Source organism: Salvelinus alpinus, chromosome 7 (assembly GCF_045679555.1).
Source record: "Salvelinus alpinus chromosome 7, SLU_Salpinus.1, whole genome shotgun sequence".
Taxonomy (NCBI): domain Eukaryota; kingdom Metazoa; phylum Chordata; class Actinopteri; order Salmoniformes; family Salmonidae; genus Salvelinus; species Salvelinus alpinus.
The window spans coordinates 34,116,465-34,188,553 of NC_092092.1; the positions used below are offsets into that span (position 1 = coordinate 34,116,465).

Genomic DNA, 72,089 nt, shown 5'->3' on the forward strand with positions numbered 1-72,089 from the left:
GGGTTAGAGGTCAGGGCAGTGTAGTGTAGTTATACTCCTTAGGTTGGAGCCTCTCCCCCTCTGAAACATGGACAGGGCCTCAGACAGCTGGGGATTAGAGGTCACAACAGTGTAGTTATACTCTTCAGGGTGGATTCTCTCCTTCCAACACATCACTCTGGAACATAAACAGAGCCTCCGACAGCTGAGGGTTAGGGATCAGAGGTTAGGGGTCAGAGGAGTGTAGTTATATCCTACTCTTCAGGTTGGAGTCTCTCCATCCTGCATCTCAGCCTCAAGCATGGGTTATGTTCCTCTGCTCAGACGTTAATGATGCATGCCAGACCTTACAATGCCTGAATAGGTATTTTAAGTATCAGCTAACCACATCATGTTATAGCAATCTGGTGGCTGTGACGTTTCACGCAACCATTCCTCCCTCCCTACCTCCTCTTTCTCAGGTGTCAGATACAGTGACATAGGATGAGGAGACAAGAGAAAGAAAGATAAGAACCAGAGGGGGTGATAGATAAAGAGAGATCGCTGTACCTTGTTCTCCTTGATGAGTCTTTTACACTGGAGGAAGTACCAGTACTGTGTGTTCCTCCGACCAGTCCTAGATCTGAAGGCCACCGGCTCCCTCTCCTCCTCCTGCCCGGCCGCCTGCCTCTCCTCCCGGTACAACATCTCCTGCAGCTCTGGGGTGGTCTTCCGGAAGGCCCGCCTGGAGGAAAAATCAGCGGAAAGAGATCCGAAGTCCTCAACGCCCAGGTCGCTCCCATCCCGGCCCATGCGGGCGGGAGCGGCCGGTGATTCCTGGACATCCCTGGTTCTTCTAGAACTCACCGACACAGACCCGGTGAAGGCTCTTCGGTTGATGTCCGTTACCGGGTGAACCGACCAGGAACGTGGAGCTCTCACGGTGCTACCGGAGCCCAAAATCGACAGACCTCGTGCTGTCTGAGTAGAGCCGTATCTGACGACATAGTCTACGATGCTTCTCCCGTTCCTTAAACACGACCAAGACACACACTGCAACATCTTTAGAGGCCTGGGTGTACAGTAGCTAGCTAGAGTTAGCTAATCTCGGGGCTACTGTTGGTAGCTAACGTTAGCCAACTGTTAACAAGCTTGTAACTCGTTAGCTATCAACCGTTCATTTTACACGAATAACTGCAGTATGACAATTCTTCTTCAAACTCCTACTGTATCCGACAGGTCTACCGTGTAGAAGTCTAATGTTTTGGTTCCAACCATGATTATTTATGTCAGAGTACACACAGCCGTTGTCAACCCATGAAGACCTGCAAGGAAAACGCAAGCATGTTTTTCCATATATCTACCAGACAAAACAGGTCAATAATCGAGTGAAGTCTTGTACTGGTAAAGCGTCTACAATGTATGTATTTGAAACGTGTTGTTGAGACGACCATACATATTGTACAGGTTCCGTGATTATGAAATGTCTTCAAATATTGACGTTGTTTCTGATAAATCAGACCGATATATCGGGAATAGATTAGTAAGGCTGTCACATTTTTGGAGGTCAGACTTCTTCGTGGCCTGTTAGGTCTCCAGCGGGACAGAACAGAGAGTAACTGCCATCTACAGGAAACAATTTGAACTGCAAATGTGTCCACCAATAGAATGAACAGAGATTCAAAGTTCATCTGTAAATAAAATGACAGGGACAATTAATTTCTTATTAATCCATAATAAAAATATTCCTATTATTTTTTATTCTCTCTATCAGTTCTGTGACTTATGGGAGAGATGGAGGGAGTGAGAGAGAGGGAGAGCGAGAGTGTGAGAGAGACTGAGAGAGAGACTACATATACATAATATGACATTTGAAATGTCTTTATTCTTTTGGAACTTCTGTGAGTGTAATGTCTACTGTTCATTTGTACTGTTTATTTCACTTTTGTATATTATTTACTTCACTTGCTTTGGCAATGTTAACATATGTTTCCCATGCCAATAACGCCCCTTGAATTGAATTGAGAGAGACTGGGGAATCCCTATCAGAAAAATGGGAGAGAAGGAAATCCCAGGAATTCCTGGAAGACTACCAGCTGTCAGTCACTGGGGGGAGTGGACACCGAAAGACACCTCACACACACCCGACCAGATTACCGACTGGGCCCGCAGGGAACATGCCATGGGTCTCAAGCTCCAAGGACCCCTGACAATGTTTTGTTTTTTAAAGACTGGGCCTAAATCTGTTTTAATAAACTTTCATATTTGTTTTCAGTCTCTATTGTTCATTCAGTTAAGCCTTTCATCTAATTGTTGCCTGAAAGAATAACATGCTGACTAGACCGGGGACACGCATGCTTATTTTGATTTTTTCCATCCACACCAGATGTGATCAGGACACGCAAGTTGAAATATCAAAACAAACTCTGAACCAACTATATTAATTTGGGGACAGGTTGAAACACATTAAACTGACTTGCCTAGTTAAATAAAGTTTAAAAAAAAAGAAAGTCTGACTGGAAAACAAATCTCTGAATGTTTTTTACAAAGACACCTTCACTGACCAAAGTCATATCTAACATGTAATATAGCATAACACAAACAGATCAGATCAACTGGAATGACACTCTCACTCACGTTTGCACAAAAAGAGCTGTGAACAAACCACACCCCAAAATATTTCAATGAGCCGCCTCCCCTACATTTGAATTATCACTAATTAAGGGAAATTATTTATTGAACTGCTAACAACCATTAAAGGGCTGGAAGGGTCCTTTGGGTCAGTATAGCTCCACATAGAATGTCTGTGTGTGTGTGTGGGTGTGGGTGTGGGTGTGTGTGCGTGCGTGCGTGCGTGCGCGTGCATGCGTATGCCTTTTACGAATTCCTAAAAGTATGTGATGTGTTCATATTTCCATGGTGTGTGTAGTTGTGTGTAGGGTATCCACAGATAGTTAACCAAACTCCCCATTCGGTTGTCTCTAGTTGTGCGTAGGATATCTACAAATAACCTATTCAACCAAATTGTGTTAAGTCTGTCTCAATAGAGAACCTGACCCCAGCCTGCATCTGTGGAGTGAACATGAGATAAAATTTGATTTGATCCTCCTGGGTGCTGGTACAAACACAGCTACACACAAACATGCTTGAACAAACAAACACTGGCGTGTGGTTAGCTACTGTGTAAATGCCAAGTCTGTCTCAGAGTAATATTTAATCAGGGATGGGCAAATTTGACAAAAAACAAAATATAATTACAAATAACCATAAAGATAAATGTATCAAAATCAACTACAAAATACAAATATTTTGAAATGTATTTTATAAAAATTCATTAACAGACATACATTTGCAACTAGAGGGGACGAACAGCAACAACACTCTCAATAACGGTTACAGAAAATGTTCACTTGCTATGATATGATGATACGATATGTTGTTGTTTATCTACATTACTTGAGCAAGTCACTCTGGATAAGAGTTAAGCTGCTATATGACCAAAATGTAATGTATATGTAAAAATGAACAGACCAAAATTAACTGCAAAGCACACTGGGTATTATTATTATTGGCCTTGATTTGGGTTCCTTAGAATAATACTCAGCATGCTTTGCAATTATTTACTTTTAGATATATATTTATTATAGTTAATTTTGCAGACACTCTTATTGTGTCTGCAATAGTGCCATCAGATTTCTGCAGCGTGAAAGGGGGACACAAATGTGAACCGCTTTGGGGGAAAAAAGTATAACAAAGTATTTTGGACTCCCGAGTGGGGCAGCGGACTAAGACACTGCATTTCAGTGCTAGAGGCATCACTACAGACCCTGGTTTGATTCCAGGCTGTATCACAACCAGCTGTGATTGGGAGCCCCATAGGGCGGCACACAATTGGCCCAGCATCGTACGGGTTAGGGTTTGGCCGAGGTAGGCTGTCATTGTAAAAAAGAATTTGTTCTTAACTGACTTGCCTAGTTAAATAAAGGTTAAATAAAAAACTAAATTACAGCTCTCGAAAGTATCTTGTTATAAAATACATTGTAGTGTAGTTCAGCCCAGTGTAATACAAAATACATATTTCAAATACATGTAGGCCTACCAGAAATACTGCCCATCTCTGTATGTAATCGATATTAACTGTATTTCCTCCTTAGTCTGATATTATAGTGTCCCATCAATGTATCTATGAATTCATAATGTAATAATTCTTTATCTACTATATATTTTCCGTCAAGCCGTAGACCTTTATGAACTTTGCTGACTGTTAAAGACTGATATAATACAGTATCTCACAACCATCTCATCCTTCCACGTTTATGCTTTCCACCAAACAGATGTGGGACTTCACATTTATAATATATTACATTATGGGCATTCTACTGTACCTTGTACTGAACACACAATGGACTGGGTTGGACTGGGTTTGGACGGGGTTATATTAGCACTCACACTGTCTGTTTTTCTTAGAGGCAACACAATAGGGTTCTTAGAACTCTCATGTGTCTGTGTGAAGAGAACCTCTGAGATTTAACATTGACAGTAGATTTACTATGTCTTGGTGATAAGACAACATTCCATGATTAGCTTTCCTAACTGACTGTGTATATTGGTTCCTGACTTCCCTGAAAAGTTGCATATCGCGGGGGCTATTCGATGCTAATGCAGAATGCCACAGGATGTTTTTTTTGCTGGTCAAGGGCAGTACCAAGGGTTATATCTGTTCTGAGTTTTACATTTTTTGAATGGGGCATGCTTATTTAAGATGGTGAGGAAAGCACTTTTAAAGAGCAACCAGGCATCCTCTACTGACAGGATGAGGTCAATATCCTTCCAGGATACCCGGGTCAGGTCGATTAGAAAGGCCTGCTCGCTGAAGTGTTTTAGAGAGTGTTTGACAGTGATGAGGGGTGGTCGTTTGACCGCGGACCAATTACAGACGCAGGCAATCAGGCAGTGATTGCTGAGATCCTGGATGAAGACGGCAGAGGTGCATTTAGAGGGCAAGTTGGTCAGGATGATATCTAAGAGGGTGCCCATGGTTATGGATTGGACTGGGTTGGACTGGGTTTGGACGGGGTTATATTAGCACTCACACTGTCTGTTTTTCTTAGAGGCAACACAATAGGGTTCTTAGAACTCTCATGTGTCTGTGTGAAGAGAACCTCTGAGATTTAACATTGACAGTAGATTTACTATGTCTTGGTGATAAGACAACATTCCATGATTAGTGTCAGTGTGCCTGTCTGTCGGTGCCAGGGAGACCCAATCGCCAATTTATTTAAGGAATTGTTGCCACCCCTAATACTAGCCTGTTCAACCTCTCTTTCGTATTGTCTCAGATCCCCAGAGATTGGAAAGCTGCCGCAGTCATCCCCCTCTTCAAAGGGGGATGATATCGTTTAGGACCTTGAGGTGCACCCATGACCATCTCGGAAACCAGATTTCATAGTTGAGAAGGTACGGTGGGATTCAAAATGGTCGGTGATCTGTTTGTTAACTTGGCTTTAGAAGATTTTAGAAGGGCAGGATGGATATAGGTCTATAACAATTTGGTAACTCCAATGCATGAAGTTGTATCTTTACCTTGTCAGCTCAGACAGGATGACATAACAGTGGAGTTCATGAAATAAAAAAAGGCATAGGTTAAGTCCTGAGATTACAGACTAGTACTAAAACACTTGAAGTAGGCATTCTAGAGTTAAGTCAACAAGTAACTATATCATTGCGTTTACTTGATAGCTACCTACACAAATAGCTAGCTAGAACAAAGTGTTAATAAGATTTAAAAAATCATTTAAAAGATTTAAAAGCAATACAAATAAAAGTTCTCTATGAAGGACAAGGGGGTATGTATGAATTCAAAACACCAAAGAATAATGTACATTTCTATCTACAATAACAGGTTGGCATTCATTGTCATCAATCTCGTCCTGGAGGGAGCTCTGCAGTGGTCACAAGCTGGCACAGCCACAGTCATAAAATCAGAACTAGAACCATAAAATCACTCTAGAACCAAATTGTTATAGACCTATATCCATCCTGCCCTGCCTTTCTAATATCTTCGAAAGCCAAGTTAACAAACAGATCACCGACCATTTTGAATCCCACCGTACCTTCTCAACTATGAAATGTGGTTTCCGAGATGGTCATGGGTGCACCTCAAGGTCCTAAACGATATCATCCCCCTTTGAAGAGGGGGATGACTGCGGCAGCTTTCCAATCTCTGGGGATCTGAGAAAATACGAAAGAGAGGTTGAACAGGCTAGTATTAGGGGTGGCAACAATTTCGGCAGATAATTTTAGAAAGAGAGGGTCCAGATTGTCTAGCCCAGCTGATTTGTAGGGAAGTTGGGCAAGTTGCTGCAGGAGGTGCAGAGCTGTAGACCGAGGTAGGGGTAGCCAGGTGGAAAGCATGGCCAGCCGTAGAAAAATGTTTATTGAAATGATCGATTATCGTAGATTTATCGGTGGTGACAGTGTTTCCTAGCCTCAGTGCAGTGGGCAGCTGGGAGGAGGTACTATTATTCTCCATGGACTTTACAGTGTCCCAAAATATTTTGGAATTAGTGCTGCAGGATGCAAATTTCTGTTTGAAAAAGCTAGCCTTAGCTTTCCTAACTGACTGTGTATATTGGTTCCTGACTTCCCTGAAAAGTTGCATATCGCGGGGGCTATTCGATGCTAATGCAGAATGCCACAGGATGTTTTTTTTGCTGGTCAAGGGCAGTACCAAGGGTTATATCTGTTCTGAGTTTTACATTTTTTGAATGGGGCATGCTTATTTAAGATGGTGAGGAAAGCACTTTTAAAGAGCAACCAGGCATCCTCTACTGACAGGATGAGGTCAATATCCTTCCAGGATACCCGGGTCAGGTCGATTAGAAAGGCCTGCTCGCTGAAGTGTTTTAGAGAGTGTTTGACAGTGATGAGGGGTGGTCGTTTGACCGCGGACCAATTACAGACGCAGGCAATCAGGCAGTGATTGCTGAGATCCTGGATGAAGACGGCAGAGGTGCATTTAGAGGGCAAGTTGGTCAGGATGATATCTAAGAGGGTGCCCATGGTTATGGATTTAGGTTTGTACCTGGTAGGTTCCTTGATAATTTGTGTGAGATTGAGGTCATCTAGCTTAGATTGTAGGACGTTAAGCATTTCCCAGTTTAGGTCACCTAACAGTACGAACTCTGATGATGGATGGGGGGGAAATCAATTCACATATGGTGTCCAGAGCACAGCTTGGTGCTGAGGGGGGTCTATAACAAGCGGCAACGGAAAGAGACTTGTTTCTGGAGAGGTGGATTTTTAAAAGTTGAAGCTCGAATTGTTTGGGCACAGACCTGGATAGTATGACAGAACTCTGCAGGCTATCTCTGCTGTAGATTGCAACTCCGCCCCCTTTGGCGGTTCTATCTTGTCGGAAAATGTTGTAGTTGGGGATGGAAATTTCAGAATTTTTGGTGACCTTCCTAAGCCAGGATTCAGACACGGCTAGGACATCAGGGTTGGCAGAGTGTGCTAAAGTAGTGAATTAAACAAACTTAGTGAGGAGGCTTCTGATGTTAACATGCATGAAACCAAGGCTATTACGGTTACAGAACTCAACAAATGAGGGCGCTTGGGGAATGGGAGTGGTGCTGGGGGCTGCAGGGCCTCGGTTAACCTCTACATCACCAGAGGAACAGAGGAGGAGTAGGATAACGGTACGGCTAAAGACTATAAGAACTGGTCATCTAGTGCATTTAGAACAGAGAGTAAAAGGAGCAGATTTCTGGGCATGGAAGAATAGATTCAAGGCATAATGTACAGACAAGGGTATGGTAGGATGTGAGTACAGTGGAGGTAAACCTAGGCATTGAGTGACGATGAGAGAGGTTTTGTCTCTAGCGGCACCAGTTAAGCCAGGTGAGGTCACCGCATGTTTGGGGGGTGGGACAAAAGGGCTATCTAAGGCATATTGGGCAGGGCTGGGGGCCCTACAGTGAAATATGACAATAATCACTAACCAAAACAGCAATAGACAAGGCATATTGATATTAGGGAGAGGCATGTGTAGCCGAGTGATCATAGGGTCCAGTGAGTTGCAATAGGGGAGTCAGGGAGCCGATTCAGTAGTCGCTACTACGCTAGGTGAGCTGGAGACACGGCGATTCAGACAGCTAGCAGGCCAGGGCTAGCAGATGGGCCTTCGGCGATGTCGCAACGGAAGAGCTTGTTGAAACCACCTCGGACGGTAGCGTCGGCAGACCAGTCGTGATGGATCGGCAGGGCTCCGTGTCGGCAGAAAAGGGTCCAGGCCAATTGGCAAAAGAGGTATTGTAGCCCAAGAATTAGCTGGTGGACCTCTTCGGCAAGCTGGGAGATGGGCCTAGCTCGAGGCTAGCTCAAGGCTAACTGGTGCTTGCTTCGTTACAGAGACGTTAGCCAGGAGTAGCCACTCGGATTGCAACTAGATAGATGCGATGATCCGGTGTAAAATGTTCAGAGCTTGCGTTAGGAATCCAGAGATGTGGTAGAGAAAAAGCAGTCCGATATGCTCTGGGTTGATATCGCACTGTGCAGACTGGCAGGTATTGACCGAGCTGAGGCTGGCTGGTGTTCGAGTTAACGGTGAAGACCGCTAGCAGTGGCTAACTGACTACTAGCTAGTTGCTAGTTAGCTGGCTAGCTTCTGATGGGGGTTCCGGTTCTAAAGTATAAAAATAGCAGATCCGTACCACATTGGGTGAGGCAGGTTGCAGGAGAGTATATTCAGTCCGTAGATGGAAAATGAGATTAAAATATAAACAAAATAAAAATAAATAAATAACGGAAAACGATATATAAAACAATATTTACATGGAACAGGACGGGACAAGACAAAACACACCTCCGACTGCTACGCCATCTTGGTATGAGCTGTTTATCCAGGGTTTTTGGTTGGGTATGTCCGGATTGTTATTGTGGGTACAACATCCCCAACACGTTTCCTAATAAAGCCTGTGACTGACTATATCTTCCTCATTGTTGTTGGATAAGTCCTAGTTGGATGAATCTTTGAACATATTCCAATCAGTATTCTCAAAACAATCCTGCAGCAGTGAGTTTGCCTCACTAGTCTCTGTGTTGGTGGCTCCCTTTTGAGTTGCTGCTTGCAGGCGGGGAGTAGGAACAGAGAGTCATGATCTGATTGGTCGAAGTGGGGGCAGGGGATGACTTTGTATGCTTCACGGATGTGTGATTATACATGGACAAGCACGCCGGATCCTCTTGTCAGGCAGGATACATGCTGGTGATGTCTTGAAAATGTTGGTTTTAGACGGGTTTGGTTAAAGTAATCCGTGACAATAAAGACTGGCTCCGGGTGAGAGGATTCTTGCTGGCTAATAATCTTGTACAGTTCACTGAGTGCCACCTTGGTGTTTGCTTGTGGCGGTATGTATACAGCTGTGATAATAACGCTTTTGAATTCACTCGGCATATAGTGGGATCGGCATTTTAACATCAGAAACTGAACAGGAGCTCACACTGTTTTAAACTTCAGAACAACAGTAATTGTTTATGAGGAAACATCCCACTCAGAGGAAGCCGCCGTTCGATCCATTCAGAATATGGAGAACCCTGCTGGTTTAGTAGAAGAGTCGAGAGTATTGTCCGTAAGCCACGTCTCAGTAAAAACAAAGACACAGCACTCCCTGATGTCCATCTGCGATTGAAGCCTGACTCGGAGTTCACAAAGTTTATTTTCCAGCAATTGGACAGTCGCCATCAGGATACTGGGATGAGGAGGCCGTATAGCCTGTCTTTTCAGCCTAGCTTGGAGTCCCCCTTTCCTTCCTCTTCTTCGTCGCTGGTGTTGCCTTAGGTCGTCTCAGCCAGGAGCAACAGGCAAGTCCACAAAGGAGCGAATGTAGTATTCTAGATCTTAGAGGCTGAGAGATGTGTAGCCTCTGATTCATGATCCAGAAGTGTTTGTCGGTCATAGGAAATTGCCTAGTTAAATAAAAAATGAAATGCCACAACATGGGCATTGTCCCCAATAAATGAACTGCTTATTATTATCCCACAATAAAGACTGCTTTCATTTCAAGTGTTACATGCTGACCACACCACCCGCGTTGCTTGCACAAGCGTTTGCAAAATAAATGTACACATACATTTTATGGGCGAGTCAACGAGCATCTGCGTAGCCAGACCGCTAAAATAGAACTTGATTCTATTTTTGATGCTTGACACGCTGCAAGTCCCGTCTCTCCCATCTCCTCATTGTTTTTTAAGGAACATATACCCACATGGCTGATGAAAGATTAACTGAGGTCCACAATCCAGTCCAGTTGGTGGTGGTAATGTACCTTGAAGTTGGTTGCCAACCGCCATATAAAGTCCGAAGAAGAAATAGAAGAAGATTTAGAAGAAGACTGAAGGAGAGATTACTAGAAACTAACTAGGTTTCCACTTTTATCTGTGTATTGTCAGAATAGAGAACACATGATTTTGTGTGACTCAAAATGAGTCAAATTTCTACAAAGATCCAGAAAAAAAGGACATTGTGCATTTCAGGTAAAATAACAACCCAATGTTTATATCCCAGTACAAATTAGCAAGCAACAGCAAGCTATCTAGCTAAATGTCCATGAATGTTTAAGAACAAATTCTTATTTACATTGACGGCCAACATTGGCCAAACACGGATGATGCTGGGCCAATTGTGCGCCGCTCTATGGGGCTCCCAATCACGGCCGGTTGTGATACAGCCTGAAATCGAACCAGGGTGTCTGTAGTGACACCTCAAGCACTGAGATGCAATCCCTTAGACCGCCGCGCCACTCGGGAGCCGAATAGCGATCTAGAATACCACAAAATGAAATTCTCAGGATCCCATCAGAATAACGCCACAATTTTCTCATTAGGAGATTCAGTAGCTGCATATATCTTACAGTATGTAGGCTATATATCATATATGTCACACTTACACAATACACATTTGACATCAGGCACTGTATCAAAGGGACACATACACGGGAGCGCGCTTTGTTTACGTGTGGACGCTCATTGCTAAATGAACCTCCTTCACAGAGCTGTGCTCTCCTCTTCCGCGTGCATCCCGGTCTCGGAGTAGTCCTCGCCTCGTTGGTTAGCGCTGCCTTTTAAAGCAAACGGGCGCGCACTTCCAGCCGTCATTCAGTCTGAATACTAGACACAGGGAAGGAGTACTGCTGTGTCGTCCAACCATCCCTCTCTTTCTTTCCCTGTTATTAATAGATACCAAACTAGCTACCCCCTTTAGCTGTTATTTTTTATTTGTATGTTAACGTTAAACGGTTAGTCAACTAGCTCAATCATGTACCGGTACTTCGGGGAGTTGTTATCCCGCGGGGCGGGCAGTGCGCTGGCCTCGGGGTGCGTGGACTCTGCTCTCCCAGCATCGGCCTCTCTAATGCGGGTCCGACAGTATAGCGAGCAGCCCGACGACCCCAACTTCTTTCGCATGGTTGAGGGTTTCTTCGACCGCGGAGCCGCCATCGTTGAGGACAAGCTTGTGGAGGACCTAAAGAGCAGAGAGACCCACGAACAGAAGACGAAACGAGTGAAGGGGATTCTCCGCATCATCAAGCCCTGCAACCACGTCCTCAGCGTCTCTTTCCCCATCAAAAGGGACAACGGAGAGTGGGAGGTAGTGGAGGGCTACCGCGCCCAGCACAGCCAGCACAGGACGCCCTGCAAGGGGGGTAAGATACTGCCAAGCGCCGCTTCCTTGTTCTCAACTCTTCAAGTGGTTGTGCGGTTTGACAGCGAGCTTGTTGCTAGGCTAGGTAGCTAGCTACTTAGCTATTCCAGTACTCAGCTGTGAGAACAACTGCACTGATTCTCTCTTTCGCTAACGGTAGCTATAAGTGAAGCATATCATGCAAGATACGTCTCTTACATAGACTTAATTTAACAGCATCACTGGTCTGGATGTGGAATATTGTTATTTCGACAGCTAGCTTTCTGCCTGTCATGGCTATGCCATGCGGGGAGTGTAGCTCTGCAACACTGGATCAATGACCTTCCCACACACCTAGTGAGGCTGCCTGGAGCTAGCTGTCATACAGTAACAGGAGCCAGCTGACATAGCTAGCTAGTATAGCCCCCTGATCAGCTCTAGGACACTGGGCTATCAGGGCTAATCAGCGAATCATACTACTGGTTTCCAAGATAGCTCTATACTGTAACAGAGCTCTGAACAATGCAGTCTCTCAGTAACTACAACCTAGATACAAACATTTATACGGACTATTGTTGACTATCCAGCTCTGGCATAGTCCTTGTGTAGGCACTAATAGACAGAGTTAGCAATAATAACCAATGATGGGTTAATATCTTTGGCTATAACACAGGTGTTATACTGTATTGAGTTTGTGTGTGTGTGCAATTAGTGTTAGCTGAGATGTGGTGGCTAGAGAAGCTGATCATGTGATCATTTGGCATTTCACTGGGCAAGCCCTGCACTGGCACCACTCTCAACACATGCTGCCAGCTGCCCCATACATCAACCGTCTAGGAACAGGAACAGAAATAGGACATAGTACACTCACTCACACACACACACAACAGTGAAGGGCAAGTGATGTGGGTATTCCCTCCCAGCCTATAGGTGTGTGTGAGTGAAGCAGCATGGTGCTCTCTGCTCAGGCAGAGGTCAGGTGTGAGGAGGGGCTGGGGGGTAGGGCAAGGCTGTAGGGTGTGTGTGTGTGTTGTGGTATAAGGAGGGGGGCTATGTGGTTCAGGGTTCAAGGCAGAGAATTGTAGGCTGGTGCAGCCCTGCATTGTGGGTGCTTTGTGTGGTGAGGACCAGGATGAGTTACAGTGAGGGGGAGGGAGAGGGGGATAAACAGTTGTTTGAAGAGGAGTGGAGTGAAGGAGGGGAAGGGGTGGTGATGTGCCCAGGCGCTCCTATTCGTCAGCATTGTGCTAGGAGGGAAGCGTGTTCACTAAGCATTACTTACTTGATTCAGCTCACCACCTACCCAGGGTGCTAGGTAAGCTGAATCAAGTGCACCTACTGACTGACAGAATATTTGAACACTGGTGTGGTGTATAGATGATTAATGTTGGAAATCACTTTCACAACGCATCACCACTGTGCGTCACGCATGCTTAACTCACACGGTCACATGCCACCAGAGCAGATGCTTCCCTCAAACTCTTTCCTCTTTCTGCAGCTTAGTCACACTTTCCATTCTCCCCCTTGCTCTGACTTCGGCTGCCACTGCACTTCTCATGGTTTCTGTGTTCCCCCTTTCTGTGTGATCCAGCAACATTGTTGTCCTGTCAGTGTACGCTTTTTAACAGAGCTGGTTCAATTAACCACTCTTGTATAAGCTTGACTAGGACCTGAAGACTTTAACTTCCCTACCTAATGAGGGTTAGCACCGTTATTTGGCACACAGATAACTGATGGTGAGGCTAGATGATTTAAAAACTATTTTTATTTTTTTTACCTTTTGTTTAACTAGGCAAGTCAGTTAAGAACAAATTCTTATTTTACAATGACGGCCTGCAGGTGAACAGTGGATTAACTGCCTTGTTCAGGGGCAGAACGACAGATTTTTACCTTGTCAGCTCGGGGATTCGATCCAGCAACCTTTCGGTTACTGACCCAACGTTCTAACCACTAGTCTACCTGCTGCCCCAGATGGGGTAAAGGCCTGTTACAGTCAGTGTGTGTAGAAGTGGGGGAGAAAGTAGAGGGTTAAGGGTTGATGCTCTCTGTGTAGGCCTAGGCCTATCTAACAATGGGGTAGAGACTAGAGAGGGTTACGGGTTGATGGCTGTTATTCATTTTCAGGTTTAATGATTGATAATCAAGCTGAGAGACCCTTGGTCCTGCTGACTTATATATGATGGTCAAGGTGAATGACAAAGTGCAAAGGCTGTTGCTGTAATGCTGCTGCTGCAGATACAACAGACTAACAAACAAACCTGCAAGGCTCTCTACAGAGTACCTGGTCCTACTACAATAGTTTCAGAACCTCACATTTGCTAGCTGGAACACTGCAGAACTGTGTGCCTGCACCTGCAAGCGTGATTCAGTGTTAGGGAGTTTCAGGAAGTATGTCACTCTCAAAGGATGTTTAGTCTGTTAAATCTCTAACATCTCCTTCTCATTTCCAAGCAGAAGTGGAAGAGGGAGCCTGTGGTGCAGAGTCTGAGTCAGCCTAGGCCTAATTCTGTTTTTATTGTCCGAGTAGGTCTCATTTCCACTGTGTGACTAACAGCCCACTCTGGGCTCCCTTCATAGTGAATTTGTGCTCTTGGGCAATTGGGTTTGTCTGTGTGGGTGTATGTTTGTTCGTGTATATCATGTGTTTGCATTCATTTTTGTGTGTGTATACACAACATACACGGCGGTTTGTTTCTTATGTCTGTGTGTGTGGGTGAGAGCTAGCCAACCCAGAGACTCATTTCATTGGATTGTTTATAAACATATTTCTTCCCTTTGCTGCAGTATTGGGGGATGGGAGAGGAGTGGAGGACACGAGGAGGAAGATAATCGAAGGAGGAGTGGTTATGGGAGAAAGGGGGATACAAATATATCTATTTTTTTTGTTCATTGAATTGAATTAGCCTAGCTCAGTCAGTGCTGTGTCTGTAGTTCAAAGGAGAGTCTCAGTAAAATGTTCCAAGGGCTTCGAGCATCTTATTGTGACACACTCCTAACAGTAGTCTTAGGCTATCTAGTCTCTGAAGGTCATGTTTAGGTGGCATGAAACAGGAGAAATGTAATTGCTATGGTGTGCTCTACTCTGCTGAACACCACCCCTCTAACACAGCAGGGGCTACTGGCTAGCTAGGGGTTGTTTTTGGACTGGGCTTCAGTACACTGTATGGCGCTTAGAGATGATGTCACACATGCACACATCCTCCCTGTCCTCTGACAGGAAACTGCTAGCTGCAGTTTCCTGTCAGTGCTCGGTGCCCTTGGCTCTCTGTACGTCTCTGTCACAGCGTCACAGCCCAATATAGCACAACCAAAGTTAGCACACACATTCACACACCCATGTGTACATTGGGTGTCGCGCATATGTTGCAAGATCAGAAACAGGCCTCCTACCTCGCGTTGGCCAGCGCGTGAAGCTGGGCACGGTGCGCAGTTTGCCTAGGCCACTGATATTGCCTGGGGATGGTCTGCATGCAAAATGACTTGTAGATCAATGACTGTTCACATTTTACATGCAGTTTGACACTGAAGGAGAAGTCGCATCAGTGATTTTCGGAAGGTAGAGACATTGTAATATGAGCCCCAAACCTGCCATTTGTAATGTTTGAATAAAATTTCAGACCAATGCTACATTTGGATGGGTTTGTGGTCCGCGGACTGATGCTTATCGGTGAATCATTACATCCCTACTGGCTTCCTGTCAACTTTACTGTGTCTTGTGTTGTTATTGTTGGGCTACGTGTGTTAACTCCCTATGTTTGTGTGTCTGTGTGCAGGTATCCGCTACAGTGAGGAGGTGTCTGTTGATGAGGTGAAGGCTCTGGCCTCTCTGATGACATACAAGTGTGCCGTGGTTGGTAAGTCCCTCTCCTCTATGTTCACATCTCATTCATGCCTTGATACTCCTGAATTCATGCAAATATACACACTGATCTGAGAGATTTTTTTATTAGCATTTTCAGTGAGCTGTTTTCAAAGCAATGAAGTGTGTGTGCATGTGTGCGTGTTTGTGTGTGTTCTTAAGCCCCAATTTTTAAGCCTTATTCTCTCTCTCCAGATGTACCCTTCGGAGGGGCTAAAGCTGGTGTCAAGATCAACGTAAAAAATTACTCTGTAAGTCCATCAGACACGCACAAAGATACCCGCATACAGTGCATTCGGAAAGTATTCAGACCCCTTGACTTTTTCCATTTTGTTACAGCCTTATTCTAAAATGTATTTAAAAAATAATAATAATTCTTCTACACACAATATCCCATAATGAAAAAGCGAATAAAACAAGCAATAAAACTAAAATAACTTATTTAAGTAAGTATTCAGACCCTTTGCTATGAGACTCGAAATTGAAGTCAGGTGCATCCCGTTTCCATTGATCATCCTTGTGATGTTTCTACAACTTGATTGGAGGCCACCTGTGGTAAATTCAATTGATTGGACATGATTTGGAAAGGCACACGCCTGTCTATATAAGGTCCCACCGTTGACAGTGCATGTCAGAGCAAAAACCAAGCCATGATGTCGAAGAAGTTGTCCGCAGAGCTCTGAGACAGGATTGTGTCGAGGCACAGATTTGGGGAAGGGTACCAAAAAATGTCTGCAGCGTTGACGGTCCCCAAGAACACAGTGGCCTCCATCTTCCTTATAGTTTTTCTCAATTGCTTAGACACAATTTCTGGAACAACTCACCATTTTCTCAAATCTTCACACACAATTTTAAAAACTCACACCCAATGGTACAAACATCTAACTTCTGGGTCCCAAATCAAACTTTGCCCTTAGACAACACACACAAGCTGTCAAACACAGACTACATGACTGTTAGGTACACACGGGAGGGATTCATTCAAAACCCTGCTACCAAAATGTTTAGAATAGGTTTTCAGATAAATAATTTGGAACTTTGTAAAATCACAGCACTGACTATCCAGATAACCCTTTCAGGATCACCCTGGCAAGAGAAATTCAAAACAGTACTGTAATAAATACCTCTTACATTAGTGGATAAGGGAATACTACTGTCTATGCTGTTCTGGTCAAAAACCTGACCTTTGAAATGTCACACGAAACATGTAAGGAAGAGTCCATGCACAGTAAAATACCCAAATTCCAAAAGCATTATTTCCAAAAGCAGCAAATGTACAGGTTACTCAGTATCAGCATGCTCATCATCTTGTCTCAGGTCTGGGTCAGGCCATAATATCTCATCAACGTCACACATTATGTTTGCTTGCTAGGCAGCGTGAGAAAAATGCCCTTGTGTGCCTTAGAAAACCCTGGATAGACTCCACAGAGACATCACCACAGGCGTCCACCATTGCCTCCAGCAGGTTTTGCTGTGCGTAGCTCTGGATAAGAGCGTCTGCTAAATGACTTAAATGTAAATGTAATGTAATGTAGGGGTTGCAGTCATACATTCTCCACCGCCATACTGAGAAGAATTCCTCATTCGGATTCAGAAATGGGGAATATGCTGGCAAAAGAAAGAACGGTGAACCTGGGGTGGTCATTGAACCAGGCGCGAACCAGAGCAGCCCGTTGGAAACTCACGTTATCCCAAATGACAACATATTGGGCTTGCTCTGGTTGCCCTGGCTCCCCTTCCTGTTGAATAATGTTATTTTGCAGCTGATCTAGAAATTGAAGGAGTTGTGCCTTGTTGTATGGACCCACTTTGACATGGCGGTGGAGGACGCCATGATTGCTGATGGCTGCACATAGGGTGACGTTGCCTCCACTCTGGCCAGGAACTTGTATGATGGCATGGTGACCAATGATACGCCCCCTTTTGTGCCTTTTTGTTAGGTTGAACTTCATCGATGAAGATGTACTACTGTGGGTCAGCCATGGCATCTAGCTCAAACATTCTCTTCAGAATTAAAAAACACACATTTTACTGTACTACAAATACACTACTGTAGTGTACTACTGTACTAGAATGAAAGATTGTGTATTGCAGTTACTGTAACACGTTACTATACAGTACTGTATTGATATGGTGGAGAGATGGGCCATACTCTACATACTGTAAAAATTCTGTACAGTATAGCAATTACCTGCACATATTGGAATCGTTGCTCCTTAACTCTGTTTGAATTCCTTTCAAAAGGCACACGATACAGCTGTTTGTTCCTTGTGTTTCTTCTGAACAATCTGATCAATGGTGGAAATGCTGATGCTGTCAATTCCTTGGAAGACTACCTGGTCTTCAACTATTTGGGTTTGAATTTCCCTCAAACGAATGGCATTATTGGCAATCACCATATTCACCAGGGCAGTCTCCTGCTCAGCTCTGAGAAGTCTCTGTCAACCTCCAATAGATGACCGCCACTCAGTACTGCAAAAATAACATTTGACCATTACTAACCTATGATCATCCATTACTGTGGTAAAAACTACACTGACAACAAAGTGGAGATTCCGTCTATATGCACTGCAACATTACATGTATCACATGATGAACTAGGGTGGCATGGATATCATCTGAGATTACTTGTCTTTGTTGTTGTTGTCGTCCTCTTCCTCTCTGTTGTCTTGCAACTTCCATTGTTAGGATCCATTGTTCCAAAGCACATGGGCATGCCTCCAGGCCCTATTTATTGATCCTGCAATTCTGATTGAGGCTTAGTGTTTGCACCTGGAGAAAGATGTGCTCTTTGAGTTTAGGTTGTGATGACTTGAGTAAATTATATTGAGAGCATGTGTTTGCTGAATGAATATATATATAGTGCAATGAAGGATTTATTTGGCCACTTTTGTGTAAGGTTTAGCAGAAAGAGTTTTGAATATTGAAACTAGAGGTCGACCGATTCATCGGAATGGCTTATTAATTGGGGCCGATTTCTAGTTTTCATAACAATTGGTAATCGGCATTTTTGGACACCGGTTATGGCCGATTACATTGCACTCCACGAGGAGACTGCGTGGCAGGCTGACTACCTGTTACGCGAGTGCAGCAAGGAGCCAAGGTAAGTTGCTAGCTAGCATTAAACTTATATTATAAAAAACAATCTATCTTAACATAATCACTAGTTAACTACACATGGTTGATGATATTACTAGTTTATCTAGCTTGTCCTGCGTTGCATATAATCGATGCGGTGCATGTTAGTTTATCATCGAATCACAGCCTACTTCGCCCAACGGGTGATGATTTAACAAGTGCATTCGCGAAAAAGATTAAATACGTAACGGTTCGTATTTCACTGAAAGAATAAACGTTTTGTTTTTTAAATTATTGTTTCTGGATTTGACCATATTAATGACCTAAGGCTCGTATTTATGTGTGTTATTATATTATAATTAAGTCTATGATTTGATATTTGATAGAGCAGTCTGACTGAGTGGTAGTAGGCAGCAGCAGGCTCATAAGCATTCATTCAAACAGCACTTTCCTGCATTTGCCAGAAGCTCTTCGCTGTGCTTCAAGCATTGCACTGTTTATGACTTCAAGCCTATCAACTCCCGAGTTTAGGCTGGCAATACTATAGTGCCTAGAAGAACATCCAATAGTCAAAGGTATATGAAATACAAATGGTATAAATGGAAATAGTCCTATAAGTCCTATAATAACTACAACCTAAAACTTCTGTGTCTGCTTTTTTTGGTCCTCCAATAATCGGTATCGGCGTTGAAAAATCATAATCGCTCGACCTCTAATTGAAACATATGGAAACCAGGTGAATAGTGTTTACGGTTATGGGAAATGTGTGTGTGTTTTTGGGAATAACGTATGGGCGCTACAGGAAACAGTTTTTGTGTTTAAGCAATCAAGAAAAACTGTAAATGGAAGAACTGAGCAATCGGGGGGGGGAAGGGCCTTGGTCAGGGAGATGACCAAGAACCCAATGGTCACTCTGACAGAGTGGGAGAGTGGCCAGACGAAGCCACTCCTCAGTAAAAGGCACACGACAGCCCGCTTGGAGTTTGCCAAAAGGCACATAAAGACTCAGACCATGAGAAACAAAATTCTCTGGTCTGATGAAACCAAGATTGAACTCTTTGGCCTGAAGGCCAAGCGTTACGTCTGGAGGAAACCTGGCACCATCCCTACCATAAGGCATGGTGGTGGCAGCATCATGCTTGGGGATGTTTTTCAGCAGAAGGGACTGGAAGACTAGTCAGGATCGAGGGAAAGAGGAATGGAGCAAAGTACAGAGAGATGCTTGATGAACCTGCTCCAGAGCGCTCACGACCTCAGACTGGGGTGAAGATTCACCTTCCAACAAGACAACGACCTTAAGCACACAGCCAAGACAATGCAGGAGTGGCTTCGGTACAAGTCTCTGAATGTCCTTGAGAGGCCAGAGCTTGAGAGGATCTCCAGAGAAGAATGGGAGAAACTGCCCAAATCGAGGTGTGCAAAGCTTGTAGCGTCATACCCGAGAAGACTCAAGGCTGTAATCGCTGCCAAAGGTGCTTCAAGTAAAGTATCTGAATACTTATGTAAATGTGATATTTCCGTTATTTTTAATGCATTTCTAAGAAACTGTTTTTGCTTTGTCATTATGGGGTATTGTGTAGATTGATGAGGAAAAAATAATTTAATACATTTTAGATTACGGATGTAACTTAACAAAATGTGGAAAAAGTCAAGGGGTCTGAATACTTTCCGAATGCACTGTACATACACATACACACACACAGACACAAGTGTGTGTGTGTAGTTGTCATGTAGGGGAAAGAGCAGCCAGGTCACCCGTGATACATGTATTCAGTATTCGACGTCCATCTATGGCTGAGGGAGATGACCTGGAAACTGGCCACTAGGGGCAACAGTGAGTCCCAGTGGCTAGATGTGCCAAGCTTATAGAGACATTGCAGCTGTAATTGTTGCAAAAGGTGGCTCTACAAAGTACTGACTTTGGGGGGTTGAATAGTTATGCACTCAAGTTTTCAGTTTTTTTGTCTTATTTCTTGTTTGTTTCACCCCCCAAAATATTTTGCATCTTCAAAGTGGTAGGCATGTTGTGTAAATCAAATGATACAAACCCACCAAAAATCTATTTTAATTCCAGGTTGTAAGACAACAAAATAGGAAAAATGCCAAGGGGGTGAATACTTTCGGAATCCGCTGTAGGCAACGGAAGGCAGGCAGGCTTCATCAGTGCTTCACACACCACTTTGCAATGAGCTGGAGGCCATACAGTACCGGTCAAAAGTTTGGACACACCTACTCATTGCATGTTTTTTTCTTTATTTGTACTATTTTCTATATTGTAGAATAATAGTGAAGACATCAAAACTATGAAATACACATATGGAATCATGTAGAAACCAAATTATTCCTTATTTGAGCTGTTCTTACCATAATATCGTCTTTTACTAAATAGGGCTATCTTCTGTGTACCACCCCTACTCAAACACATTAACAAGGAAAGAAATTCCACAAATTAACTTAAGGCACACCTGTTAATTGAATGCATTCCAGGTGACTACCTCATGAAGCTGCTTGAGAGAATGCCAAGCGTGTGCAAAGCTGTCATCAAGGCAAAGGGTGGCTACTCAAATATAAATATATTTTTTGATTTGTTTAATGCTTTTTTGGTTACTACTTGATTCCATATGCGTTGTGTCATAGTTTTGATGTCTTCACTATTATTCTACAATGTAGAAAATAGTAAAAATAAAGAAAACCCTTGAAAGAGGAAGTGTCAACTTTTGACTGGTACTGTATTTAGGTGTTTGAAACTGGAATGCTGTACTACATATTATGAGCATGTCTTGCCTTGCTTCAAAGTAGCCTAGCCAAAATCACACCATATCCTTGGAGGCAATTATTTTATATAAACTTTCTTTCATTGTCCAGTAGCCAAAGGCACAATCCTAGTCATATTAGCAACCCATGCTAGTTATTGCATATTAGATTTCCCCTTTTTTCTAAATTTCAAACGTATATTTTCATCCGCTCGCATGTGCGGTGAGCTTTTGACAACTGTTTTCCTACTAATTGCATTAAGGAGCGAACATTCGTACGTAGCCTACTTCCTGCTGCGCTTATAATGTGAAGAAATAGTAGTTTATCAACATTTTAAGCTAAACATTCTGATCTGCTGCTTTAAACTCATTGCTTTAAATGTTTTTATTTGTTGAGGTAGCCTAGGCCTACTGGTTGAATGAATTTGGGATCTATCCTCCCACAACTGTCCCAGAGTCTGTTCAGAATAGGCTATTTCTTTCTCCACAATCTGACCAATAGAATAGTTCAAATGTTCTACTATGGGGACAGTAGCTTGACATAGACTAGTGATGTTGCTGTTCGTTATTGGTGTTGTTGGCACAGGAAAAGTAATTGTGCCAGTTATTCTAACGTCTTCAAAGTGCGCATCCAGAATTCGGGAAGAAGGACCACACATCGTTGCGTCCCCGAGTTGCATGTTCTGTTAATATGATTTGCCATCATCTACATGTGATTTCTGTCATCCTGAGCACTGTGGGTGGACACCCTAATCAGGTTACGCACCCAATGCATATGGGTCCAGTACATTTCTGAAATGTCCTGTAAATTAAAATGCTGCCGGTCAAATGTCCAGGGCCACGGAAACCCTGGCACGCACACGCACACACACGCACACACCATAGCAGGCGATTATGGTGGGAACGCTCTGATGCACAGGAAGCATGTCTTACTCCCTGTCACATCAGTGATATATTCCAGTGACCCCTTTACACACACACACACACACACACACACACACACACACACACACACACACACTCTGTCTGTCTTTTCCCCTCCAGCATAGAAGAAAATCAGAGGTTCAGTCTTATCCTTTTAGCATGTCCTCATTTCTCCTGCTCTCATCACATAGACACTCACCACAGAACCAGATAGACTGTTTATTTATATCCTTTGGAGTTGGGGCTGTTTGCTATGGCTTTCTGTTATAACATTATGTCATAGATAGATAGACTACATGACCAAAAGTATGTGGACTGCTCATCGAACATCTCATTCCAAAAGCATGGGCATTAATATGGAGTTGGTCCCCCCCTTTGCTACTATAACAGACTCCACTCTTCTGGGAAGGATTTCTACTAGATGTTGGAACATTGCTGCGGTGACTTGCTTCCATTCAGCCACAAGACCATTTGTGAGGTTGGGCACTGATGTTCGGCGAGTAGGCCTGGCTCAAAGTCGGCGTTCCAATTCATCCCAAAGGTGTTCGATGGGGTTAAGTTCAGGGCTCTGTGCAGGCCGATCAAGTTCTTCATCACCGATTTCGACAAACCATTTCTGTATGGACCTCGCTTTGTGCACAGGGCATTGTCATGCTGAAACAGGAAAGGGCCTTCCCCAAACTGTTGCCACAAAGTTGGAAGCATAGAATTGTCTAGAATGTCATTGTTTGCTGTAGCTTTAAGATTTCCCTTCACTGGAACTAAGCGGCCTAGCCCAAACTATGAAAAACAGCCCCAGACCATCATTCGTCCTCCACCAAACTTTACAGTTGGCACTATGCATTGGGACAGGTTGCATTCTCCTGGCATCCACCAAACCCAGATTCGTCCGTTGAACTGTCAGATGGTGAAGCGTGAGTCATCAATCCAGAGAACTCGTTTCCACTGCTCAAGAATCCAACTTGGCATTGTGCATGGTGATCTTGAGCTTATTTGCGGCTGCTCGGCCATGCAAACAAATTTCATGAATCTCCCGACGAACAGTTCTTGTGCTGACATTGCTTCCAGAGGCAGTTTGGAACTCGGTAGAGAGTGTTGCAACCGAGGACAGACAATTTTTACGCTCTAAGCGCTTCAGTACCCGGCGGTCCTGTTCTGTGAGCTTGTGTGAACTACCACTTCGCGGTGAGCCATTGTTACTCCTAGACGTTTCCACTTCACAATAACCACACTTACAGTTGACCGGGGCAACTCTAGCAGGGCTACAATTTGACGAACTGACTTGTTGGGAAGGTGGCATCCTATGTCGGTGCCACGTTGAAAGTCACTGAGCTCTTCAGTGAGGCCATTCTACTGCCAACGTACACTACCGTTCAAAAGTTTGGGGTCACTTAGAAATGTCCTTGTGTTTGAAAGAAAAGCTAATTTTTTGTCCATTAAAATAACATCAAATTGATCAGAAATACAGTGTAGACATTGTTAATGTTGTGAATGACTATTGTAGCTGGAAACGGCAGATTTTTTATGGAATATCTACATAGGCGTACAGAGTCCCATTATCAGCAACCATCACTCCTGCGTTCCAATGGCACGTTTTGTTAGCTAATCCAAGTTGATCATTTTAAAAGGCTAATTGATCATTAGAAAACCCTTTTGCAATTATGTTAGCACAGCTGAAAACTGTTGTGCAGATTTAAAGAAGCAATACAACTGGCCTTCTTTTGACTAGTTTGTGGGTTCGATTACAGGCTCAAAATGGCCAGAAACAAATAACATTCTTCTGAAACTCGTCAGTCTATTCTTGTTCTGAGAAATGAAGGTTATTCCATGCGAGAAACTGCCAAGAAACTGAAAATCTCGTACAACGCTGTGTACTACTCCCTTCACAGAACAGCGCAAACTGTCTCTAACCAGAATAGAAAGGGGAGTGGGAGGCCCCGGTACACAACTGAGCAAGAGGACAGGTACATTAGTGTCTAGTTTGAGAAACAGACGCCTCACAAGTCCTCAACTGGCAGTTTCATTAAATAGTACCCGCAAAACACCAGTCTCAACATCAACAGTGAAGAGGCATCTCCATCTCAATTATTTCATCAAACAGCTCGCATCAGACAAGCTCACTGCATATAGTTTATTTTGTTAAAACACATAAGGTGGGTCTGTAAAACAAACAAAAATACACTTTAAGAACTTACGACCAATATCGGTCGACCAACATTTTTTGTCGGGGACAGCCACAGTGTCTACACTAGTATGCCCTTCAGCTGGCAGAGACAAAGGAAACCCTTCTCTCAACCCACCCCTCCCCCTCTCTCTCCTTGTGCACACTGTGATCAATCAATTCTCTTTATCGCTCTCCCCTTTTTCTCGCTCTCTCTCCCTCTTTTTTTCCCCTCCATTGCACTCTCTCCTCTCTCTCCCTCTCCCTCATCTCAATTCAATTACATTCAAAGGGCCTTTATTGTCATTGGAAACGTGTTTACATTGCCATATCAAGTGAAATAAACAAATGTGAGAACACAAAACAATATTAACAAAAAACTATTAGAAATGAAAACTTAACATTGCGCTCTCTCTCTCTCTCTCTCCAGGACAATGAGCTGGAGAAGATCACTAGGAGGTTTACCATTGAGCTGGCCAAGAAAGGCTTCATCGGTAAGCGTGACTGTGTGCCTCACACAGCCTTACGTAGCCAGTTGTCCCCTATGATCCTGTATGCTAATGACTGTGACGTGTTAACTCAAAACACATAGAGATGTCTCTCCCTTACATGTAATAATAGTGATGGGGTAGTAGACCCCTCTTCCAGTCAGTCAGCTCCTCCCCCTTCCTCTGTCCTCCTGGTGTTGAACACATGAGAATGCCCCTCGCTACATACCACACCCTGTTTTTACCACTGAGTCTGGTATTTAGACATGTCTCTCTCTCTGGTATAGTGGGCATTCAGAAACCTCCAGTCAGCCACTGTACAGTATTAAACATATAGGAAGCATATATGGTAGAAACTAACTAGTTGGTGTATATTTAGAATATGTACAAGAAGGGTTGCACATTTTGGGGAATATTCAGAGGTGGAAACTTTCTGTGGGAATTAACGGAAATATATGCAAATTATTATTAATACCATTTTAAATGTGGATTTTTTTTGCATTGGATATATTTACCATATCATGGAGACAGAAACCTTTTACCTTATTATAAGTAGACTTAATTGCAAATGATTAAGAAATGTCGTTTTAATTAAACTTTAATTAAATGATTTGACACTTCACATGGGATGATCACCAATGATCCATCGCATCTTCCAAAAACGCTTTCAACATCTGTAAAATGATAGTCTAGAAACTAAAGCTTTGGTTGTCTTCCTCTCAGGCTTCCATGTCTTCTCTCTGGACCTCCTCAATGTACACCTCTTGAACATCAGACTCTGAGGCCTCATCTTCACTGTCACTTTCTAACCTAGTTGAGGATGGCTCGTTGTCAGGCTCAAAAAGCCTCAAATATGCATGGATGGCCACGAATTTTTCAACCCAAACAAGGACCAGTTGCGCTCTGAGGCGGCTGATGTTGGTGGGATTTGGAGGATGATGGAGGCAACAGGGGAAAGAGTCTCAGATCCTCAAAGTCCCTTCCACCAGGTGGCCGATGACATATGTTGGCAAGACTGCCATATTGCATCTCCATCCCAAAGCCCTTGCTTGGAAGTGTACTTCACCAGACTGCCAAGAACCTTGCCCTCATCCAGGCCAAGGTGGCGAGACACGGTAGTGATGACACCATAGGCCTTGTTGATCTCTGCACCAAACAGTATGCTCTTGCCAGCGTACTTGGGGTCCAACATGAACGCTGCGGCGTGTATGGGCTTCAGGCATAAGTCTTCACGCTTTTTGATGTATTTCAGAATTGAAGTTTCCTCTGCTTGGAGCAACAGTGAAGTGGGCAGGGCATTACGGATTTCTTCTCTTACATCTGCAAGCAGAGTCTGAACATCAGACAGGATGGCATTGTCTCCCTCAATCCGTGCAATGGCTACTGCTATAGGTTTCAGGCTGCTTACCACTCTCCCAAAATACATCATCCAGGAGGGTCCTCTTGATGGGGCTGTCCATATCGGCAGACCTCCTTCCCCTCCAGGAGACTGTCAAACATGATGACAACACCACCCCCAACGGGTGTTGCTGGGCAGCTTCAATGTGGTACTCTTATTCTTCTCACTTTGCTTGGTGAGGTAGATTGCTGCTATAACTTGATGACCCTTCACATACCTAACCATTTCCTTGGCTCTCTTGTAGAGTGTATCCATTGTTTTCAGTACCATGATGTCATTGAGGAGCAGATTCAATGCATGAGCAGCACAGCCAATGGGTGTGATGTGAGGGTAGGACTCCTTCACTTTAGACCAAGCATCCTTCATGTTCACAGCATTGCCTGTTACCAGTGAAAATATCTTCTGTGGTCCAAGGTCATTGATGACTGTCTTCAGCTCATCTGCAATGTAGAGACCGGTGTGTCTGTTGTCACTTGTGTCTGTGCTCTTGTAGAATACTGCTTTAGGGGTGGAGATGATGATGTTAATTATTCCTTGCCCACGAACATTCGACCACCCATCAGAGATGATTGTAATACAGTCTGCTTTCTCTATGATTTGCTTCACCTTCACTTGAGCTCTGTATCCAGCAAATTAGTAGATTAAGCATGTCTGGTTGGAGGGGTGTATGCTGGGCGAAGAACATTCAGAAATCTCTTCCAATATACATTGCCTGTGAGCATCAGAGGTGAACCAGTTGCATACACAGCTCGAGCAAGGCATTCATCAGCATTTCTCTGACTACGTTCCTCCGCTGAGTCAAAAAAACTTCTGATTCCAGGAGGACCATGAGCTGTTGGTATCGATAAGGTGTCTGATTCATTTTTTTTTTTTTTACCTTGAATAGAAGTAGAGGGACTTTTTGTCAGAGGTTGCTTGTTGTGAGCGCTGAGGGAACTTTATGCACTTGGCCAGATGATTCTGCATCTTTGTTGCATTCTTCACATATGATTTGGCACAGTATTTGCAAATGTACACAGCTTTTCCTTCTACATTAGCTGCAGTGAAATGTCTCCACACATCAGATAGTGCCCGTGGCATTTTCCTGTAAAGATTAGGGGGAAAAAATGTTAAAAAAACAACAAATACAATTCCATGTACAGATAAATAGCTAAGCAGTTAGATTAAACAACTCCTTTGTAAGATGATAAATGTTTTAAAATGGAGCATGTATGGAAACGGGTGAACTAACACTCTTCAGTTAGCAGTCTCAAGCAAACTAAAACCCACATGGTAGCAAAAACTAACTAGCAGAAATTGTAAACAAGTTAGAAATGATTTAAACACACTTTGCTGTAGGCTACTATTTACTAGTTAACAAAAAATAATGTATGTCATATAAAATATATTCACCCCATCCAGTATTGTAATCAAAACTTACCAGAAAGCATGTAGTCCTTGGCTCAGACAGTGTAGCAGTGTGGCTCAATAGCATCTCAATAGTGTGCAAGATCTTGAGAATCAGCTGTACATGTGATGGAAGAGTGCACTGCACATGCAGAGGGTTACAATTCCATTGAATTGAGGATAATTTAACCAAAATAAGTCAGAAGACCTAGAATTGCCTTATGTGTATCCCACAAAAAAGGTTCACTGTTATAAGCTAACTTTTTTGATGAATTTCAGCAAAATTCCCCAAATTCTGGAAATTTACCAGAAAGTTACCAACCCTTGCAACCCTATGTACATGTATAGAGGTGTATTAATACGTTTATCTCAAACATGTGTAGTGTATGTTTGTGAGCACAAAAAAGCTGTGTGTACGGGAGAGAAATATGTAGGGTGTGTACATGCTCCCCTTCCTCACATATACCTTCACTCCCCTCCCCCCTCCCCTTAGGGCCAGGTATTGATGTGCCTGCTCCTGACATGAGCACCGGAGAGAGAGAGATGTCCTGGATCGCTGACACATACGCCAACACCATCGCACACACTGTGAGTTACCGCACACACACACACACACACACTGATCCCAACACCACCAAAGTCATTATTGTGTGGTGTTTGGCCATTCATTCCCATACTGAGCTCAGAGTAACCTGTGACCCTGTGGCCAGTCAGTGCCTCACAGTGTGGTGCGTGTACAGCCCTAATGCCTGGCTGGATACTGACAGAGGGTTACATATTCCCTACCGAGAGGTGAAAAGAGGTACAGGGCATACAGTGAGGGAAAAAAGTATTTGATCCCCTGCTGATTTTGTACGTTTGCCCACTGACAAAGAAATTATCAGTCTATAATTTTAATGGTAGGTTTATTTGAACAGTGAGAGACAGAATATCAACAAAAAAATCCAGAAAAACGCATGTCAAAAATGTTATGAATTGATTTGCATTTTAATGAGGGAAATAAGTATTTGACCCCTCTGCAAAACATGACTTAGTACTTGGTGGCAAAACCCTTGTTGGCAATCACAGAGGTCAGACGTTTCTTGTAGTTGGCCACCAGGTTTGCACACATCTCAGGAGGGATTTTGTCCCACTCCTCTTTGCAGATCTTCTTTAAGTCATTAAGGTTTCGAGGCTGACGTTTGGCAACTCGAACCTTCAGCTCCCTCCACAGATTTTCTATGGGATTAAGGTCTGGAGACTGGCTAGGCCACTCCAGGACCTTAATGTGCTTCTTCTTGAGCCACTCCTTTGTTGCCTTGGCCATGTGTTTTGGGTCATTGTCATGCTGGAATACCCATCCACGACCCATTTTCAATACCCTGGCTGAGGGAAGGAGGTTTTCACCCAAGATTTGACGGTACATGGCCCCGTCCATCGTCCCTTTGATGCGGTGAAGTTGTCCTGTCCCTTTAGCAGAAAAACACCCCCAAAGCATAATGTTTCCACCTCCATGTTTGACGGTGGGGATGGTTTCTTGGGGTCATAGGCAGCATTCCTCCTCCTCCAAACACGGCAAGTTGGGTTGATGCCAAAGAACTCCATTTTGGTCTCATCTGACCACAACACGTTCATCCAGTTGTCCTCTGAATCATTCAGATGTTCATTGGCAAACTTCAGACGGGCATGTATATGTGCTTTCTTGAGCAGGGGGACCTTGCGGGCGCTGCAGGATTTCAGTCCTTCACGGCATAGTGTGTTACCAATTGTTTTCTTGATGACTATGGTCCCAGCTGCCTTGAGATCATTGACAAGATCCTCCTGTGTAGTTCTGGGCTGATTCCTCACCGTTCTCATGATCATTGCAACTCCACGAGGTGAGATCTTGCATGGAGCCCCAGGCTGAGGGAGATTGACAGTTATTTTGTGTTTCTTCCATTTGAGAATAATCACAGAAACTGTTGTCACCTTCTCACCAAGCTGCTTGGCGATGGTCTTGTAGCCCATTCCAGCCTTGTGTAGGTCTACAATCTTGTCCCTGACATCCTTGGAGAGCTCTTTGGTCTTGGCCATGGTGGAGAGTTTGGAATCTGATTGATTGATTGCTTCTGTGGACAAGTGTCTTTTTATATAGGTAAGAAACTGAGATTAGGAGCACTCCCTTTAAGAGTGTGCTCCTAATCTCCGTTCGTTACCTGTATGAAAGACACCTGGGAGCCAGAAATCTTTTTGATTGAGAAGGGGTCAAATACTTATTTCCCTCATTAAAATGCAAATCAATTTATAACATTTTTGACATGCATTTTTCTGGATATTTTTGTTGTTATTCTGTCTCTCACTGCTCAAATAAACCTACCATTAAAATTATAGACTGATAATTTCTTTGTCAGTGGGCAAACGTACAAAATCAGCAGGGGATCAAATACTTTTTTCCCTCACTGTATGTGGTCACTCTTTCTCTGTCTGTATCCCTCCCCCTCTCCCTCTTTTTATCCCTCCAGTTCTCATTCCACTACAGTAGTAAAGACCCTTAGTTGTAGTTGGCAGGGTGTGTAGAGGGAGACGGATTACAACTCTCTGGCCCTCTGTGCGTTCCATCTACAAATTACATAGCATTAAAAAAAACTACTCATTATGTGATTAGCAAATCCTCACAGAGCCTTGCTCAGGCCGATCCCCTCGAACACTCCATATACAGTGTCTTGGGAAAGTATTCAGACCCTTTGACTTTTTCCATATTTTGTTACGTTACAGCCTTATTCTAAAATTGATCAAATTGTTTTTATCCCCTCATCAATCTACACACAATACCCCATGACGACAAAACAAAAACAGGTTTTTATACATTTTTGCTAATGTATAAATATATATATATATCACATTTACATAAATATTCAGACCCTTTACGCTGTACTTTGTTGAAGCACCTTTGGCAGGGATTACAGCCTCAGGTTTTCTTGGGTATGACGCTACAAGCTTGGCACACCTGTATTTGGGGAGTTTCTCCCATTCTTCTCTGCAGATCCTCTCAAGCTCTGTCAGGTTGAATGGGGAGCATTACTGCACAGCTATTTTCAGGTCTCTCTAGAGATGTTCGATCGGGTTCAAGTCCGGGCTCTGGCTGGGCCACTCAAGGACATTCAGAGACTTGTCCCGAAGCCACTACTGCGTTGTCTTGGCTGTGTGCTTTGGGTCATTGTCCTATTGGAAGGTGAAACCTTCCCCCCATTCTGAGGTCCTGAGTGCTCTGGAGAAGGTTTTCATTAAGGATCTCTCTGTACTTTGCTCCGTTCAACTTTCCCTCGAACCTGACTAGTCTCCCAGCCCCTGAAAAACATCCCCTCAGCATGATGCTGCCACCACCATGCTTCACCGTAGGGATGGTGCCAGGTTTCCTCCAGATGTGAGTTCAATCTTAGTTTTGTCAGACCAGAGAATATTGTTTCTCATGGTCTGAGAGTCTTTAGGTGCCTTTTGGCAAACTCCAAGCGGGCTGTCGTGACTTTTATTGAGGAGTGGCTTTCGTCTGGCCACTCAGGTTCTTGGTCAGCTCCCTGACTAAGGCCCTTCTCCCCCTATTGCTCAGTTTGCCCGGGCGGCCAGAGCTAGGAAGAGTCTTCATGGTTCCAAACTTCTTCCATTTAAGAATGATGGAGGGCCACTGTGTTCTTGGGGATCTTCAATATTGCAGAATTATTTTGGTACCCTTCCCCAGATCTGTGCCTTGACGCAATGCTGTTTCGGAGCTCTACGGACAATTCCTTTGACCTCATGGTTTAGTTCTTGCTCTGACATGCACTGTTAACTGTGGGACCTTATATAGACAATTATTTTTTTATTTTTTATTTAGTTAGGCATGTCAGTTAAGAACAAATTCTTATTTACAATGACGGCTAAACCCAAACCATGACGTGCGCCGCCCTATGGGACTCCTAATCACGGCCGGTTGTGATACAGCCTGGAATTAAACCAGGGTCTGTAGTGATGCCTCTATCACAGAGATGCATTGCCTTAGACCGCTGCGCCACTCGGGAGCCCAAATCATGTCCAATCAATTGAATTTACCACAGGTGGACTTCAATTAAGTTGTAGTATTTATCTCATGGATAATCAATGGAAACAGGATTCACCTGAGCTCAATTTTGAGTCTCATAGCAAAGGGTCTAAATACTTATGTGAAGAAGGTATTTCCATTTTTTTTATTTTTAATACATTTTCAAAAATGTCTAAATACCTGTTTTAGAATAAGCCTGTAACATAACAAAATGTGGAAAAAGTCAATGGGTCTGAATACTTTCCGAAGGCACTGTACTAAAGCAACTGTGCTGCATATCTGGTCAAAGGTCAGTATGGGTACTATAATTCTATAGTTTTACCCCCAGAGCAGTGTGGGTACTGAAGTTCTGTAGTCTGGTCCACAGGGCAGTATGGGTATTGTGGTTCAGTAGTCTGGCCCCAGGGTAGTATGGGTACTCTCATAATTATGCTAAGGTTCTATTTGACAAGTCTGACAAACTGCCAACAGATGTAATCCAATTAAACGTATGCTCTAATGTGTGTGTGTCTCTGTGTGCGTGTGTGTCTCTGGGAATGTCTATGTGTGTGCAGGACATCAACGCCCACGCATGTGTGACAGGGAAGCCCATCAGCCAGGGCGGTATCCACGGTCGTATCTCAGCCACCGGTCGCGGAGTGTTCCACGGCATTGAGAACTTCATCAACGAGGCTTCCTACATGAGCATGCTGGGCCTGACCCCCGGCTTCCAGGACAAGACCTTCATCATCCAGGTACACACACACACATACGTGCACGCATATGCACACTACACGCACATACTTTATTTTGACGCCAAACCCACCACTGTGGGGCGGCAGGGTAGCCTAGTGGTTAGAGCGTTGGACTAGTAACCGAAAGGTTGCAAGTTCAAATCCCCGAGCTGACAAGGTACAAATCTGTCGTTCTGCCCCTGAACAGGCAGTTCCACTGTTCCTAGGCCATCTTTGAAAATAAGAATTTGTTCTTAACTGACTTGCCTAGTTAAATAAATGCAAATAAAACTGTGGTGCATGGCCAAAGAGCTCTATTTTCATGTCATCTGACCATAGGACGGGCTCCAATCCAAGTGCCAATGCCGTTTAGCAAACTCCAGGCATTTACATTTGCTGGATTACATGAAATGGAGGTCTTTGGCCACGCACGCCCGTGGTGGGTTTGGCGTCTAAATAAGGATGCATATGCAGAAAACAACCCCATACCGACACTCTTAGAATTAGTGACTCGAGGAACCCTGGAGATCCTCATGGAACCCCTGTTCCTCATGGAACCATTGTTAGTCAGTGGTTCATATTTGCACCTTGGGTTTGTTGAGGGGTTCTTGGAGGAATCTTGAATGGTTTGAGGTAGCAATGGGTTCTAGAAGGAACCCTGGAGTGAAGGCATGGCTTAGTAGGGGCTTGGCTTTTTTTTGACCACCCTCTAGAGTAAATGTATTTCCTGTAATCTGTTCTGTTGTCTTGTCATCTAGATGTTAAGGTTGAACACTGACAGTTTAGTAGCTACAATGAGCTAACAGAGGTGTATGAGTTCCTCAAATCCCACATTTGGAATAGTTGCCACTTTATTACTATGTAATCAGCAATATTATTAATATTGTAGTAGAATATGTAATATGTATAAATATTCAAGGGACGTTTTAGGTAGCAGTGTACAAACTTAACATGATGAACAGGAATTGTATTTACGCTAACAGGTGTCCAGAAATAACTACCTGAAAGCCACCAATCTCATAGGCTGCCGTCTCCTATATTATTAAAAATGTTCAAAATTTAACCCCTTCCACCCAAAAAAGATTCCAGTTTGAACCTTTGCGCAGGGATGCCTTGAAGACCATTTCAGAGGGGTTCCTTGAGGAACCTTTTTCAACTGGAAAGGTTCCGCCGGTGTGGCAACCCAAAAAGTTTTTCCCAGGCACCTTTACTTCTAAACGTGTACACTAAAATATAGTGGTGAATCTTTGATGTTATGAGGCTATTTGCTTCCAACGGTCCGGGGGCCCTTGTTAAGTTCAACGGAATCATTAACTTTTAGTAATTTCTTATCATTAAACTACTGAAATAATTCAATCGTGCTCCTGAATGTATTTGTGTGCTCTAAATATCATATGTACTCCTTGTATAAAATATCAGCGTTAGAGCCGTGAACTAATAATAATAAAACATTATTTTTCTTCACCTTTGTCAGGTAACAACTTCTCATTTACAACTGCGACCTGGCCAAGATAAAGCAAAGCAGTGTGACAAAAAATAACAACACAGAGTTACACATAAACAAACGTACAGTCAATAACACAATAGAAAAATCTATATACAGTGTGTGCAAATGAAGTAAGGAGGTAAGGCAATAAATAGGTCAATAGTAGCGAAGTAATTAAAATTTAGCAAATTAACACTGGAGTGATTGATGTGCAAGTAGAAATACTGGTGTGCAAAAAAAGTTAATAAAAACAATATGGGGTTGAGGTAGGTAGTTGGATGGGCTGTGTACAGCTGCAGCGATCGGTAAGCTGCTCAGATAGCTGATGTTTAAAGTTAGTGAGGGAGATATAAGTCTCCAACTTCAGAGATTTTTGCAATTTGTTCCAGTCATTGGCAGCAGAGAACTGGAAGGAAAGGCGGCCAAAGTAGGTGTTGACTTTGGGGATGACCAGTGAGATATACCTGCTGGAGCGCGTGCTACGGGTTGGTGTTGTTATGGTGACAAGGTGTGGGGGGAGATAAAGCGCAGCTTTACCTAGCAAAGACTTATAGATGACCTGGAGCCAGTGGGTCTGGCGACGAATATGTAGTGAGGGCCAGCCGACGAGAGCATACAGGTTGCAGTGGTGGGTGGTATATGGGGCTTTGGTAACAAAACAGATGGCACTGTGATAGACTGCATCCAGTTTGCTGAGTAGAGTGTTGGAGGCTATTTTGTAAAGGACATCGCCGAAGTCGAGGATCGGTAGGATAGTCAGTTTTAAAAGGGTATGTTTGGCAGCGTGAGTGAAGGAGGCTTTGTTTGTGAAATAGGAAGCCGATTTCTAGATTTAATTTTGGATTGGAGATGCTTGATATGAGTCTGGAAGGAGAGTTTACAGTCTAGCCAGACACCTAGGTATTTGTAGTTGTCCACATATTCTAAGTCAGAACCGTCCAGAGTAGTGATGCTAGTCGGGCGGGCAGGTGCAGGCAGCGATCGGTTAAAGAACATGCATTTTTGACACACTGAACTCTATTTGAGAAGTAGTTGGTGAACCAGGCGAGGCAGTCATTTGAGAAACTAAGGCTGTTGAGTCTGCCGATAAGAATACAGTGATTGACAGAGTCGAAAGCCTTGGCCAGGTCGATGAAGACGGCTGCACAGTACTGTCTTTTATCGATGGCAGTTATGATATCGTTTAGTACCTTGAGCGTGGCTGAGGTGCACCAGTGACCAGCTTGGAAACCGGATTGCACAGCGGAGAAGGTACGGTGGGATTCGAAATGGTCAGTGATCTGTTTGTTAACTTGGCTTTCGAAGACTTTAGAAAGGCAGAGCAGGATGGATATAGGTCTGTAACAGTTTGGGTCTAGAGTGTCACCCCCTTTGAAGAGGTCGATGACCGCGGCAGCTTTCCAATCTTTAGGAATCTCGGACGATACGAAAGAGAGGTTGAACAGACTAGTAATAGGGGTTGCAACAATGGCGGCGGATAATTTTAGAAAGAGAGGGTCCAGATTTTCTAGCCCAGCTGATTTGTCCAGGTTTAGCAGCTCTTTCAGAACATCTGCTATCTGGATTTGGGTGAAGAAGAAGCTGGGAAGGCTTGGGCGAGTAGCTGCGGGGGATGCGGAGCTGTTTCCACTGCTCAAGAATCCAATGGCGCCACTCCAGCCGACAACTTGGCATTGTGCATGGTGATCTTGGGCTTGTTTGCGGCTGCTCGGCCATGCAAGCGGATTTCATGAATCTCCCAACGAACAGTTCGTGCTGACATTGCTTCGAGGCAGTTTGGAACTCGGTAGTGAGTGTTTCAACCGAGGACAGACAATTTTTACTCTCTAAGCGCTTCAGTACCCGGGGGTCCTGTTCTGTGAGCTTGTGTGGCCTACCACGTCGCAGCAAGCCATTGTTACTCCTAGACGTTTCCACTTCACAATAACCACACTTACAGTTGACCGGGGCAACTCTAGCAGGGCTGAAATTTGACGAACTGACTTGTTGGGAAGGTGGCATCCTATGTCGGTGCCACGTTGAAAGTCACTGAGCTCGTCAGTAAGGACATTCTACTGCCAACGTACACTACCGTTCAAAAGTTTGGGGTCACTTAGAAATGTCCTTGTTTTTGAAAGAAAAGTACATTTTTTGTCCATTAAATAACATCAAATTGATCAGAAATACAGTGTAGACATTGTTAATGTTGTGAATGACTATTGTAGCTGGAAACGGCAGATTTTTTTATGGAATATCTACATAGACGTACAGAGGCCCATTATCAGCAACCATCACTCCTGTGTTCCAATGGCACGTTGTGTTAGCTAATCCAAGTTTATCATTTTTTTTTTTTAATGATCCTTTATTTAAAAGGCTAATTGATCTTCAGAATACTCTTTTGCAATTATGTTAGCACAGCTGAAAACGGTTGTGCTGATTAAATATTAAACTGGCCTTCTTTAGACTAGTTGAGTATCTGGAGCATCTGGAGCATGGTTTGATTACAGACTCAAAATGAAACAAAGAACTTAATTCTGAAACTCGTCAGTCTATTCTTGTTCTGAGAAATGAAGGCTATTCCATGCGAGTTATTGCCAAGAAACTGATGATCTCGTACAACGTTGTGTGCTACTCCCTTCACAGAACAGCGCAAACTGGCTCTAACCAGAATAGAAGGAGAAGTGGGAGGCCCTGAGCAAGAGGACAGGTACATTAGTGTATAGTTTGAGAAACAGACGCCTCACATATCCTCAACTGGCAGCTTCATTAAATAGTACTCGCAAAACACCAGTCTCACCATCAACAGTGAAGAGGCGACTCCGGGATGCTGGCCATCTAGGCAGAGTTGCAAAGAAAAAGCCATATCTCAGACTGGCCAATAAAAAGAAAAGATTAAGATGGGGAAAAGAACACAGACACTGGACAGGGGAAGATTGAAAAAAAATGTTTGAGGTGTTCGGGTCACAAAAAAGGACATTCGTGAGACGTAGAACAAATTAAAAGATGCTGGAGGAGTGCTTGACACCACCTGTCAATCATGGTGGAGGCAATGTGATGGTCTGGGGGTGCTTTGGTGGTGGTAAAGTGGGATATTTGTTCAGGGTAAAAGGGATCTTGAAGAAGGAAGGCTATCATTCCATTTTGCAACGCATGCCATACCCTGTGGATGGCCCTTAATTGGAGCCAATTTCCTCCTACAACAAGACAATGACCCAAAGCACAGCTCCAAACTATGCAATTACTATTTAGGGAAGAAGCAGTCAGCTGGTATTCTGTCTATAATCGATTGGCCAGCATAGTCACCGGATCTCAACCCTATTGAGCAGTTGTGGGAGCAGCTTGACCGAATGGTACGTAATAAGTGCTCATCAAGCCAATCCAATTTGTGCAAGGTGCTTCAGGAAGCATGTGGTGAAATCTCTTCAGATTACCTCAACAAATTGACAACTAGAATGCCAAAGGTCTGCAAGGCTGTAATTGCTGCAAATGGAGGACTCTTCGATGAAAGCAAAGTTTGAAGGACACAATTATTATTTCAATTAGAAATCATTATTTATAACCTTGTCAACGTCTTGACTATATTCACTATTTATTTTGCAACTCATTTCATGTATGTTTTCATGGAAAACAAGGACATTTTTAAGTGTCCCCAAGCTTTTGAACGGTAGTGTATACAGTACCAGTCAAACGTTTGGAAACACCTACTCATTCAAGGGTTTTTCTTTATTTTTACTATTTTCTACATTGTAGAATAATAGTGTAGACATTAAACTACAAAATAACACATATAGAATCATGTAGTAACCAAATAAGTGTAACACAAATAAAATATATTTTATATTTGAGATTCTTCAAAGTAGCCACCCTTTGCCTCGATGACAGCTTTGCACACTCTTGGCATTCTCTCAACCAGCTTCATGAGGTAGTCACCTGGAATGCATTTCCATTAACATGTGTGCCTTGTTAAAGCACGTGTGTGTATGTATATATATATATGACAATTGAATTTAGCAATATACCACATTACTTCTTACTGGTAACACTGCATTTGAAAAGTATTCATTTTCCACATTTTGTTACACTACAGCCTTATTCTATAATTGCTGAAATAGTTTTTTTTCACTCATCACTCTACACACAATACCCCATAATGGCAAACAGTTTCGCCAGCTCTGTCAGGAGGAATGGGACAAAATTCACCCAACTAATTGTGGGAAGCTTGTTTCACCCAAGTTAAACATTTTAAAGGCAATGCTACCAAATACTAATTGAGTGTATGTAAACGTCTGACCCACTGGGAATGTGATGAAAGAATTAAAAGCTGAAATAAATCATTCTCTTTACTATTATTCTGACATTTCACATTCTTAAAATAAAGTGGTGATCCTAACTGAACTAAGACGGAATTTTTACTGGGATTAAATGTCAGGAATTGTGAAAAACTGAGTTTAAATGTATTTAGCTAAGGTGTATGTAAACTTCCGACTTCAACTGTAGGTATTCCTCTTGTCCAGATGTGATAGGGCAGTGTGATGGTGATTGCATCGTCTAGGGTGGCAGGTACGGTGGTGGTGATATGATCCTTGACTAGTCTCTCATAGCACTTCATGATGACAGAAATTTGTGCTACGGGGGTTTAGCCATTTAGTTAAGTTATCTTTGCCTTGTTGGGTACAGGAACAATGGTGGCCGTCTTGAAGCATGTGGGGACATCAGACTGGGATAGGGAGCGATTGAATATGTCCGTAAACACAGCAGCAGCTAGGGATGTCGTCTGGGCCAGCAGCCTTGCGAGGGTTAACACATTTAAATGTCTTACTCATGTCGGCCACGGAGATGGAGAGGGGGGGCCGCAGTCCTTGTTAGCGGGCCACGACGGTGGCACTGTATTATCCTCAAAGCGGGCGAAGAAGGTGTTTAGTTTGTCTGGAAGCGAGATGACGGTGTCCGTGATGTGGCTGGTTTTCTTTTTGTTGTCTGTTATTTCCTGTAGACCCTGCCACAAATGTCTCGTTTCTGAGCCGTTGAATTGTGACTCCACTTTGTCCCTCTACCGACATTTCGCTTGTTTGATTGCCTTGCGGAGGGAATAATTACACTGTTTATATTCAGCGATATTCACATACCTCTTTCCATGGTTAAATGCGGTGGTTCGCGCTTTCAGTTTTGTGCAAATGCCGCCATCCATCCATGGTTTCTGGTTAGGGTAGGTTTTAATAGTCACAGTGGGTACAACATCTCCAATGCACTTCCTTTTAAAATCACTCACCGAGTCAGCGTATAGATCGATGTTATTCTCTGAGGCTGCCCGGAACATTTCCCAGCCCGCGTGATCAAAACAATCTTGAAGCGTGGATTATGATTGGTCAGACCAGCGTTGAATGGTTCTCGTCACGGGTGCGTCCTGTATGAGTTTCTGCCTGTAAGACGGTAGGAGCAAGATGGAGTCATGGTCGGATTTGCCGAAGGGAGGGCCTTGTATGCATCGCGGATGTTAGAGTAGCAGTGATCGAGTGTATTGCTCGCACGAGTGCTGCAATCAACATGCTGATAGAATTTAGGTAGCCTTGTTCTCAAATTAGCTTCGTTAAAATCTCCAGCTACAATAAATGCATTCTCAGGATATATGGTTTCCAGTTTACATAGAGTCCAGTGAAGTTCCTTAAGGGCCGTCGTGGTGTCTGCTTGAGGGGGTATATACACAGCTGTGACGATAACTGACGAGAATTCTGGCATTTGATTGTAAGGAATTCTAGGTCGGGTGAGCAGGACGACTTGAGTTCCTGTATGTTGTTATAATTACACCATGAGTGGTTAATCATGAAGCATACACCCCGCCCTTCTTCTTCCCAGAGAGGTGTTTATCTCTTTCGGGGCGACACATGAAGAAGCCCCGACCTGACTGTACACACACATGCAGACGCACACACACACACTTGCAGGCCCCATGGCCTTGTCCTCCTTCCTGGAAGCCTGTCTATAATTATCACCATTTCCCTGTAATGAGCTGCGGAGGGTGTACGACAAGGTATGTGTTTGTGTGTAGGTCACTCAGTGTAAGGGTGAATGTACTACAGATTAAGTTAGGATGAAAGTTAATGGCAACAGCAGTAGAGATCTGTTGATATACTCGCATCTCGCCTTGGTGCCTGATGTACAGACTGACTGACTAAACAGAGAGAGGTTGTAGGTGAGGAATGTCTGTTTGTGTGTAGTGGTTGCAGGGAGAGGGGTGAGGTGGAGAGAGCTCACCCTGTGCCCTGCCGATCTGGTGTGTGTGTGTGTTTAGGGATAATCGCCGTGTGATTCGATTTTCTTGGAGATTTAGTGAGTACGCAGATCAGTGATGTCATCATGTATCTAGCAGATGACAGAGAGAGTTGAGGAAAGGAGTGGTCAGATTTATGCTGCAACAAAGGAGCGGATAACGGAGAGAGACGGAAGTGAGGATAACGGAGAGATAGACGGAGGAAAGGAGCTGATCTCTGAGTATTTATAGACGTCGGCCACTGCTGCTGTGGACACGCCCCTCAACTACAGTATCTATTGTGCAGGGCTTATAGCAGCGTTATATACTCATCATAGTTAAAGCCATATTTCCCAGTTGTACCAGGTTTGGATAATATTTGATATTACCTGGTTTCAGTCCTCTCTCTGCTTATTTGCTGTTTCAGTTTATTAGCTAGTAATCTGTGGCTGTGGCTTCAGCAGTGACAGAGGGGGGCCACATGGGGGCGCTAGTGTCATGTGTTCGTAGTGGAGCTGAGATCAGGCCTGGTCGGGTGTTTCTGCGCAGGTGGTGGTAGTGATGACGACATAATAATAATGATCTCTCTCCCTTTCTGTCTTCATTAGGGCTTTGGTAATGTCGGTCTCCACTCCATGCGCTACCTCCACAGGTATGGTGCTAAGTGTGTGGGCATCGCTGAGTATGACGGCAGCATCTACAACCCAGAGGGCATTGACCCCAAGCAGCTGGAGGACTACAAACTGGTAAAAATACTCTCTTACTCTCCTGCATTCTCTCTCTCTTCTTCTTTCCGTCTACCCCCCCTTCCTCTCTCTTCCTCCCTCTCTTGCTCTGAATATGAGCTGGCCAAGAAAGGCTTCCTCTCTCTCTCTCTCTCGTACTTACCTGTGTCTGTACATGTCTGTGCGCAGCAACATGGTACGATCGTAGGTTTCCCCGGGGCTCAGCCATACGAGGGCAGCCTCCTGGAAGCGCAGTGTCACATCCTGATCCCTGCCGCCAGCGAGAAGCAGCTCACACGCAACAATGCCCACAGAATCAAGGCCAAGGTACTACATTACAGACAACACCCCTATCTAAACTACACTATGCACAATACCCTATTTTCCTCAAGTTTCAACTACACTACCCACAGACCTCTGCTCTAGCCAGTGTTGTTGTTTGTTCTAGATCATTGCTGAGGGAGCCAACGGCCCAACCACACCCGACGCTGACAAGATCTTCCTAGAGAACAAAGTCATGGTCATCCCTGTAAGAACACACACACACACACACACCGACATGAATAAAACACACATTTTCATGTTAAGGCCGTCATGCACACATTCACAGTGTCTGCAGTTCTCTCATTAACCAATCAAGAAGCTGAAGACTCACTCAACAATCCCAGACAGAGACATTTATCTGTTTACCCTCCTGTGTGTGTTTCTCCCTCCCCCAGGACATGTACCTGAACGCCGGTGGTGTGACAGTGTCCTACTTTGAGTGGCTCAAGAACCTGAACCATGTCAGCTATGGACGTCTCACCTTCAAATACGAGAGAGACTCCAACTACCATCTCCTCAGTAAGTCCTGACCTCTTACCTCTGACCCACAACCTCTCACCTTCCAATACAAGAGAGATTCCCACTACCACCTAATATATATTTTTTATTTTATTTATTTAACTAGGCAACTCAGTTAAAACCAAATTCTTATTTACAATGACTGCCTAGGAACAGTGGGTTAACTGCTTTGCTCATGGGCAGAATGACATATTTTTACCTTGTCAGCTCGGGGATTCGATCTAGCAACCTTTCGGTTACTTGCCCAACACTAACCACTAGGCTACCTGCCACCCCGATATATATATATAGTACATCCTGACACTTGTTAAATCAAACTTTATTAGAATTGCGTTTCAAAAATCTTGATACATTTTAGAGCACACATTTTGAAACAAAATTAAACACATATTGCTGGGGAAATTCACAGGGACCACCACCTTTTTTCTTTATGCGCCTTTATCATTGGGAAAGTGCTAAACTATAACCAAAGCAAGATAATGATGATTGTGAGCACTTATGAATGCATTTTTCATACAAGCTCAATAAAAAAGACAAACATTAAAAGGTAGAAGATACAACATTAAAATAATAAGGTAAGAGGAACAGCAGGCTTTAGCATAATTGTTCATCAAATTATACATCCTGTAAAATAATGTTTCTCTTCTGATCTGCAGTGGAAGGTTCAGTGCTACTCCTTACCTCCTCCCACCTCTTCCTTTATTTCCTCCTTTATGTCTTCCTCTTTTATGACCTCACTCTCTCTTTCCCTCTGCTCTCCTCTTTCCTCCTCCTTCTCCCCAATGCCTAGCTCTGCCATTTTCTCATCGAAACGCTCACTCGCCTCGACACGCTTGCTCTTGACACTCTTTCTCACGCTCTCGCGCAGGGCTGGGAAATCATTTGGGAATATCTTTAACGTCTCACTATTACCCTGCACCATGATTTTCCCAGTTTCATACACATTTATAGTGCCTGCCTTCGTTTTCAGTTGTTTGCCATCTTGAATTTTTTCCCACTGTTTTCCCTCAGGATAGTGTTTCAGTATTTCCTCTTCCCATGTAGAACAATTTGTTGTGTAGAAAATGAGGTCGCACGGAGCCTTTTTTTTCTCATCACGATATAAAGTCTCTGGATTTTTCTCCAAAACCATTTTTTTATATATTTTCTTTTCTTTTTCATCTGTCATCCCCTCAGGGTAGGGGATGAGGGGGGGCAAATTGTTCAGTTGTTTTACCTCTGCCATTTCTCGATGTGGCAACTAGATTTCCTTTGATTGTTTGTTTACTTCCACCTGTAATAAAGATGAATGTTCATGTATTTATTATCTAGGTCACTCATTAACAACATATTTTCTTTAAAAAATAGCCCAGGTTAAATATTAGGAGCAGGGCCCTGTATATCCTTGACTAATGTTGGAAGTCTTTAATCTGTACTCACTCTGGAGCTGTGTGTCCGCTTTCTGATCTCGCCTCTGTCTGTAAAAGATCTGTGTTCGTTCAGTTCTGTAGCCTTTTCCTCTTCCTTTAACAACCTCGGTGTAGCAGGAGGTACATTACTGTGTCCTCTCTTGGAAATTGTCTGCAAGGATAACTGAAAAGATGACCGCGAAAGAAGTGGAACTGGTGATATTTCCGCTGGTCACCCCTGTATATACAGTAGGTTAATTTAAGGTGACGTGCCAGATAGAAAGATACGCCTTTCTGACGTTGAGGTCTCGACTGAATGAAAACGATACTAATCTGAATTATGTGAGTGAACCCAGATGAAACTTCAGGGATGAATGTTGATCGATTGGATATACTTGAAAATACGATGGTTATCAATGATCAGGTTACATTGCTACATTGCCATCTAACTATTTCTTTCTCTCTCTCCCCACTCTCTTCCTCTCTGTCAGTGTCCGTTCAGGAGAGTTTGGAGAGGAAGTTTGGAAAGCAGGGAGGACCAATCCCCGTTGTCCCCACCGCTGACTTCCAGGCCAGAGTCGCTGTGAGCACACACACACACACACACACCCACTCACACACACTCACAACCTATGTGGTGCGGAAATTATGTAGTCTGTTGGCAGTTTGATAACACATATTTCCTTCCTCTCTCCACTCCAGGGTGCTTCTGAGAAGGACATTGTTCACTCTGGGCTGGCCTACACCATGGAGAGATCTGCCAGGGTAAGAGTGTGAGCGTGCGTACACGTGTGTGTGTCTGCGGGTGTTTGTGAGGTTAGTGCCGATGAGTCAGATCCTAGAATTAAATCATATGTTCTCTATGAGACAGACTGTGATAATGACAATGCCCCCGCCCTGGCCCAGGGCACCTCTCAATCACACCACCATGTGTCTGTGTATGTTTGTGTCAGTGTGTGTGACTGGTTTTGCCAGTGTAACTGGTATCTAACTAGTGTTTGTGTGTTTTGTCCCCCTGCAGCAAATCATGCGTACGGCCAGTAAGTACAACCTGGGTCTGGACCTGCGGACGGCTGCCTACGTCAACGCCATCGAGAAGGTGTTCAAGGTCTACAACGAGGCCGGCATCACCGTCACATAATCACCCTATCAAAGTCTGACCCCTCCTATACTGCCCTGATATTTGTTCCACCGCTTCCCCATCGCCCAATCAGCCTTTAGAACATTTGAGCATTTACATTAGAGATCCCCACCTCCCTTTCGTACGTGCGCACGCACACACACACACACAGACACACATGCATACACACACACAGACACACATGCATACACACACACTGACACGTACTGTGTTCTGTGTGCCATGACCTCGCCATATCTCAGTATCATGACGGTAACTCAGTATTTCTGTATCGTTTTGTTTCAGTATTGTCGTTCAGTTATTATTTGTGTATTTTGAAAGGAGCAGGTTGTAGCCGGAAGCTAGCAATGCTGAGAGAGATTTAAGACGACCCCCCCCCCCCCATTACTATCTGAGTTCAATGTCTGTCTTTTTGTCTTGTTTGACCCTGGTGTTGCCATGGTTTCAGACCACAGCACTGGAGATGCCTTAGCTCTGACGGAGCTCTGTACTGAAGAGACGCACATACACCACTATACTGTACTTAAAAAAAGGAAATAGATTTAATGTTAACTTTAGTCCCATAGGGCGGCGCACAATTGGCCCAGCGTCGTCTGTGTTAGGGGAGGGCTTGGCCGGGGGGGGGGGGGGGGGCTTTGATTGGCTCATCGTGCTCGACTCCTTGTGGTGGGCCGGGTGCTTGTTGAACAGTGTTTCCTCCGACACAGTGGTTAAGCGGGTTGGTGTTAAGAGTCTGGTTTGGCAGGTCATGTTTCAGACTCAACCTTCATGTTTCGGACTCGACCTTCGCCTCTCCTGAGTCCATTGGGGAGTTGCAGCGATTATTTTGACAATATTACCGTTATAGCAACACACACATTGTTACTCCCGTGTAACAACTCTAAATCGTTTTGGCACAGTAGGCATCAAGTCACTTGCTGATAATGTTTGAAATGTCTGTCATTTTCATTGAACACAATCAAAGTTTGCATAAGCACTAGATACCTACAGTTGGGACAATTTATAGGGTTGCCCAATTTAGACATATGTTTTAACAATGTGAGGTTGCGTTCCAAATGGATAACTTGAAATAACTTGATGTAGGTAATTAAATAATCAAAAAGAAAATCTGTTTATTTATTAGCGTAGTGGTTATAAATATTTAGCCAAATCATGTGAAATAGGACTTGTGAAATCATTATCAAAAGGGCAAGAGATACTGTTGCATGTAGGTCTAGATTATTTATGGGTTGATGAAATATCAAAACGTTCTTTTAAAAACTCAAAAGCAAAAACAATCCACTGACTGGCTGCATTTTTCTATTATCAAGACACCTGCTGGTAACTTAACTGGTTAGGACAGCTCATGAGGTGTCCTGATTATCTGTCAACTAGGTGGGACTCATGACTAAACAGGCTTCATGCGTAGCTTTTACTTTCACTCATAATAGTAGGAGTGAAATATTATCTATTCTCAACTCTGAGACGCTTTGTTGATACGGGCTCAGGGTTAGAGGTCAGGGGTCAGGGTTAGCGGTCAGGGGTCATGGTTAGCGTTCTGTGCTGAGGAACACTGAGTTCCACTGTGTTTGGTTTAGTAAAGTTCTACATCCGTCCCCCCACGAGCCCCCCAACCTTCCCTGCCTACTGCTCCTGTCTTGTTCAATCTGACCCTCCTCCAAACCCCCCACCCTGAGCGAGAGAGTAGAGATACTCAATGGAACAAACGTTCTCCTTTTACTTCTCTAATAACCCGTTCAAGCCCGCAAATGGAAATTGCTTTGGGAAATGTGTATTTCCTTTTTTTTGTTGAAAACCAATAAAATGATGACAAAAAACACAAGTGCGGCTTGACTGTGATGTATAAGCGCAGAATGTGAGGTACAGACAGACAGAGACTAGTGCTGAAAGATAGGTGTTTTATTCATGTTTATTCATGTCCTATTAACTTTATACAGATCTCAGTTACAGTACAGAGATGGGGTTGGTTGAGGGGAAGGAAGGTTTGTGGTTGAGGTATCCAGAGAACTCTTCAGGGGTGAGTGGAGAGATGGTAGAGTCCATGTAGGGATGGCGTGGGTGGTGGGGACATGGTATAGTCCAGGTCGGGGGATTATTTCATAAGGCCCTTTCCGAAAGACTTGGCTTTGTCTACAGCACTGTCCTTGGCTGCATTGGCTGCTACCCCTTTCACCGCATCAGTCACCAATTCACCGATACCTGTAGAAACAACCACATCATCAGACACCATTTCAACAATGCGTACAAAGACATCGGACTCCCAACACAATCATTATATATCTTACTGAATGTTGTAGATAGAAATTCCATGAATAGAGTTGACATTGTGGGTGTGTGTCTACATCAGGTGTGTCAAACTAATTTTGCTCCGTGTGCCGGATTCTGTCTTCAACGAGATCCGGAGGGTCACACTGAAAATGAGTTATATTTCCTCGCCATCAAACTTAGCAAAAAATTGTCCCTCTATCGATTGTTTTTGGAATTTTCGATACTGTCTAGCTTTCATTTCTGTGATTATTAGCGAGCTGGACACAGTCAAGAAACTGTACGTGGGTCTATTATAATTTCCACACAGTTTGGATTTGGTTTTAGTTATTTGAAGATACACTGAGTTACTTTCGTTTGACATCCCTGGTCTAGACCCATACAGGTGAGGCTACATGACCGTGTTAGTATTGTAACTCAGAATAGACAGATCACCTTGATCTTTCTTCGGTTCCTTCGTTCCTCCGATCATATCTCCCACCTTCCCCTTCACCACACCAGCTAGACAGAGGGAGAGAAAGAGGGGGCTGTCAAACATGCACCTTCTGTCTCGACATGACGAAACACTGGGTGGAAATTCAATCGTATGTCTCGTTAGGGAGAATGTGTCAGCTGGAACTCATGATGTGATGCCACAGAATCTTTGTTTATTTTTCCCTTTCTGATAGAAATGAGCTCCCACACTTTTAAATCTAGACAAATCCATCTAACTGTACATTTTGAAACATGAGCAGTGCCATAAAGTACAGATCCAATATGTTTTTTTTCTTCCTTATTTGGTTTAAGAATGTTGTTGGCTCATCAACTGCAGATGCGCTTAAAATTCCAAAGTCCAGATTGAACATTTTGAAGGCTGATAACACAACAATGAACACTAAAATCAAAGCAAAACTGTATATTACTGCATATAAACATCATTTTTTTGCTGTGTGTTTGGTTTTAAACGATTAATTCTCCACATGAATGTCCCCCATCATTCGACCACGTAAACAAAACATCATTATCAATTTATCTTATAGATGCCTTTTTCTCACCTGCTTTGTCGATGACCGCATCCACCTGTTTCCCTGATCCTTTCAGAAGATCCATCTCTGCGTGTTCTGTTCTCGGCGGTTGAGTGTGTGAGAACTTTTGGATGTGGGTGTGTGTGTGTGTGTGTGCGTGGGTTTATATGAGGTTGGGAGAGATGCTTAGAGGCCACCCCCCATCACACACCCCTCAAGTCATACCACACCCTCAGGGTGCGAGACGCATTTGATGTTGGTGTCCATATGAAAACTTGTTGTCAGTGGAAACGCCCAGCAGCGGAACTGTAAATACCGTAGGCGGGATAGGCCTCCTAACTTTTATTAGGATCCTCAAACATTGTTTGAACTGAGGACCCAAAAATGATAAAGGATATACAGATACTTGGACTTGGGAGTCACACATGCACGCACATACGCACACAATTGATGTATTAGCTGATGTACGAAGGGCTATATAAAATAAACTTGATTTGATTTGAATCCCTATTCACTTCATAGATATCCATAATGTGAAGATGCAAATTATACATTATTAAATGCAAATAATACAATTCATAAATAAATATAATTCATTTATTTGATATTAAGATGCATGGGAAACAGGAAATAGTGGATGTGATGTCCTGGGAGGTTACCAGACCTTTTGACTGACCGTCTAAACAGCTCAGCTATAAAAACAGACACAACGATACATGGGCCAAGCCAAAACCAGCATAGAACGCACTCCGTACCAGGACAGTTCTCTCACAGATTGTTTCTCTGTGTTTGTGTGGATTCCTTAGGGGTGTTGGCTGTACGTATGTATGTATTTATGTATGTGTGTGTGTGTGAGAGTGTGAGAAAGTGACACCTACCGCGCCTAGGTGTGGCTCCTCTCCATTCCACCTCTGGCAAGACACTCCTCTGTTTTAATGTCTTCTGGCACAGGATCTAAGTGTGTGTGGAGCAGTTAAGGACTTGTCTGTGAATGGAACATTGGGCTGGTTACATGTCATCCTGAAAGATCATTCATTAAAACACTAATGGCTCTATTCAAACCGTATCGCTAAAGTTCAGCGTTACCAGTGGTGGAAAAAGTACCCAATTGTCATACTTGAGTAAAAGTAAGGATACCTTAATAGAAAATGATTCAAGTAAAATGGAAAGTCAACCAGTAAAATTCTACTTGATTAAAAGTCTAAAAGAATGAGCTTTTAAATATACTTAAGTATCAAAAGTAAATGTAATTCATAAAATATACTTAGGTATCAAAAGTAAAAGAATAAATAATTTTTCATTCTTTATATTAAGCAAACCATACGACATGATTTTCTTGTTTTGAACATTTACAGATAGCAGGTGGCACGCTCCAACACTCAGATACAAATTACAAACGAAGCCGATGACCAGGGATGTTCTCTTGATAAGTGCATGAATTGGAGGACCCTTTTCCTGTCCTGCTAAGCATTTGAAATGTAACAAGTGCTTTTGGGTGTCAGGGAAAATGTATGGAGTAAAAAGTACATTATTTTCTTTTGGAAATATTTGATTTTGATGTGATTTAGTAGGATCCCCATTAGCCTACGCCAACGGCGACAGCTCGTGTTACTGTGGTCCGCCAAATAACGGAAAAGACTTTACAGACAAAAAACTTTACAATTTACATACACTACACGTGAATGTTTTTAAATGTATGTGCATCTATCAGTTACACATACATGTCAATACATACACACAACAAGTAGGTCACATGGGGGAGAGGCGTTGTGCCGCGAGCTCTTGCTTTATTTGTTTTTTGAAACCAGGTTTGCTGTTCACTTACACTATACGAGATGGAAGGGCGTTCCATGCAATCATGTCTCTGTATAATACAGTTGTCACGCCCTGACCGTAGATTGCTTTGTATGTTTCTATTTTTAGTTTGGTCAGGGTGTGATGTGGGTGGGAATTCTATGTCTGGTGTTTTATGTTGTCCTTGTTTTGTATTTCTATGTGTTTGGCCTGGTATGGTTCTCAATCAGAGGCAGCTGTCTATCGTTGTCTCTGATTGAGAATCATACTTAGGTAGCCTGTTCCCACCTGTGTTTGTGGGTGGTTGTTTTCTGTTTTGTGTGTTCACCTTACAGGACTGTTCGTTTATCGTTTTTGTTGTTTTGTCAAGTGTTTCATATTTTAATTAAAATAATGAACACTTACCACGCTGCACCTTGGTCCTCCTCTTCTCCTCTATACGACGATCGTGACAACAGTACGTTTCCTTGAATTTTATTATATATATAATAAATAGTAAATTACAGATACCCCAAAAAACGACTTAAGTACTTTAAAGAATTTTTACTTAAGTACTTTAGACCGCTGAACGTTACAGCGTGATAGAAATTTAAAAGCAATCTTGCCTCGTTGGCGGAGACTGCATCACTGTAAACGCTGCGTATGGTGGCTCAATCTGAAATGACCTTTACATTTATAGTGCGCAATCTGTAACGCTTCAGCGATACAGACTGAATAGAGCCCTAGGACTGGGCTCAATGACACAAGAGGTTCTACGTCGGCTTTGTTTTCTTTCTAGTCTCTCTTAACCAGTTGCGTTGCATGGGTAAAATCACCGGGGAGGCCAAGCCAGCAGAAGAAAACCATATTACAACCTACGGTACCAGTCAAAAGTTTGGACACACCTACTCACCACACCTACTACACCTACAAGGGTTTTTCTTTATTTGTACTATTTTATACATTGTATAATAATAGTGAAGACATCAAAACTATGAAATAACACATATGGAATCGTGTATTAACCAAACAAGTGTTAAACAAATCTAAATAGATTTTATATTTGAGATTCTTCAAAGTAGCCACACTCTTGGCATTCTCTCAACCAGCTTCATGAGGTAGTTGCCTGGAATGCATTTCAATTCACAGGTGTGCCTTGTTAAATGTTAATTTGTGGAATTTCTTTCCTCCTTAATGCGTTTGAGCCAATCAGTTGTGTTGTGACAAGGTAGGGTTAGTATACAGAAGATAGCCCTATTTGGGAAAAGACCAAGTGCATATTATGGCAAGAACAGCTCAAATAAGCAAAGAGAAATGACAGTCCATCATTACTTTAAGACATGAAGGTCAGTCAATGCGAAACATTTCAAGAACTTTGAAAGTTTCTTCAAGTGCAGTCGCAAAAACCATCAAGCGCACATGAGGACCGCCACAGGAAAGGAAGACCCAGTGTTACCTGTTACGTTCCCCAGTTTTCTGTGTTGTGGTATGTATTTGAGTGTGTGTTTCAGGAGATAGCTTGCTGAGTTCTCCTCGCCCCCTCGTCAAGAAGCAGCTGACACTAATTACCTTTGCCACCTGAGGAATATAAAAGCCAGTGTTCTGTTCAGGAAAAGAGATCTTTTTTGGAGGGAGAGAAATCATTAGAGAGAGAAGATTTTGGAAAGATTGGAGAGAGAGATCTTTGCTTGAGAATTTGATTGTGATAAAGTGTTGGTTGTTTCTCAGAGATTTGGTATGTACTATATAAGTTGTTGCTGAGGGAGCTGATTGGTTATGTCTTATGTGTTATAGGACGCACTGTTTTGATTATTGAAATTGTTTGTTAATAATTGTTCTGTTTCATTTGTTCCCAGGGGGGAAGGAGAAGGCACTTTGGGAGTGCTTAGGCAAGAGGCCCGCGGGCATACATATACCCGTAGTATATTCATTGTCTAGGCACACTAGGTAAGACCTGGGCGGACCACCCCCTGTATTTTGGTTAGGGCACCAGGTGGTGCTAAGATAGGTTAGTAGTGAGTAGGCAGGTTAGATAGGAAAGGGGGAAGTTTTGATATTTACTTTCTTTGCTTTGGTTCCGTCCAGCCCCTTTTCCCCATATTACCGTAAGGAAATAAATCCTAGTAACGGTAAAATCTGCCTTTGTCGTCCTTACTCACGCCTACAGTCCATACCTCTTACACTTCACAGGGAGTTGAGTTGCAGCAGGGAGTTGCGTTCCCTCTTCTCAGAGGCGTGCGTAACATAATGGGGGCTCATCCGGGATTCCATTAAACCCACCGGACCCTGCTGCACTGTGCTCTCTGTGGTTAGTGATTGAGGTGTGATGGTAGGTTGTGAGTTTGGATGACTTGTTTAGTTTGTGTGTTCAGTAAATTGCTGTGTACAAGATGGCTGCCTCAGCCATCTCCAAGTTCATTGAAGCACCCTCTATTGATTGTTTGGTGAGGTTTCGAAAAGTAGACCTTTTAGTTATAGCTGACCATTATGGATTTGTTATCCCTGAGAAAGTCCTAAAGGCTGAGCTTTTGGTACTAGTCAGGGAGGGTTTAGTGAGAGAAAGAATTCTCTCATTGCAAGGAGAGGAGACGGGTAGACTTTCCGATGCCAAGTCGGAGGACAGGGCGGAGGAAGGGGTTGCTCGTACCCCCTTTGCATTGCCTCGCTATGATCCTTTATCTTCTGCTTCAGGTCGTTCAGACGGGACCGCAAGGCTGAAGGTGAGGCTGGCCCGGTTAGAAATGCAGCAAAAAGATAAGGAGAGACAGATGCATTTTGAACTTGAACTTAGGAAAATGGAAATCGACAAGGAGGTGAGGATTCGACAACTGGAGCTAGATGCTGGCTCCAGTGCGACTCCACAAGCTGCTCATCATAAAACCCACTTCGATGTGAGTAAAAATATCGCTTTAGTCCCTCCATTCCGAGAGTCGGAAGTTGATTCCTATTTCTCTGCGTTTGAGCGTGTGGCCGCTACGCTACATTGGCCACTTGAGGTTTGGCCGCTCCTGTTACAATGTAAATTGTCTGGGAAAGCCCAGGAAGTAGTAGCTGCTCTCTCGCTGGAAGACAGTTTACATTACGAAACAGTTAAAACTACCGTGTTGCGGGCTTATGAGTTGGTGCCTGAAGCTTATAGACAGCGCTTCAGGAACCACAAGAAACCCTCTCACCGTACTTTTGTTGAGTTTGCTAGGGACAAAGAGTCTCTGTTTAATCGATGGTGTTCAGCCAGCAAAGCTAACACATTTGCTGATATTCGGGAGTTGATGCTGTTGGAGGATTTTAAAGGCAACCTCCCTGATAGAATTGTAGTTCATTTAAATGAACAGAAAGTGGTGACATTGGCCCAGGCAGCAGTGTTGGCAGATGAGTACGCTTTGACACACAAGACTGTCTTTGGTGCACCTCGTTTTGAAGGTAGACTGATTACGTCATCAGTGCCTCGTTCAGGTCGCTTTTCCTCTGACAAGCCTTTTCAAGAAATCCGTGAATGTTTTTACTGTCACCAAAAGGGTCACGTGATTGCGGACTGCCCAGTTTTGAAAAATAAACCGAAACAGTCCCAGTCACCGTCCCCAAAAAGGAAAAGTTTGGGTTTAGTCAAGTCTTTGGCTCGTCCATTGGATCGAGTTCTTGATTCAGCATTTGAGAAACCGGATCCTGTCTATGATCCGTTTATCTCTACCGGTCGTGTTTCCTTAACTGGAGAACAAGCTGATCAAAAGCCCATTCAAATCTTACGAGACACCGGGGCGGCGCAGTCAGTAATCATTACTGATGCTTTACCCTGGTCTCCTGAAACATATTGTGGCTCGCATGTCATATTACGGGATAGAGACAAAAACAGTACCTGTACCACTACACTGGGTCCACTTAGTGTCAGACTTGGTATCAGGATGTTTCCGTGTTGGTGTAGTGTCTACACTGCCAGTAAAAGGAGTCACATTGCTACTAGGGAATGATATTGCTGGTGGTAACGTTACTCCTGTGTTAGAGGTAGTAGACAACCCAGAAATCAGAACTACAGATGAGAAATTGGTTCAAGCATTTCCACATGTTTTTCCTGCTTGTGTGTTAACGAGGGCATAATCTCGCAAGATTGGAGATGTGATGGATTTGGCTAGTTCCATTTTTGAGAATGTTGACGTAGAAGACAATGCACCGAGTATTCCTTTCTGCAAAAACTAAGGCAGGGGACTGCGAAATCGCGCCCCAATTACATGACATTCTTTTGTCTGTCACCCCTGAGAAGGTGATTGAATGTCAAAAAGAAGACGCCAGTCTTCGCAAGTGTTTTGCTTCGGTAATTTCCCTAGAGGAAGCTAAAACTAGAGAGACTGCCTACTTTATGGAAGCAGGAGTTCTGATGCGTAAATGGGCAGCTCATGACACCGTTAATGACTGGAGTGAAGTGTGTCAAGTGGTTGTTCCTACACCGTTCCGACAGCAGGTGCTGTCACTCGCCCATGACCAGGCGTGGTCTGGACATTTGGGGATTACAAAGACCTATAACCGAGTCCTTCGACATTTTTTCTGGCCAGGTTTGAAGTCTGATTTGGTCCAATTTTGTAAAACATGTCACATATGTCAACTCGCTGGGAAAGCGAATCAAACAGTTCCTAGAGCACCGCTCTGCCCGATTCCTGTGGTGGGGGAACCGTTTGAAAGAGTGATAATTGATTGTGTAGGTCCATTGCCGAAAACCAGGTCAGGTAACCAGTTCTTACTAACAATAATGTGCAGTGCTACTCGATACCCAGAGGCTATTCCTCTCCGTACTATAACGGCTAAGACTGTGGTGAAGGCACTGGTGAAGTTCTTCTCTACGTTTGGACTCCCTAAAGTAATCCAAACTGATCAGGGATCCAACTTTATGTCCAAACTGTTTTCAAATGTGTTAAAGACGCTGTGTATTTCCCATCAGGTCTCAAGTCCGTATCATCCAGAGAGTCAAGGGGCTCTCGAACGCTGGCATCAGACGATGAAGGCAATGCTACGCAAGTATTGTATGGATACCAGTACCGATTGGGATGAGGGGGTGCCCTTTGTCCTATTTGCTATAAGGGAAACGATACAAGAGTCCTTAGGGTTCAGCCCTGCTGACCTTGTGTTTGGACACACCCCACGGGGTCCGCTGAAAGTGTTGAAGGAGCATATTTTATCTCCTACACCCAGTAGCGCCCCTAAAAATGTTTTGGATTATGTCAGTAAGATGCGGGAGAGACTGCACGCCGCATGTGCGTTAGCCCAAAAGTCTCTCTCCTCTTCACAAAAACGCATGAAGGTGCATTATGACAAAAAGGCTGTTGGCCGTTCTTTTGCACCAGGGGATCAAGTTTTAGTTTTGTTGCCAGTTCCTGGCTCATCGCTGTCAGCACGTTTTTCTGGACCATATCTGGTGGAAAAGAAACTCAGTGACACCAATTATGTGATAAAGACCCCAGATCGAAGGCGTTCTTCCCGTGTGTGCCATGTTAACATGCTAAAAGCATATTATGTACGTGACACTCCAGAAAGCTCCTCAAGTAAGCCGGTCCAACCCGCCGTCTCCAGTGTGGCTGCGGTGGTGCTGAAGCCTGGCTGGGACCTAGAGGAGGATAAGGAGGATGGGTTGGAGTTACGCCATACGTTACAGCAGTGTGAACGCTTATGTAATTCAGAGATGCTGAAGAAGTTACCCTCTCAAATGGAACATTTGGATAACGATCAAACTAAGGACCTTATCCTATTGATAAACAGTTTTCTCAGTGTGTTTCAGGACGTTCCGAGTCGCACGTCCATCTTGGAGCATGACGTGGATGTGGGCAACGCTGCTCCTATACGTCAGCATCCGTACCGGGTTAATGCAAAGAAAAGGGAGGTAATGAAAAGTGAGGTAGCTTATTTATTACAGAATGACATGGCACAACCCAGTAACGGCTCCTGGAGTTCCCCATGTATTGTTGTTCCTAAGCCTGACGGTACGTCCCGCTTATGCACGGACTATCGTCGTGTAAATGCAGTTACAAAGTCTGATTCTTTTCCTCTACCTCGATTAGATGACTGCATTGATAGAATTGGCTCTGCTGCTTACGTTAGTAAGTTAGATTTGTAAAAAGGTTATTGGCAGGTGCCTCTGACCTCGCGAGCTTCGGACATATCAGCTTTTGTTACGCCTGATAACTTTGTACAATACACTGTGATGCCCTTTGGCATGTGTAATGCACCTGCTACATTTCAGCGTCTAGTTAACATTGTGTTTGCAGATGTGCCAAATTGTACTGCATACCTTGACGATGTGGTGATTCATTCGTCTACTTGGTCTGAACATCTCTCCACTTTGAAAAGTGTGTTTCAGCGGTTGGAGAATGCTTCTTTAACCCTCAATTTGGCCAAGTGTGAGTTTGGGAAGGCTACGGTGACTTATTTAGGGAAACAAGTGGGACGAGGTCAAGTGCGCCCAGTATCTGGCAAAGTGGAAGCAATTGTTGCTTTTCCTGCTCCCACGACTCGACGCCAGTTGCGCAGATTCCTAGGGATGGTAGGGTACTATCGTACATTCTGTAAGAATTTCTCGACGGTAGTAGCTCCCCTTTCATCTCTGCTTAGTCCCAAGGTACCATTTAGGTGGTCCAAGGACTGTAACCATGCTTTTGAGTCCGCTAAAGCGCTACTTTGTAGTGCCCCAGTACTTGCCGCTCCCAACTTTGACAAACCTTTTAAGTTGGAGGTTGACGCTAGTATAGTGGGGGTGGGTGCGGTTCTCTTACAGGAAGATGAAGACGGAGTGGATCGGCCCGTCAGTTTCTTCTCCCGTAAGTTCAACGCGTGTCAGTCAAGGTACTCCACAATTGAACAAGAGACGCTAGCTTTATTGCTAGCCTTACAGTTCTTTGAGGTATATGTGGGATCCAGTGCCTTGCCTGTAATGGTCTTCACGGACCATAATCCATTAGTGTTCTTAAAGCAAATGTACAATCAGAACCGTCGCCTTATGCGGTGGGCTCTGATTGTACAAGGATATAATGTACAGATAGCCTATGTGAAGGGCTCAGCGAATGTGGTTGCTGACGCTCTATCACGGGTTTACTAACTGGGGAAGCGTTGGGTTTTGTTATTACAAACAATGTTTGCAAATTTTGTGGTGGGCGTGTTACGTTCCCCAGTTTTCTGTGTTGTGGTATGTATTTGAGTGTGTGTTTCAGGAGATAGCTTCCTGAGTTCTCCTCGCCCCCTCGTCAAGAAGCAGCTGACACTAATTACCTTTGCCACCTGAGGAATATAAAAGCCAGTGTTCTGTTCAGGAAAATAGATATTTTTTGGAGGGAGAGAAATCATTAGAGAGAGAAGATTTTGGAAAGATTGGAGAGAGAGATCTTTGCTTGAGAATTTGATTGTGATAAAGTGTTGGTTGTTTCTCAGAGATTTGGTATGTACTATATAAGTTGTTGCTGAGGGAGCTGATTGGTTATGTCTTATGTGTTATAGGACGCACTGTTTTGATTATTGAAATTGTTTGTTAATAATTGTTCTGTTTCATTTGTTCCCAGGGGGGAAGGAGAAGGCACTTTGGGAGTGCTTAGGCAAGAGGCCCGCGGGCATACATATACCCGTAGTATATTCATTGTCTAGGCACACTAGGTAAGACCTGGGCGGACCACCCCCTGTATTTTGGTTAGGGCACCAGGTGGTGCTAAGATAGGTTAGTAGTGAGTAGGCAGGTTAGATAGGAAAGGGGGAAGTTTTGATATTTACTTTCTTTGCTTTGGTTCCGTCCAGCCCCTTTTCCCCATATTACCGTAAGGAAATAAATCCTAGTAACGGTAAAATCTGCCTTTGTCGTCCTTACTCACGCCTACAGTCCATACCTCTTACACTTCACAGGGAGTTGAGTTGCAGCAGGGAGTTGCGTTCCCTCTTCTCAGAGGCGTGCGTAACATAATGGGGGCTCATCCGGGATTCCATTAAACCCACCGGACCCTGCTGCACTGTGCTCTCTGTGGTTAGTGATTGAGGTGTGATGGTAGGTTGTGAGTTTGGATGACTTGTTTAGTTTGTGTGTTCAGTAAATTGCTGTGTACAAGATGGCTGCCTCAGCCATCTCCAAGTTCATTGAAGCACCCTCTATTGATTGTTTGGTGAGGTTTCGAAAAGTAGACCTTTTAGTTATAGCTGACCATTATGGATTTGTTATCCCTGAGAAAGTCCTAAAGGCTGAGCTTTTGGTACTAGTCAGGGAGGGTTTAGTGAGAGAAAGAATTCTCTCATTGCAAGGAGAGGAGACGGGTAGACTTTCCGATGCCAAGTCGGAGGACAGGGCGGAGGAAGGGGTTGCTCGTACCCCCTTTGCATTGCCTCGCTATGATCCTTTATCTTCTGCTTCAGGTCGTTCAGACGGGACCGCAAGGCTGAAGGTGAGGCTGGCCCGGTTAGAAATGCAGCAAAAAGATAAGGAGAGACAGATGCATTTTGAACTTGAACTTAGGAAAATGGAAATCGACAAGGAGGTGAGGATTCGACAACTGGAGCTAGATGCTGGCTCCAGTGCGACTCCACAAGCTGCTCATCATAAAACCCACTTCGATGTGAGTAAAAATATCGCTTTAGTCCCTCCATTCCGAGAGTCGGAAGTTGATTCCTATTTCTCTGCGTTTGAGCGTGTGGCCGCTACGCTACATTGGCCACTTGAGGTTTGGCCGCTCCTGTTACAATGTAAATTGTCTGGGAAAGCCCAGGAAGTAGTAGCTGCTCTCTCGCTGGAAGACAGTTTACATTACGAAACAGTTAAAACTACCGTGTTGCGGGCTTATGAGTTGGTGCCTGAAGCTTATAGACAGCGCTTCAGGAACCACAAGAAACCCTCTCACCGTACTTTTGTTGAGTTTGCTAGGGACAAAGAGTCTCTGTTTAATCGATGGTGTTCAGCCAGCAAAGCTAACACATTTGCTGATATTCGGGAGTTGATGCTGTTGGAGGATTTTAAAGGCAACCTCCCTGATAGAATTGTAGTTCATTTAAATGAACAGAAAGTGGTGACATTGGCCCAGGCAGCAGTGTTGGCAGATGAGTACGCTTTGACACACAAGACTGTCTTTGGTGCACCTCGTTTTGAAGGTAGACTGATTACGTCATCAGTGCCTCGTTCAGGTCGCTTTTCCTCTGACAAGCCTTTTCAAGAAATCCGTGAATGTTTTTACTGTCACCAAAAGGGTCACGTGATTGCGGACTGCCCAGTTTTGAAAAATAAACCGAAACAGTCCCAGTCACCGTCCCCAAAAAGGAAAAGTTTGGGTTTAGTCAAGTCTTTGGCTCGTCCATTGGATCGAGTTCTTGATTCAGCATTTGAGAAACCGGATCCTGTCTATGATCCGTTTATCTCTACCGGTCGTGTTTCCTTAACTGGAGAACAAGCTGATCAAAAGCCCATTCAAATCTTACGAGACACCGGGGCGGCGCAGTCAGTAATCATTACTGATGCTTTACCCTGGTCTCCTGAAACATATTGTGGCTCGCATGTCATATTACGGGATAGAGACAAAAACAGTACCTGTACCACTACACTGGGTCCACTTAGTGTCAGACTTGGTATCAGGATGTTTCCGTGTTGGTGTAGTGTCTACACTGCCAGTAAAAGGAGTCACATTGCTACTAGGGAATGATATTGCTGGTGGTAACGTTACTCCTGTGTTAGAGGTAGTAGACAACCCAGAAATCAGAACTACAGATGAGAAATTGGTTCAAGCATTTCCACATGTTTTTCCTGCTTGTGTGTTAACGAGGGCATAATCTCGCAAGATTGGAGATGTGATGGATTTGGCTAGTTCCATTTTTGAGAATGTTGACGTAGAAGACAATGCACCGAGTATTCCTTTCTGCAAAAACTAAGGCAGGGGACTGCGAAATCGCGCCCCAATTACATGACATTCTTTTGTCTGTCACCCCTGAGAAGGTGATTGAATGTCAAAAAGAAGACGCCAGTCTTCGCAAGTGTTTTGCTTCGGTAATTTCCCTAGAGGAAGCTAAAACTAGAGAGACTGCCTACTTTATGGAAGCAGGAGTTCTGATGCGTAAATGGGCAGCTCATGACACCGTTAATGACTGGAGTGAAGTGTGTCAAGTGGTTGTTCCTACACCGTTCCGACAGCAGGTGCTGTCACTCGCCCATGACCAGGCGTGGTCTGGACATTTGGGGATTACAAAGACCTATAACCGAGTCCTTCGACATTTTTTCTGGCCAGGTTTGAAGTCTGATTTGGTCCAATTTTGTAAAACATGTCACATATGTCAACTCGCTGGGAAAGCGAATCAAACAGTTCCTAGAGCACCGCTCTGCCCGATTCCTGTGGTGGGGGAACCGTTTGAAAGAGTGATAATTGATTGTGTAGGTCCATTGCCGAAAACCAGGTCAGGTAACCAGTTCTTACTAACAATAATGTGCAGTGCTACTCGATACCCAGAGGCTATTCCTCTCCGTACTATAACGGCTAAGACTGTGGTGAAGGCACTGGTGAAGTTCTTCTCTACGTTTGGACTCCCTAAAGTAATCCAAACTGATCAGGGATCCAACTTTATGTCCAAACTGTTTTCAAATGTGTTAAAGACGCTGTGTATTTCCCATCAGGTCTCAAGTCCGTATCATCCAGAGAGTCAAGGGGCTCTCGAACGCTGGCATCAGACGATGAAGGCAATGCTACGCAAGTATTGTATGGATACCAGTACCGATTGGGATGAGGGGGTGCCCTTTGTCCTATTTGCTATAAGGGAAACGATACAAGAGTCCTTAGGGTTCAGCCCTGCTGACCTTGTGTTTGGACACACCCCACGGGGTCCGCTGAAAGTGTTGAAGGAGCATATTTTATCTCCTACACCCAGTAGCGCCCCTAAAAATGTTTTGGATTATGTCAGTAAGATGCGGGAGAGACTGCACGCCGCATGTGCGTTAGCCCAAAAGTCTCTCTCCTCTTCACAAAAACGCATGAAGGTGCATTATGACAAAAAGGCTGTTGGCCGTTCTTTTGCACCAGGGGATCAAGTTTTAGTTTTGTTGCCAGTTCCTGGCTCATCGCTGTCAGCACGTTTTTCTGGACCATATCTGGTGGAAAAGAAACTCAGTGACACCAATTATGTGATAAAGACCCCAGATCGAAGGCGTTCTTCCCGTGTGTGCCATGTTAACATGCTAAAAGCATATTATGTACGTGACACTCCAGAAAGCTCCTCAAGTAAGCCGGTCCAACCCGCCGTCTCCAGTGTGGCTGCGGTGGTGCTGAAGCCTGGCTGGGACCTAGAGGAGGATAAGGAGGATGGGTTGGAGTTACGCCATACGTTACAGCAGTGTGAACGCTTATGTAATTCAGAGATGCTGAAGAAGTTACCCTCTCAAATGGAACATTTGGATAACGATCAAACTAAGGACCTTATCCTATTGATAAACAGTTTTCTCAGTGTGTTTCAGGACGTTCCGAGTCGCACGTCCATCTTGGAGCATGACGTGGATGTGGGCAACGCTGCTCCTATACGTCAGCATCCGTACCGGGTTAATGCAAAGAAAAGGGAGGTAATGAAAAGTGAGGTAGCTTATTTATTACAGAATGACATGGCACAACCCAGTAACGGCTCCTGGAGTTCCCCATGTATTGTTGTTCCTAAGCCTGACGGTACGTCCCGCTTATGCACGGACTATCGTCGTGTAAATGCAGTTACAAAGTCTGATTCTTTTCCTCTACCTCGATTAGATGACTGCATTGATAGAATTGGCTCTGCTGCTTACGTTAGTAAGTTAGATTTGTAAAAAGGTTATTGGCAGGTGCCTCTGACCTCGCGAGCTTCGGACATATCAGCTTTTGTTACGCCTGATAACTTTGTACAATACACTGTGATGCCCTTTGGCATGTGTAATGCACCTGCTACATTTCAGCGTCTAGTTAACATTGTGTTTGCAGATGTGCCAAATTGTACTGCATACCTTGACGATGTGGTGATTCATTCGTCTACTTGGTCTGAACATCTCTCCACTTTGAAAAGTGTGTTTCAGCGGTTGGAGAATGCTTCTTTAACCCTCAATTTGGCCAAGTGTGAGTTTGGGAAGGCTACGGTGACTTATTTAGGGAAACAAGTGGGACGAGGTCAAGTGCGCCCAGTATCTGGCAAAGTGGAAGCAATTGTTGCTTTTCCTGCTCCCACGACTCGACGCCAGTTGCGCAGATTCCTAGGGATGGTAGGGTACTATCGTACATTCTGTAAGAATTTCTCGACGGTAGTAGCTCCCCTTTCATCTCTGCTTAGTCCCAAGGTACCATTTAGGTGGTCCAAGGACTGTAACCATGCTTTTGAGTCCGCTAAAGCGCTACTTTGTAGTGCCCCAGTACTTGCCGCTCCCAACTTTGACAAACCTTTTAAGTTGGAGGTTGACGCTAGTATAGTGGGGGTGGGTGCGGTTCTCTTACAGGAAGATGAAGACGGAGTGGATCGGCCCGTCAGTTTCTTCTCCCGTAAGTTCAACGCGTGTCAGTCAAGGTACTCCACAATTGAACAAGAGACGCTAGCTTTATTGCTAGCCTTACAGTTCTTTGAGGTATATGTGGGATCCAGTGCCTTGCCTGTAATGGTCTTCACGGACCATAATCCATTAGTGTTCTTAAAGCAAATGTACAATCAGAACCGTCGCCTTATGCGGTGGGCTCTGATTGTACAAGGATATAATGTACAGATAGCCTATGTGAAGGGCTCAGCGAATGTGGTTGCTGACGCTCTATCACGGGTTTACTAACTGGGGAAGCGTTGGGTTTTGTTATTACAAACAATGTTTGCAAATTTTGTGGTGGGCGTGTTACGTTCCCCAGTTTTCTGTGTTGTGGTATGTATTTGAGTGTGTGTTTCAGGAGATAGCTTCCTGAGTTCTCCTCGCCCCCTCGTCAAGAAGCAGCTGACACTAATTACCTTTGCCACCTGAGGAATATAAAAGCCAGTGTTCTGTTCAGGAAAATAGATATTTTTTGGAGGGAGAGAAATCATTAGAGAGAGAAGATTTTGGAAAGATTGGAGAGAGAGATCTTTGCTTGAGAATTTGATTGTGATAAAGTGTTGGTTGTTTCTCAGAGATTTGGTATGTACTATATAAGTTGTTGCTGAGGGAGCTGATTGGTTATGTCTTATGTGTTATAGGACGCACTGTTTTGATTATTGAAATTGTTTGTTAATAATTGTTCTGTTTCATTTGTTCCCAGGGGGGAAGGAGAAGGCACTTTGGGAGTGCTTAGGCAAGAGGCCCGCGGGCATACATATACCCGTAGTATATTCATTGTCTAGGCACACTAGGTAAGACCTGGGCGGACCACCCCCTGTATTTTGGTTAGGGCACCAGGTGGTGCTAAGATAGGTTAGTAGTGAGTAGGCAGGTTAGATAGGAAAGGGGGAAGTTTTGATATTTACTTTCTTTGCTTTGGTTCCGTCCAGCCCCTTTTCCCCATATTACCGTAAGGAAATAAATCCTAGTAACGGTAAAATCTGCCTTTGTCGTCCTTACTCACGCCTGCAGTCCATACCTCTTACACTTCACAGGGAGTTGAGTTGCAGCAGGGAGTTGCGTTCCCTCTTCTCAGAGGCGTGCGTAACATTACCTCTGCTGCAGAAGATAAATTCATTAGAGTTACCAGCCACAGAAATTTCAGCCCAAATAAATGCTTCACAGAGTTTAAGTAACAGACACATCTCAACATCAACTGTTCAGAGGAGACTTCGTGAAGCAGGCCTTCATAGTCTAATTGCTGCAAAGAAACCACGTTTAAAGGACACCAATAAGAAGAAGAGACTTGCTTGGGCCAAAAAAACACGAGCAATGGGCATTAGACCGGTGGAAATCTGTCCTTTGGTCTGCTGAGTCCAAATTTGAGATTTTTGGTTCCAACCGACGCAGAATAGGTGAACGGATGATCTCTGCATCTGTGGTTCCCACCGTGAAGCTTAGAAGAGGAGGTGTGATGGTGTGGGGATGCTTTGCTGGTAACACTGGCAGTGATTTATTTAGAATTCAAGGCACACTTAATTCAAGGCACACTTGATTTGAGCTTAGTTAGACTATCATTTGTTTTTTTTAACAGGACAATGACCCAACACACCTCCAGACTGTGTAAGGGCTATTTGACCAAGAGAGTGATGGAGTGCTGCATCAGATGACCTGTCCTCCACAATCACCTGACCTCAACCCGATTGAGATGGTTTTCGATGAGTAGGACCACAGAGTAAAGGAAAAGCAGCCAACAAGTGCTCAGCATATGTGGGAACTCCTTCAAGACTGTTGGAAAGGTATTCCAGGTGAAGCTGGTTGAGAGAATGCCAAGAGTGCAAAGCTGTCATCAAGGCAAAGGGAGGCTACTCTGAAGAATCTCAAATATAAAATATTCTTTGATTTGTAAAACACTTCTTTGGTTACTACATGATTCCATATGTGTTATTTCATAGTTTTGATGTCTTCACTATTGTTCTACAATGTAGAAAATAGTAAAAATAAAGAAAAACCCTTGAATGAGTTGTGTCCAAACTTTTGACTGGTACTGTATACGTAACAAAATACCTGTAAATAACTCAAATGTTAAACAAATGTACTTTTGTCCTCCGGAGAGGGGAGTTGGTGGATGTGCCAATAATAATTGACTGGTACTGTATATGTCATGATATTTGCATTGTTTGCTCTATAACCTGTTAGTTCATGTGCCTTGAGGCCTACGGCTGAGACGATAAGAAGACACAGTGGCAGAATAAATACAACCACACCTTTGTTTCCTCACAAAACCGGAGAGCAACCTAATTGCTCCTGTAAGTCGCTCTGGATAAGAGCGTCTGCTAAATATATATATATATTTTTTAAAGTATGAATACAATGCACCATGCCAGTTAGTTAGCATTAACCTACTGCATATACTGTAGCTACATGTTGAACTTCCATCCTCTCAGGCCAGGGGCACAATGTATGAATTTATTGTTGGATCAGAATCGGAGTTATAATTATTGGCCAGTACGGAGAATTAAGAATAAACAAAAGTTCAAATCCCTATCTCCAGCCATGGATGATTTAGAAAAGGGATGATTTTAGCTAGCTAACCACCGGAGGACAATGACACAACGAGATGCAACAATTTAAAAAAGAAAATCGGTCAATTAAGTTTTTTCTTCTCATGAAATGTGATTGGTGTGAAGCCAAATCCAAGCTGGCTTCCTTTTACACTTTTTTTTGGTGCGCCAGGACCATTCACATCTGAGCTCACTCAGTTTTGCTCAATGCTGATTTGCTGTTATTATTATTTTTATTTTATTTATCAAGGGAGGCCAAATGCTCGCTTGCTTCCCTTGCATTCAATGCTACGGGTGACAACAACGTCATACTCTTTATGACCAGACAGAATTTGATAGATGGCTACACATACTGAGACAGAGGGATGCTGTTTCTTTCACTCGGATGCTTTCTCCGGTGAGATACATTCAGCCTCTTGCGAATTGAAGGAAATGTATGAAACATGTATGAAACACAGAGAGACGAAAGATATATTATTTAGAATGTTTTTTCTTGGTCAATTCTTTGGGGAAGCCTGGCTTCCCTTGGCCTCCACGAATACACACCACTGCTCTAAACCTCTCTGTGACTCTGTCACCTCCCAGCATGCCGAGGGAGGGAGTTGCTTCATACAGTACCTGTGGGGGAGGACAAAGAGCCTGACTAAACCCCTAGTGCGTTGCACACACACACACACACACACACACACACACACACACACACACACACACACACACACACACACAGACACACAGTTTTGTATTGCTATCTTTGTGGGTACCAAAGAATTGATTCCAATCCAAAATCATATTTTCCCTAACCCTAACAATACATCTGACCCTAACATTAAACCATAACCTAACCGTAACCCCTAACCCTAACCTTAATTCTAACCCTAACAAGGGCCTGATGTGCCCCAGCTGTGGGCCAAGATGGGACAAATTGGGCTGAAGGGAAATTTGATCCCGTAGCTCACCTCGGTGCCACTTTTTCCATCAATGGGCGATGGTTCAACGTGTAGTACACGAGCCTCATCATCTGACGACCCAGATTCAAGCTCCACCTAGGACGAGCCACTCATTTTATATCCTGTGCCTGGGGACCTAAAAAGCCCAAGGCCCAAATGAGAGAAAAGGCCCAGCTCTGCCCATGGCCTTTTATGGCCATCCAGGCCTATACACATTTGACATTAAGCCTGACAAGAGGCACTCTGGCTGGGACTCAGAGAATGACCTCATCCCTGGACCTGCTATCCTTAAAGGCCCAAGGTTTAAGGCCCAAAGCCCAAATGGGACAAAAGGCCCAGCTCTGCCCTTGGCCTTTTCTGAACATCCAGGCATATACATGTTTGACATTAAGCCTGACAGGAGGCCCTCTGACTGGGGTCAGAGAATGGCTTATTCCCTTGACCTTTAGTAATCCAGGCCTATAACAGTTTTTCATTTAGCCTGACAAGAGGCCCTCTGACTGGGACTCAGAGAATGACTTCCTCCCTTGACCTTTTGTCATCCAGGCTAGTCATCCAGGCGTTGGGATAGAGCACCTGCCAAGGACAGAGCTCAATATCCGCCCGCATCCAAGCTGGGGACTGGGCTCAAAAGCCAGGCCCTCCCTGGGGCTTAACAAGCACCAATCAGTCGCCGAAGGGATGGCCACCTTAGGAGCGTTAGAACCGTGGTTCTGAAGGACCCAGAACCCTCGAAACAGCCCATTGCTAAATATCCGCACGGGTCTAGAAGTTTGCCACCGTTCCCGGATCTCTAGGACATGGTTCTCTGTTTGTCGAAATCCAGGTTTCTCAAATTTCCCCGGTACATGTCTAGTCCACCTGGAACTGAGTGGGGCTACCACGGGGAAGGCCAATTGTTGACATAAGCCCTGTCACCCACAGGGTGTTGCTCCACTAGATGGGGTCAAATACCCCCGTTTTGGTCTTTAACCATTAATAACTCGAAAAGTAAATGTCCAATCTGGATGGGGTTTTTTGCATGAAAGGGCACACTAGACGCACATTTCCATGTAATCAAAACCGTTTATCAATAACATTTTATAATATAATTTTGTGTTAGAAAGTGATGAAAATAAGTACAGGGGACGGGGGGGAATAGCTTCCGGGTAGACTGGTCCTATTTGACTAAGGGTAACTGTAGCCCATCACGAGAGAAGGTACCCGTCCAAATTCTTTATAATTTTCAGAAAATTCAGAGTACACGTTTCTCTCCAGCTATGCGCCTGGTGATTGAACGGGTTACCAGGTGCTAATTTAAAAAATTGTTAAAAAGGGCTCCATGCCTGGGTTTTGGAGCACCCCACACCCGGGCCCAGTCAATAGAGGTCACCCCTGATCATTTTGGAAGGTTTTTAAAAAATCTTCGGAGAAGTCCAAACATCAACTTTCGCTTCAGAGTCTAAGTCCAGCCGTGCACCTGGTGATTGAACGGGTTACCAGGTGTTGATGGGGGAAATGGCTCCAGGGGCCAGCCCTCGCCAGTAGTCCAAAAAAAAGTGGGACAGAGCAGCCAACCTCCACAGGCTGCCTGCTCTGCCCCCTTGAAGGACAGTGGAACTACGGACCTCCAGGCCACTAGGCCTACACTCCCTGCCCGGGTCAAAACCCCTCTCTCTGAGCCTGAGAGTATAGCTTACTCCCTGGAACTACGGACCTCCAGGCCTCTAGGCCTACACTCCCTAGGTCAACACCACTCTCTCTCTCGACATGAGTCCCAGCCGGGGCCACCCCCCTCCATAACCTCACCCACCAGGCAAACTGGGGTACCCACACTTAAGCACCCCTCCTCAGACACTAAAGTATACAGCCCCACTGTCACAATCCACGTGCACCTGGTAACCAGCCCCGCTGTCACGAACCACGTGAACCTGGTAACCGGGTGACCGACCCGCTTTCCGCTCAGAGACTAAGTCCACACATTTGGGTTACCAGGTGCTGGTGGAACTTTCCAGCCGGGTCTCCACCTTCACTAGCCTGCTTGCCCTCTCTCTCACTCTGGGCCTCTGGCCTCTCATACTCTGGCTCCTGGCCCTTCTCTGTGCACCTGGTAACCCATTAGTAAAGAAGGAGGAAGGTGGAGGAAGACGCCTTCCGTCCCCGACAAAAGCTTAGATCTGACTTGGAATAGATCACAGCGAATGAGCTGCTCTGCTACTTACGAAACCCTGACCCAAATCAGGTAATCTACGAGTAACATGACAGAGGCTGTTCACCTTGGAGACCTGCTGCAGATATGGGTACGGCACGGCGCGAGATTTACACCCTGTCCCCCAGATTGTCAAGGGCCAGCGAGAGCTCAATGGACGCCGCCGGAACCACAACGCTTTCCAGGGCTTGGGCCCCTCTCTCGGGTCGAACCCATTCCAGGGTGCCCTGCCCTTCACAAAGAAAAGAGAACTCTCTCTGGGGCTCCCGCCAGCTTTTCTGGGATCGGTCGCGTTACAGGACGCCTCACGGCGCCCGTCTCCGCCACTCCAGATTCGGGGACCGACTGACCCATGTTCAACTGCTGTTCACATGGAACCCTTCTCCACTTCGGCTTTCCTCCAAATAGTCAGGGCCGTGACCTCACTAAACCATCCAATCGGTTTCACTGTACTGGCCGTGTGTACTTAGACTTGCATGGCTTAGTCTTTGAGACAAGCATATGCGACTGGCAGGATCAACCAGGTAGCCCCTCGCAACATAGAGGTTCTACCTGGGCGCACTAAGTGGATAACAGCCAGGTCACGGTCCTACCCCGTGACGGGAGGAGGCCCTGGTGCAATCCACCTTGTGCCCAGTGGGAGGCCCTGAACTGCCTGTGGCGCCGCTCGAGAGGTCTTTGTCTAGCTGGAGGGTTTAGTAGGAACCGCACAACTGAGCCAACAACAGGGTTTGAGAAACACACGTGTCTCTGGCGCCGGTGCGTAGCGGAGTGGCCCCCACCACAGGCATCGCTGCCTGGGTGTGCCGCTCCCCACACCGGAACACAGTCCTTCATCGGCCTTGCCCTCTGACGTAATGCGGAGGAATTCCCGTACTCAGGATAGACTGGAGCGACTATTGTCATTACGTTTGACTGAAGGGTTTTTACCCAGAATTCGGTCAATATCTCATATTTTTCAACTCGCTTCCGGGTAGGGCCCCGAACTTCAATAGTGGACGACTCACCGTCGACCTCATCACTCTCGCTATCCGTTGAAGTCCCCCCGACGCAGCCTTGCTTCCTCGGTTCCGACTGTGTTTCACCACCGTTCTGACTGGTTGGCTGCGCCACCGCCGCCACCTGCTCACCCTCGTCCACTAGCTGCTGCTCCGCCGACCGTTCACTGTCAACCCCCGGCAAAGTCCCAGGGTTCTCCCTGGGCTCCAGCCGCGTTCCACCACCATCGTTCCGCTGCATGTATTGCCCTGATTCAGGCTGTTGTCTGTCAGTTGAATGCCAGCTCGCTAGCATAGCGTGCTTCCATTTGATAGTACCAGACTTAAGTGCATGGGTGACTTTGAAATGTCGTTCTATCCAGCCAATGTTCTGCTTGGAACAAAGCCCACAGTTTCTTTTTCGTCAGCTGTTCACACCTTCTCTCTCCTGCCTTACTGTGTGCGTGAGTCCTTGTTTGCTCCACCGACCAACAAACTAACCCTAAGCATAACCCCTGAGCCTAAAATTGCATTTTTCCTTGTGGGGACCTGCAAAATGTCCCCACCACCTAATTGTCCTTGTTATACTATCCTTGTGAGGACTTCTGGTACCCACAAGGATAGTTAAAGAAACACACACACACACAAACACATGCACACACAAACACATGCGCGCACACACACTCACACGCACGCACGCACGCACGCACGCACGCACACACACACACACACACACACAGCAAACATTGCTAAGACTTGCAGAGGGCATAGAAAATATCCAGGATGGTACCACAGTATCTCCATGGTAACATACTGTTGGCCATACACACTGTTATAAACTGCATAATAAGTAATAACTCAAAAGGAAAAATGAAGACTGGGCACCGAAGTTTGGATTTCAACAAAACTGTCTTTAATTCACTGGTACTGTTTATAAAATCAGCAAGTCTGCTTCGATGCCAACTTAAACAAGGTGTGAGTGTGTTTGTGTATTATTTTGTGTGCTTGATGAGTGTACTGTGTGTATGGATTGTGGGGTTTTGCGGGTACGTGTGTGTGTGTGATGTGTGAATGTAAGAGTGCTGGATAAGGCAACATGCAGTAATCAGTTTCCAATGACCTCAAAGTAATAATACACACATACCTGCTCTATAATACAGACACTGATGCTGGACTGACCTGCTTTATATGTAACAGACACACACAGACACACACTTTGTACCTGCACAGGGCAGACCTGTTTTTTGTACCTGCACCTGTTTTAGTCTCTAACATTACTTGCTGACACAGGGAAGGGCGGGACACACTGAGTGACAGGGCAGAGGAAGCCTCTGAGTGGCTGAGATGGTTGACAACAGGAGCAGTTGACCAATGACAGTAGAAAATGTACTATTTTTTGTGGGAATCAAAAATCGATTTGGAATATAAATTTCCCAGCATTCCCTATGTGTGATGCTCCTCTATTCTACCTGTCTGTCTGACTATTGCTTGGTATTACTATGACAACAACATATTTTCACAAGTAATCATCATTCTGAATCACTTTCTGCTTTCCTCCCTTTCAACTCTGCCAGTCGACCCAGGCCATATCTAGAGCCAGACTAAACCCAGGCTAGACCAAAACCACTGTAGTGTATTGCGTATATTGATATCTTCTGCTGTTATGTGATTCCGAGTGGTAGCAGGAGCGTTCTTCCTCTCACACACACTAACAGTACATGTGTATTGCTTTCTGGCGTGTCTCAAGACATATTGTTTTGATATGCCGGGTAGTGTAGTGTTAACACACAGTTAGGCAACACACTATCTAGGTTACACCCACACTCCATCCCCAGGCGACAGCTGGCAGGTCTAGGTGCTGAGCTAAGCCTTGAAAAGAACATCAGGTACAGCCAATTGGGGTGATCGGCTGTCTGGGAGAAAGAGAGGAGGCCAGAAGCCTCTCTGCCGGCCTTTTGTTTGTTTCTTTGTGTTAGTTAACCTCTAGTTGTTTGTTTCTTTGTGTTAGTTAACCTCTATAGTTGTTTGTTTCTTTGTGTTAGTTAACCTCTATAGTTGTTTGTTTCTTTGTGTTAGTTAACCTCTATAGTTGTTTGTTTCTTTGTGTTAGTTAACCTCTATAGCTGTTTGTTTCTTTGTGTTAGTTAACCTCTATAGTTGTTTGTTTCTTTGTGTTAGTTAACCTCTATAGTTGTTTGTTTCTTTGTGTTAGTTAACTTCTTTATTTGGGGATGCCTTTTTCTTGTTTTGTTTTTGTACATATTTATGTTTCACCATCTGAACAAGTAATAATCCACTTGGACTGGCTGGTCAAGAGGGCAAGAAGGAGCTGGCCCTGGACTTACGGTAAGGTGGCTGTCTCCTGGGCGCACGTACATTCAACACCTGGTCACATACGCTTCCTTCTCATATTGATGCACACATCAAATCAGGTTACAGACCAGTAAACTAGGCCTAAGACCCCTAGACTTAACAAGTGCAACGATATAAGCCGGCTAGTTAATCGGTTTTAATATGACCCTGTTACATGTGTGACCAAACACACTTTAACACACACACACACACACACACACTCTCTAATTCAATGCACATGTCCCTACAGCAGCATCTCATGGACAGAACACCCCTGAACTGGCCTACTACTTGACACGTCTAACAGACACCCACACACAAGCATCCAAACGACGATAAATCTCTCTGTGGTTCTGTAATCCTGAATAATCATCACAGCTCTCATCCACCCTGTGTGTGTGTGTGTGTGTGTGTGTGTGTGTGTGTGTGTGTGTGTGTGTGTGTGTGTGTGTGTTTGTGTGTGTGTGTGTGTGTGTGTTGTTGCTGTGTGTGTGTGTGTGTGCGCAGGCCTCTTGATAGAGTACTGGGTGGCGATAGGGAGAACATAACACTAGGGCGAACAACATGACGACAACGACACAAAGGCGGGGAGCTATACAGGAGAGGGGGGCCAGAGGGGGGCTGTTAGGGGAAACAGAGGGTATCAGGGAGGGCAAAGGGGGTATCTGGAAGAGTCTGTATCGGTTTTGGTTCCATAAAGTAGAACATCTGGAAGTCTGGAACAGCAGGGCGAGGGGAGCGAGCGACCAAACGGAAGGCTGGGGAGAAGAGGTCCCTGGAATGACTAGTAGCCGCCCTGAGAGCCCTGAGAGTGAGAGAGGGAGAGAGAAAGGAAGTATCAACAATCATGTCATGATATCACCATCTTATGCATAAAGAAAGTAACATGAAACGCGTGGTTCGTTGTCACTTACCTCTCCTTCTCCTCCCTGCTCCATTCCTCCATATTCCGCCTACAGAGAGAGAGTTTACGTAAGAGTAGGGAAGGAAGAAAATTAAGGTGGGATGACATGAGAGGTCTAGGGGTCTCAAGCAGTGAACCATGTTCATGTGATGAGTAACCTTGCCTGAGACCTGAAGACTTGTGTTTGCTCCTAGACCTGGCACCTAGGCTTTAGTGCGTTGGGCTAGCGCAATCGTGCGGCGTGCAGACGCCCGGGCTTCACACCCAGGAGGTTACAGCTACATCAAGCAGATTATCCCTTATGTCATGCTTATGACAGGGTTAAGTCTGATACAGGGCCACTCAGTCCCAGTCTCTGAGCTGAAGTGTCTAACGAGGCGGAAG

The 72,089-nt window shown here is 44.3% G+C and overlaps 3 protein-coding genes and 1 long non-coding RNA gene across 6 annotated transcripts in view; 1 reads left to right on the plus strand and 3 right to left on the minus strand.

Annotated features, from left to right (window-relative positions):
• ptcd1 (pentatricopeptide repeat domain 1) overlaps positions 1-1,296 on the minus strand; it is an 8,220-nt gene extending 6,924 nt beyond the window's left edge. Inside the window, exon 1 of one of the 2 annotated variants that reach the window (XM_071409935.1) lies at positions 529-1,296. In XM_071409935.1, coding sequence (XP_071266036.1) covers positions 529-1,020 — 492 coding nt within the window. In that variant the 5' untranslated portion in view covers positions 1,021-1,296. The remainder of the gene's footprint in view (positions 1-528) is intronic. The other variant, XM_071409936.1, reaches the window with a different exon arrangement.
• A 9,817-nt stretch (positions 1,297-11,113) lies between these two features.
• Positions 11,114-44,402, plus strand: LOC139580860 (glutamate dehydrogenase, mitochondrial-like). The gene is made up of 13 exons (XM_071409942.1): positions 11,114-11,663; positions 15,415-15,495; positions 15,696-15,751; positions 24,847-24,910; positions 28,183-28,277; positions 32,277-32,456; positions 40,756-40,893; positions 41,062-41,199; positions 41,321-41,401; positions 41,592-41,715; positions 43,595-43,686; positions 43,806-43,868; positions 44,125-44,402. Exons 1-13 carry the CDS (start codon positions 11,276-11,278, stop codon positions 44,242-44,244), a joined length of 1,620 nt encoding a protein of 539 aa, XP_071266043.1. The 5' UTR covers positions 11,114-11,275; the 3' UTR covers positions 44,245-44,402.
• LOC139580861 (uncharacterized) lies at positions 42,018-43,633 on the minus strand. Its single transcript, XR_011676109.1, has 2 exons — positions 43,135-43,633; positions 42,018-42,988 (listed from the first exon to the last, which is right to left on the minus strand). It is a non-coding gene; the product is annotated as an uncharacterized lncRNA (long non-coding RNA).
• A 24,937-nt stretch (positions 44,403-69,339) lies between the features above and the next one.
• LOC139580863 (alpha-synuclein-like) overlaps positions 69,340-72,089 on the minus strand; it is a 9,037-nt gene continuing 6,287 nt past the window's right edge. For both annotated transcript variants that reach the window (XM_071409943.1, XM_071409944.1), the window contains 2 exons: positions 71,716-71,754; positions 69,340-71,606 (listed from right to left, as the gene is read on the minus strand). In XM_071409943.1, coding sequence (XP_071266044.1) covers positions 71,586-71,606; positions 71,716-71,754 — 60 coding nt within the window. In that variant the 3' untranslated portion in view covers positions 69,340-71,585. The remainder of the gene's footprint in view (positions 71,607-71,715; positions 71,755-72,089) is intronic.

Bases quoted from the DNA above. Each gene is read 5' to 3' on its own strand.
- LOC139580860 (XM_071409942.1), top strand. From the start codon at position 11,276: ATGTACCGGTACTTCGGGGAGTTGTTATCCCGCGGGGCGGGCAGTGCG. The intron at 41,200-41,320 runs GTACTACATTAC...TGTTTGTTCTAG, and splicing joins CCCACAGAATCAAGGCCAAG to ATCATTGCTGAGGGAGCCAA. The intron at 43,869-44,124 runs GTAAGAGTGTGA...GTCCCCCTGCAG, and splicing joins CCATGGAGAGATCTGCCAGG to CAAATCATGCGTACGGCCAG.